Source organism: Pinus tabuliformis, chromosome 9, assembly GCF_031772625.1.
Source record: "Pinus tabuliformis cultivar Carrire ecotype Pingquan chromosome 9, CPIR1, whole genome shotgun sequence".
Lineage (NCBI taxonomy): Eukaryota > Viridiplantae > Streptophyta > Pinopsida > Pinales > Pinaceae > Pinus > Pinus tabuliformis.
The window spans coordinates 1,629,492,129-1,629,564,217 of NC_142307.1; the positions used below are offsets into that span (position 1 = coordinate 1,629,492,129).

The 72,089-nt window shown below is 39.0% G+C and overlaps 1 protein-coding gene and 3 pseudogenes across 1 annotated transcript; all 4 read left to right on the plus strand.

The window, feature by feature from the left end:
- The first annotated feature begins 35,531 nt into the window (after window positions 1-35,531).
- On the plus strand, window positions 35,532-36,183 carry LOC149155067 (LIMR family protein At5g01460 pseudogene; annotated as a pseudogene).
- Window positions 36,184-39,639: 3,456 nt separating this feature from the next.
- On the plus strand, window positions 39,640-40,425 carry LOC149155068 (uncharacterized; annotated as a pseudogene).
- Window positions 40,426-40,488: 63 nt separating this feature from the next.
- On the plus strand, window positions 40,489-40,857 carry LOC149155069 (pentatricopeptide repeat-containing protein At2g33760-like). Its single transcript, XM_089444307.1, has one exon. The coding sequence runs from the start codon at window positions 40,489-40,491 to the stop codon at window positions 40,855-40,857; it is 369 nt and encodes a 122-aa protein (XP_089300433.1).
- Window positions 40,858-41,408: 551 nt separating this feature from the next.
- On the plus strand, window positions 41,409-41,993 carry LOC149155070 (LIMR family protein At5g01460 pseudogene; annotated as a pseudogene).
- The last annotated feature ends 30,096 nt before the right edge of the window (window positions 41,994-72,089 follow it).

Genomic DNA, 72,089 nt, shown 5'->3' on the forward strand with positions numbered 1-72,089 from the left:
TTGTCCTTAAGCTCCTAAAAGGATACGGCTGAGGTAACCACAAACCAATCTTTGGATTGCAGGTTCTAACCCACTTGAAATCAGAGAGGGCTCTCTCTTTCTGATTTATCTTTGTTGATAATTATTTTAGGCTAGCTATTGAAGTTCAGGGGTTTTGTTTAAGTTTGGTGGGAAGGATAATGCCTTCAAGTAGAAAGGAAAAACATAGTCTGTTAGGTTTCAAACCATTGGGCGTGGAGTCATGGAGTAAGACTGCTGGTGTGTTTTCTTGGGCCACAAGAAAGAATGAGGATCAGGGTAGCTGCTCATGAAACAACACTTAAGATTAATAGATGGATTAAAGGCTAAGGTATGAGAGGAAACAAAGAATCTCTCAAACAGGTTAGCAGAAAGAAGATGGATGAAATCTATGTGGGAGCAGTTAAGAATTCCCAGATAACAGTCATTCATATGTGAAATAGATCAAACATGATCCATAAAGGAATTCATATTTATGCCTAACTAAAGAGGAAAACATTAATAAGCCATAGGAACTGATCATAGAGTGCGGCTAAGAAAATTCTAAACCAATCCTTTGTTCTGTAACTTAAGCATATGTAAAATTGGAATAACAGAGGTAAGAAACACTTATTGATTCATACTGCAGCACAAGAATTCCACATTCATTTCTTCAGACCATTAGACATAGAGCAGTCAGTCATTCCCCAAGCTTGTAAGCAGTCTTTGATTATAGAAAAAGTATCAGACATATAGTGCAAGTCTCTTCAGGAATACATTAGCCGACCAACCCCTTTAACAATGCAGAGGGTTGTATATATACAAAAGACAAGATACAAAAATATCCAGAGGATGAGTTATTAACTCATAACTTCTTTATCAAGTCCCAAGGAGCGGTTGATGAGAAAATAAATGCTGAAATAAAGACACATGTAACAGCTGCTCTTTCTGTCAGTGAATATTGACTTTTGAGTCCATTTGAGTCGGCTGGGGTTGCGCTTTCACAAAATCCATGCCTTTAAGCTTGATGTCCCGACTGTTTGCTTCGTCACTATTTTAGCCTGCCCTGCGCGTTCCTTAATTGTTCTGACCGGTGCCTCATGCCCTATCCTGCGCCTGCTGCTAACCTATAGCTGACTGAGATTTTGAAATAAACAAAAAGAGGCAAAAACTGAAATCACCTGGGCAATACGTCCAGCATTGCCTACCACCAATCCTGGGGAGGTAATTGATGTTGTTGTATTTTGACAAGCGTCTCATCAGCCTCTATATACTTGTAATAATTTGGTGGAATTTCAAACAGGTGATTAACTTCATGCTCCATGTAAAATAATCTTTCCAGCCTGTCATAGAGGGTTTGTCCTGAAGGCGGCCCTGCCTCTGCTGTAGAACTTGATGCAGCAGTAAGCTGATTGGTGACATAATTATTAAGCCTGGTTGCATATTGGTCACGTGTCAACAATTTTCCAGCGCTGGTCAGTAGGCTGGGCAATCCTCTAGTCTGTAATGCTGCAAGCTTTGTGTCAAAATTGTCTACATCCCTCTGTATTTCCTGACATCTTGCTTCCAGCGTTTGTACAAAGCTTCTCAATGTGGGCACCCTCTTTACTGTTAATATGGCCTCTGTTTGGTTCATGATATGCAGCGCTGCCAGCTCTTCCTTAGTCTGATGATTCAGAAAATTAATCATTCTGTTGGCCTGCTCAGGCATATTTCCCAATGCTGCTTTGGCTCTCTGAATTTCGAACTTAGCAAGGCCAAGTAATTCTACCTATTCATACATGGCCTGAATTGACCTCCATTGGCTAGTGATTGACTGATTAATCTTGGCCCACAGGATCTTATTTATTTCAGCCAGGGTCTTGTCCAAAGACGACTCTTTCTCCAAGGTTTTAATTTTATCCTTCCGGGCCTTAATTTCCCTTGTTTGCTCAGCCACTGTCATTTTGGACTTATCATATTTTTCTTCCTGTTTGGCCAGCTTTTCTTCGGCCTCCTTTATCTCTGTTTCCTGCAGCTCTAGCTCATTTATAGCTCTTGTCAATTCATCTATGCTCATGCCTGTTTCAGGTGTTGTTGTTGTTGATGTTGTGGCTTCTGTAGCTATTGTGGTAGTTGTTGGAATACTTGGAGGAGTTACCGTTGCTTGTGCAGATGGAATAGCAGCAACAGTTGGAACTATTTGAGGCAGCTGGGAGGTCTACTCTCCCTGCCTGCCCTGTAGTGCTCTCTCCAACTCCCCTTCCAAATCAATTACTCTCTGGTTCAATTTCATCATCAAATCAAATTGATCCTTAGCCTCTTTCTCTTTCTGCAGTTCTCCTGTTTTAGGGTGCTGAGTAGGAAGCAACCTCAATCTCTTTTTCAATGCAGCTATATCATCATCTTTCTTTTTCATAAGGGCCCTCACACCAATAGGATGCTTAGGATCATGTCCTAAATCAACAATAATGTCCTCCAATGTTTTGATTCTATTGTCTTTGGCTGTGGAGGATAATCTTTCAAAATCCAGCTGAGTGTTAGTATTCTTTAATGATTCCTTCAACTCATGGGCCAATGTGGCCTTCTCTGCAAGGGTGGCATAAACCATTTCCCCTGTTTGCTTATGTAGCTCTATTTGATCCATGGGGTGAATGTCCTTGGCCAGGACCTCTAACCTTGTCTTAACAAAATCTGCAGCTGACTGTGGCTGCTGAATCTTGGGCTTGCGGTGGTTGAGAATCATCTTTTCTTGTTTGATGTCAAATGCTGCCATCAATATTTCCTGCTTGGCAGGTGTTGCTTTTAGGAATTGATCATATAGTTGCACTCTAAGTAGCTCATTCTGAGCTTTGATTTCTTTGAAGCTGGCTTTAACGCTAGCTGGTCTCTTGCCTTGTTGTGTGGAGGAAGACACATCCATGACGTGCTGTCTATCTTGTTCCTACTGAAAAGAGATTGTAGGTGTGTGCTGGCTTGCTTCCCTTCTTGCGATTTCTATGACCTCCTCACTGACCTCCTCCTCAATTGGAGGATCAACTCTTTGCCTCTTAGATTCAGGCTGCTGTGTAGACCCACTAGCAGGTGTGGAGTCTTCTCGGTCTCGATTTCTGCCTCTTTCTTCATTGACAGGAGTTTGCAGAGGTGGCACTTATAGTGTCTCTGTTTGTTGAGGAGGGGTCTGCTCTAGAGTTTTTTCGGTTGAAGAGACTGGTTGTTCAGTGGCCATTGACTGTTCTGTCCCCATTGGCTCTTTACCTTTAACTATACCTGTTTCTGAGGTAGATGCTCCTTGGGCAGCTTGAGAAGCTGCAGCTGTAGATGTGCCCTCCTCCACTTGGTAGGGCAGCTTGAAAGTCACCTGGTCAACGGAATCCAAGTCAAGAGTTTTTTCAAGATCTTTAGCAGTTTGCTCCAAAATTTCCTCCTGAGTGAATCCCTCAACTAAAGTGCCTTGTGCCCATGCGTCTTGATTAGCATATTTTTCGATGTGTGGGTTTTTGCAGTGGTCATAGGGTGTCAATCTGTATTTGACCCTTCTGGCATTAATAAAGCCAAGCGGGTCATATGGGACCCACCAGAAACTTCTTTTCAATTTGAGTTGATGCTTGAGTATCAGGTCAACATCTTTCGAGCCTTCCTTCTTGTTAATGATGAAGGGGCCTACGTGATCTTTGAATTTGAGTTGTGCCTTCTTCTTGGTGCTGTGAAAATGAGTCAAATCTGAATTTATAAGCTGCCTGTAGTATTCCAAGGCAAACAGCCTCATTGGCACATATCTTGGGAGCCTGTAAGGACAAAGCTTGCAGCCATAGATTCTAATCACAGTGTGGTTCTGATATGGGTACCAGTCACCTACTTTGTAGCTCTTAGATAGCTGCAATAGCTTCTGCATCTCATAAGTTATTCTGGGAGGGGGAGCTTTCATCAAGAGGCAGGAGACTGGATAAACGAACTGGTCAATGAACTCACAGTATGAGTAAGGAGAATGCTGGACTTGATGGAAAACAGATGACCAGAAGACAACAGATCTTCTTTCTCCCTTTGAATTCAATTTCTTGATGGGGCATTGGAAGCTTTTGGACTGATAATACATGAGCAAATGATAGATATATAAGGAATATTTGAAAACTCCTTGCCTATCTAGCCTAATGAGCTGGTAATAGATTTTAATTGCTATAAACATGAAGTAATTATACTTGACAGCAAGAGGCTGTCCTTGGCTAAATGAAGACAACAGAACCAACACTGTCTCATCCACATGCTCACTTGTTGTGAAACCCAACACATAAGATATCATGTCTATAAGTAACTTACCCACCTCATTGAAATGCTCATATGGGAATGGAGGTGGCTCCTTAGGTTGATAGTCTGCCCTGATAAAGGTCTTCGCAATTTTTTCAATCTTGGGGCCAGGGTGCCAAGAGGCTTCTTCTAGTAAGTTATTCATGGAGAAGGGAAATAGTATCTGAGTCTGTTTTAAATTCAACATCTGGCTGATGGAGTCAGGTGTGATATGAAAAAGTATGCTCCCAGATGGAGACTTCACTGCCCTCTGAGTTGGCTCATAATTTGCAGCACACGGGTGAATAATTTCAGGAAAAATATTGAAAGAGGGGAGGAAATAATGTGGCAAATTGGACTACCATATGCCATACATGTCAGATTTATTTATGAAACTGTTTCTTAGCTGGCAGTAGGTATGCAAATGATTTATGTTTCCAACCAGGTCTTGAATAAGCTAGTCTGTATTGGCCAAGGCCATTGACTCAAGTTCTTTACTTGGTGGATTTATGGAAGTGATGTTCAAAGCAGATGGAGAGGCCATTATGCAACTTTTGAATGATTGAAATGAAACTTCCCTTTTCTTAGTAAATTCTCTGGGGCTAGAGACTGTGAAGAATAATGCAAAGGGGCAGAGGACAATTACAGTTTCAGAGGACTGACTTAAACAGCGGAATAGGGTAAAACAGGGCAATGCTGAGCTGCTGCAAGACTTTTCCTGGAGGCTGAGCTCTAAAACAGAACTCGCCAGTGAATTTGTAAGTGGGCACAAGGTTTACGAGGCCTTCTCTGAGGTGAAGGGTTTCGAACGAGTTTAATGGAGTCTTAGGCGTAGTAGCATTGCAAATTGGGAAATTTCGCAGGCTTAGTATCTACACTGGATAAAATGAAAGAAAAAGAGCGAAAATGGGGGAGATATGACAAATACCTAGTTCAAATAGCGTCGAGAGTGGACGAGCAGGTGCGACAGTAGGCTATGAAGCATAATTTTCAAGTCGCGGTAGCTCAACTAGATGTTTTGAGCTTTGCGAATGTGAAAATGAATAAAACAGTGAGCCGAAGCCTTTAAATGAACCAATAGAAATGAACTACAATGGTCGTCTGTGCGCTCTTTAAGCAAAATTTGACATTTTGGCGCTTTTGGCAATTTTTTTTTGGGATGACGTCAGCATGACGTCATCGGCGATTCCGGGGTACAGATAGATGACGTGGCAGCCGACGGGGCGGTGATGCGGGCACAAAAGGGATGAAGTGGCAGCAACGTGGCACAGCAGTAGAGGCGAGGAGATGATGTCATGGGGCAGACATGGCGCTTACGTCATATGAAGGAGAGCGGTAAGCGGTTTCATGGCGCACCACTTTAGCGCCCGGGTGGTTTGGGAGGAGGGGGCTCCGCCACACTCGGGAGGGCGACACGTGGCGGGAGTACAACGGGAAAACCGCCAAACTCCAGGACGCTAACCCTCGTGCTTTTGGCGGGTAAAAACCCCCGCCGACCGTAGATCTTGGGTGGGCCAAATCTAACGGCTGGTGGGCGGGTAAGTCGGTGGAAGGTTAGGGTGGGGACCCGCCCGCTATTTTATTTAATTATTCATGTGGCAGGGGGGGTTTAAACTTTAATAAAGTGGGTTCTTGGATTTATATGCGTGCGGGGGTCAAACATTTAGTTTAATGTTCAATAAAGCATTTAAACATTTAACCTTTGGGAAAAAATGACCGCGGAGGGAAAAAATACGAGACTTTTGATGATCGGGGAATTGGGTAAATGTTATTAGCCCAATGAGAGGTTGGGTTAATTCCAAGGTCAGGAGACAGAAGTGTTAATAGGAGCCCCAAATGGACTGCTATTTCCCGGACTAGAAGACATATTGCTATAGTGCCAAGGGGAGGTTATTTAATATTTTTGGGAATTTTATATGTTTTTTGATAGTGAATGGGGATGGAGGAGTAGTGAGGGAGATACATAGTACAATTAGAAGTTAATATGGATTGTGAGGTAAAAGTAAAATAGAAGGCTAAGTTTCAAAAGTAAAACTTAGACATAGGGGTAAATGAGAGTGAGAAGTGATTTTTCACAAGAAATGTGGCTTCTTTTCATTTGAACAAAGCCAACATTTACCTTGATATTTCACAGAAATGAGAAGAAATCAGGACTTATTGGGGAGATCCCAAGGTCCTTTAAGGGGATGTTAGTAAGGGACTTTGGGGGGGAGTGAAGGGAAGTTAGACATGCCTCCAGCATTCTTCCGTCAAACACTGCTTTGCTACCTCTGCCACTGATGAGATGAGCTTCCTTTCTCAAAGCCAAAACTGAAGATGATCTTGCTTCTGCAACCCCGGGCTACCTACCCAGCCTAATACACCTAGGATTTTTTGTTACTTCAGGAAGGGTGCACTTAGACTTGCAAACGCTGATTGTTTTTCTTTTAAACTGCCTTCCTAAAACCTAGCCTTATTTCTTCCAAGGACCCAGATTAAGCTGTTGGGTGCCTTCATTCTCTAGCTAACTACTAATCCGCGAAGCTTAAACTGTTTGGACAAATACTAATTTTCTCTATCATCTAAGACAAGCAATTTAAACCTAGGGAAACCAAGCTTAGGTTGTTTGGCTTTCCCTTAACTGAGAAATCTTTCAAAAATGGAACTTTTGCAGCATAAAAAAGATGAACATTTTTGGCACTTCCACTGTCAATCATGAAATATGAAACCTGTTGTAACAGGAGGCTAATAGTGGCTCCACTTGGGGATGGATTTTCCTTGTGAAAAGCCAAGAACAGCAGGTCAGACTGCCTTTAATTTTCGATTATTTGTTGTATTCTAAAAACTTTCCCTTGCTGGCTGTCTTATTTATATACATGACAGCATACTTGAGGAGCTTAGGGCCTTCACTTCGGGCTTCAACTGCAGCAAGCTGCTACCCAAACAAAAAACTGAAATCCTACCTACCTACCTTAATCAGCACCTATTTGCCGGTTAGGTAAAATGAAACAACTAGTGCAACCACTTAAGCATTTGTAGAAAGAAACAAATAGTTTGTCTGACAGTTGGTGAAATCAAAAACATTGTTTCTTCATGTACCCTCATAATCAAAATTTTGACATATAAACGCCACTACTGAAGTACCTGGTCCTCATAGATAAAATATGTTAAATATTTTGAGTTGAGAAGATCCTCCATGTAATCAGCTATAGGATCGACAAAAGCATCATGTGGGATAGTTTCTTCTACATCTTCTTAGGCTGATGAAACAGTTATATCCTTAGTAAGAAACTCTACAGCCAATACTTCAGTCTTTCTCTTAAAATCATGATTGACCTCAATCTGTCAGTCAGGAGGTAGCACAATTTCCTCATAACCCGGAGAAGGAAGATCTCGGAAGAACTCTTTAAGATCAGGAAAATCATTTGACTAGATTTGAGAATGCAAAAGTTCAATCTCATTTTCATGTTCTTCCACAACTAAATCAAGAAGACACATTTTGATTTGAGGTTGTTGTATTGCTTTGACCTTTAACAACACCAGTCTAAAAAAATCTTCATCAAGTTCATATTCTGATAACACCTTCTTGAATTCATTTACAGCTTGTTTAACTTCATTTTCCACACACCCATCCATCCTGTCTGACTATTAACAGTTTGAAATGGGATTACTTGGCTGTAAAACTACTCAAAACTTAGAAAATTTCTCTTTTAGGTTCGCTTCTCCAGTGGAGTCTTGATTTTGAAGATGATGTGGAGTCGCCAGGTGGATGATCAACTTTGGAGTGCCTGATCTCTGTCCACCATCCCAGATCATAACTAAACTTGTAAAAATGGTTGTAAAGGAAACGATGACCTTCTCCAGAAAATTAGAAATAAACTCTTGAAGGTATGTTTCTTTCCCAGTAGAGCTTTCCAACTTGATTTATAAAATTATCTGAGGATTTCTCCCCAGTGGAGTCGCCATTATGCTATCACTCAGGTTGTGCTTAAGATCTTGAAAGGATATGGCCGAGGTAACCACAAACCAATCTTTGCATTGCGGGTTCTAGCCCACCTGCAATCAGAGAGGGCTCTCTCTTTCTTATTTAGCTTTGTTGATTATGATTTTATGCTAGCTATTAAAGTTCAGGCGTTTTGCTTAAGTTTGGTGGGAAGGATAATGCCTTCAAGTAGAGAGGCAAAACATACTCTGTTAGGTTTCAAACCATTGGGCATGGAGTCACGGATTAAGACTTCCGGTGTGTTTTCTTGGTCACAAGAAAGAATGAGGAGCAGGTTAGCTGCTCATGAAACAACACTTAAGCTTAAAAGATGGATTAAAGGCTAAGGTGTGAGAGGCAACAAAGAATCGCTCAAACAGGTTAGCAAAAACAAGATGAATGAAATCTATCTGGGAGCAGTTAGTAATTCCGAGATAACAGTCATTCATATGTGAAATAGATCAAACATGAGCCATAAAGGAATTCATATTTATGACTAAAACAGGAGGAAAACATTAATAAGCCACAAAAACTGCGCATAGAGTTTGGTTAAGCAAATTTTAAACCAATCCTTTGTTTTGTAACTTAAGCATATGTGAAATTGGAATAACAGAGGTAAGAAACACTTATTGATTCATACTGCAGCACAAGAATTCCACATTCATTTCTTCAGACCATTAGACACAGAGCAGTCCATTCTCCAAGCTTGTAAGCAGTCTTTGATTATAGAAAAAGTATCAGACATACAGTGCGAGTCTCTTCAGGAATACATTAGCCGACCAACCCCTTTAACAATGCAGAGGGTTGTATATATACAAAAACAAGATACAAAAATATCTAGAGGATGAGTTATTAACTCATAACTTCTTTACCAACTCCCAAGGAGCGGTTGATGAGAAAATAAATGCTGAAATAAAGACACATGTAACAGCTGCTCTTTCTGTCAGTGAATATTGACTTTTGAGTCCATTTGAGTCGGCTGGGGTTGCACTTTCACAAAATCCGTGCCTTTAAGCTTGTCGTCCCAGCTCTTTGCTTCGTCACTGTTTTAGCCTGCCCTGTGCGTTCCTTAATTGTTTTGACCGGTGCCTCATGCCCTATCCTGCACCTACTGCTGAACTATAGTTGACTGAGATTTTGAAATAAACAAAAAGAGGAAAAAACTGAAATCACCTGTGAAATACGGCCAGCATTTCCTGCCACCAATCCTCGAGAGGTAATTGATGCTGTTGTATTTTGACAAGTGTCTCATCAGCCTCTGTATACTTGTAATAATTTGGCAGCATTTCGAATAGGTGATTAACTTCATGCTCCATGTAAAATAAGCTTTCCAGCCTATCATAGAGGGTTTGTCCTGAATGCGGCCCTGCCTCTGCTGTGGAAATTGATGCAGCAGTAAGCTGATTGGTGACATAATTATTGAGACTGGTTGCATATTGGTCACATGTCAACAATTTTCCAGCGCTGGTCAGTAGGCTGGGCAATCCTCTAGTCTGTAATGTTGCAAGATTTGTGTCAAAATTGTCTACATCCCTCTGTATTTCCCGACATCTTTCTTCCAGCGTTTGCACAAAGCTTCTCAATGTGGGCACCCTCTTTACTGTTAATATGGCCTCTGTTCGGTTCATGATGTGCAGCGCTGCCAGCTCTTCCTTAGTCTGATGATTTAGAAAACTAATCATTCTGTTGGCCTCCTCATGCATATTTCCCAATGCTGCTTTGGCTCTCTGAATTTCGAACTTATCAAGGCCAAGTAATTCTACCTATCATACATGGCCTGAATTGACCTCAATTGGCTGGTGATTGACTGATTAATCTTGGCCCACAGGATCTTCTTTATTTCAGCCAGGGTCTTGTCCAAAGACAGCTCTTTCTCCAAGGTTTTAGTTTTTTCATTTAGGGCCTCAATTTCCCTTGTTTGCTCAGCCACTGTCATTTTGGACTTATCATATTTTTCTTCCAGTTTGGCCAGCTTTTCTTTGGCCTCCTTTATCTCTGTTGCCTGCAGCTTTAGCTCATTTACACCTCTTGTCAATTCATCCATGCTCATGCCCGTTTCAGGTGCTGCTGTTGTTGATGTTGTGGCTTCTGTAGCTGTTGTGGTAGTTTCTGGAATATTTGGAGGAGTTACCACTGCTTGTGCATATGGAATAGCAGCAACAGTTGGAACTGTTTGAGGCAACTGGGAGGTCGACTCTCCCTGCCTGCCCTGTATTTCTCTCTCCAACTCCCCTTCCAAATCAATTACTGTCTAGTTCAATTTCATCATCAAATCCAATTGATCCTTACCCTCTTTCTCTTTTTGCAGTTCTCCTGTTTGAGGGTGCTCAGTAGGAAGCAACCTCAATCTCTTTTTCAATGCAGCTATATCATCATATTTCTTTTTCATAAGGGCCCTCACACCCTTAGGATCCTTAGGATCATGTCCTAAATCAACAATAATGTCCTCCAATGTTTTGATTCTATTGTCTTTGGTTGTGGAGGATAATCTTTCAAAATCCAATGGAGTGTTAGTATTCTTTAATGATTCCTTCAACTCATGGGCCAATGTTGCCTTCTCTACAAGGGTGGCATAAACCATTTCCCCTGTTTGCTTATGTAGCTCTATTTGATCCATGGGGTGAATGTCCTTGGCCAGGACCTCTAACCTTGTGTTAACAAAATCTGTAGCTGACTGTGGCTGCTGAATCTTGGGCTTGAAGTGGCTAAGAATCATCTTTTCTTGTTTGATGTCAAATGTTGCCATCAATCTTTCTTGCTTGGCAGGTGTTGCTTTTAGGAATTGATGATATAGTTGCACTCTAATTAGCTCATTCTGAGCTTTGATTTCTTTGAAGCTGGCCTTAACGCTAGCTCGTCTCTTGCCTTGTTGTGTGGAGGAAGACATCTCCATGCCGTGCTGTCTGTCTTTCTCCTGCTGAAAAGAGCTTGTAGGTGTGTGCTAGCTTTCTTCCCTTCTTGGGCTTTCTATGACCTCCTCACTGACCTCCTCCTCAATTGGAGGATCAAATCTTTGCCTCTTATATTCAAGCTGTTGTGTAGACAAACTAACAGGTGTGGAGTCTTCTCGGTCTCGCTTTCTGCCTCTTTCTTCATTGACAGGAGTTTGCAGAGGTGGCACTTGTAGTATCTCTGTTTGTTGAGGAGGGGTCTGCCCTTGAGTTTGCTCGGTTGAAGTGACTGGTTGTTCAGTGGCCATTGACTGTTCTGTCTCCATTGGCTCTTTACCTTTAACTGTACCTGTTGTTGATGTAGATTCTCATTGGGCAGCTTGTGAAGTTGCAGCTGTAGATGTGCCCTCCTCCATTTGGTATGGCAGCTTGAAAGTCACCTGGTCAGCAAAAGATCTTTAGCAGTTTGCTCAAAAAATTTCCTCTTGAGTGAATTCTTCAACTAAAGTGCCTTGTGCCCATGCATCTTGATTAGTATATTTTTCGATGTGTGGGTTTTTGCAGTGGTCATAGGGTGTCAATCTGTATTTGACCCTTCTGGCATTTATAAAGCCAAGCGAGTCATGGGAGTGATGTTCAAAGCAGATGGAGAGGCCATTACGCAACTTTTGAATGATTGAGCTGAAACTTCCCTTTTCTTAGTGAATTCTCTGGGGCTAGAGACTGTGAAGAATAATGCAAAGGGGCAGAGGACAATTACAGTTTCAGAGGACTGACTTAAACAACGAAATAGGGTAAAACAGGGCAATGTTCAGCTGCTGCAAGACTTTTCCGGGAGGACGAGCTCTAAAACAGAACTCGCCAATGAATTTGTAAGTGGTCACAAGGTTTACGAGGAATTTTCCGAGGTGAAGGGTTTCCAGTGAGTTTAATGGAGTCTCAGGCGTAGTAGCGTTGCAAATTGGGAAATTTCAAATGGGGGAGATATGACAAATACCTGGTTCAAATAGCACCGAGAGTGGACAAGCAGGTGTGACAGTAGGCTATGAAGCCGAATTTGGAGGCCGCGGCAGCTCAACTGGATGTTTTGAGCTTTTTGAATGCGAAAATGAATAAAACAGTGAGCCGAAGCCTTCAAATGAGCCAATAGAAATGAACTACAATGGTTGTATGCGTGCTCTTTAAGCAAAATTTGACATTTTGGCGCTTTTGGCACTTTTTTTTTGGGATGACGTCAGCATGACTTCATCGGCGGGTCCGGGGTATGGATAGATGACGTGGTAGCTGACGGGGTGGTGACACGGGCACAAAAGGGATGAAGTGGCGGCAACGTGGCATAGCAACGGAGGCGAGGAGATGACGTCATGGGGCAGACGTGGCGCTTACGTCATATGAAGGAGAGCGTTAAGCGGTCTCATGGTGCACCGCTTTAGCGCCCGGGCAATTTGGGAGGACAGGGCTTTGCCACACTTGGGAGGTCGATACGTGGCGGGAGTATGACGGGAAAACCGCCGAACTCCCGGATGCTAACCCTCGTGCTTTTGGCAGGTAAAAACACCCGCCGACCGTAGATCTTGGGCGGGCCAGATCTAATGGCTAGCGGGCGGGTAAGTCGGTGGAAGGTTAGGGCGGGGACCTGCCCGCTATTTTATTTAATTATTCATGCGGCGGGGGGGGGGGTTTAAACTTTAATAAACTAGGTTCTTGGATTTATATGCGCGTGGGGGTCAAACATTTAGTTTAATGTTCAATAAAGCATTTAAACATTTAACCTTTGGGAAAAAATGACTGTGGAGGGCAAAACTACGAGACTTTTGATGAGCGGGGAATTGGGTAAAGGTTATTAGCCCAACGAGAGGTTGGGTTAATTTCGAGGTTAGGAGATAGAAGGGTTAATAGGAGCCCCAAATGGACTGCTATTTCCCAGACTAGAAGACATATGGCTATAGTGCCAAGGGGACGTTATTTAATATTTTTGGGAATTTTATATGCTTTTTGATAGTGAATGGGGATGGAGTAGTTAGGGAGCTACATAGTACAATTAGAAGTTAATATGGATTGTGAGGTGAAAGTAAAACAGAAGGCTAAGTTTCAAAAGTAAAACTTAGACATAGCGGTAAATGAGAGTGAGAAGTGATTTTTCACAAGAAATGTGGCTTCAAAGCCAACATTTACCTTGATATTTCACAGAAATTAGAAGAAATCAGGACTTATTGGGCAGATCCCAAGGTCCTTTAAGGGGATGTTAGTAAGGGACTTTGGGGGGGAGTGAAGGGAAGTTAGACATTCCTCCAGCATTCTGCCATCAAACACTGCTTTGCTACCTCTACCACTGATGAGATGAGCTTCCTTTCTGCTATCACTGACAAAATTTCAATGCCAAATGTCTTACATTTGTTTGATGGTAAAGGTCGGTGCTAGTCTAAGTTTGAGTTTGAGTTTGCCTTAGAGGCTGAGTCTTATGAGTCAACTATGTATTCTCATTCATCACCGGTCATTCTCATTCATCCCCGGTCTCATAGCCATGTGTCAGTTTTGTTCAAAAGTTACTATTCGTCGCAAAGCTTTTTAGGTTATTTCGTAGCTCATGAAATAATTTTGAAGTGTTTCCGCAGCACATAAATCCTTTTCAGCAGTTTTGCAGCGCAACATGCTTTAAGTGATTTTGTAGTGCGTAATTTATATTTTGCACTGGCTGCGCTACGAAATCGGGGCTTTTTCGAATCCATAGTTATTCTCACCCAACTGTCATACTTATCAGAATCTGCTGTGTTTTAGATCGTTAGGTGTTGTGGTATTGACACATGTTGCAGTTGTTGCTGAGAAGGAGACAAAGGGTTCTGGTCACTAACGAGTTTGAAACCCTTCAGAAGGAATTGGCGGTGGCGTTCAGTGGAGTCCTGTTATAGACATTTTTGTGCCTAACAGCATGAAGCATGAAATGTCAATAATCTGAGGGATCCAAAGTCCCTAAACATGTTGTTCTTACCCCTAGAGGAACAAGGTCAGCAAACCACAGCACTGAAAATCAGTTCTCCACCTGAAAACACTCAAAAACAAGCAGTTTCTGGATCATGTCAGCTGCTCCACTGAGCATCTGCGGTGAATGTCAACTGCTCCACTCTGTACCTGCGCTGAATGTCAAAACTAATGAAGGCTACCTGCGCTGGGCGAGATTGGCCAAGTGGCACAGTCATTCTGCAAGGTGTCAACTGCCCAGGAAGCTTCCAAACTAACACTTGGGTCAAGGAATTCGCCTTGTGATGAGTAAGAGGGTCTTGATCTCCAAGTGGAAGCAAGAATCTCCAAGTGGACTCAAGAACTGAAGATTAACTAAAGTGGGAGAGGACACTAGTCAGCTTCATGCCAGCCTCAAGCTAACTCATCCTTTCTCCAAATCTCCTATATATAGAGCTCTCTCATGAGGTCTAAGGAGGCTGGAACTTTGTGCAAGTAAGGGAGTGCTGTTGGTTTGTGTATAGAACTATTGGGTGATTGCTTGAAGGAGGTGAATAGGAGATTTCTTTCTGCTGGGAGGTGTTGCTGGATTGGGCCTCTTATGGTTGTAACCCTCTCAGAACTTTACTTCTTCCGTTAATAAATTATTTGAGGTTCTTCTATATGCATGTGTCTTTATGGTGAATAGATGCTTGTATATTTGATTTATGCTAATCCCTGAATCGATTATGGATGTATGCTTCTTGTAGTTTCCTTTTCTTATGCTTTTACAGGATCTTTGTGTAGCTGGGCCGGTGAAAGAGCAAGGAGCTAGGAGCAAGCAGCAAGGAGTGAAGACTGGATCGACTATGAAGCACAAGATAACGGTTAGTAGATCATCCTTCTCTTCTCTCTCTCATCTCATAAAGAAGTAATCTTGAATAGCTTTGCATTCAGTTGTTGCTGAGGTACTATCACCCTTAGAGTGGGATAGGGTCATTCCGTATTGGATACTTTTCCCAACAACTAATTGGCGACTCCACTGGGGATCGTATCTTGTTGATTACTTGTGTTTTTTGCTATTCATTTTATAAACAAAGGGAGTACCAAATCGAACTGTATTTGAATCTTTCGAATACAAAGTAGAGGGCAGCTACTCTAGCTCAGTTTCTGGGCAAGTTTATAATTTGAAGAGCTGATCCACAAGGACTCTAATAAGCTCTTAGTGATAGCTTTTCATCCTCCTTGTCATTCCTTAGTGTGTCCTTGATTGATAGCTTCTGATTTGAGCAAAAACTGTGAATTTTTTAGCAATCTGTGACCCGGAAACCACCAGAAACGAAAGTTTTGTTCTTCAGTGCAGGCTGTACAAAGGTTGGTTGCATTTCAGCGCAGTTCCCGAAGGGGCTACCTGCGCTGAAGGTCAAACAGGTAGTGTTCCACCTACGCTGGACCAGTCCTGCCTTGTGCTGCTGGGGTTTCCTGCTGTGTCTTGCCTTGTTTTCACTCTTGTTTTTGTTGTTTGTTACCAGTCAATAGGCCTATCTGTAACCAACTTTCCTTGTCACTATTCTGCCTCGGTTGTATAAAGAAACTGTGTTTGTTCTTTGTGTATTTCTTCTACATTTACAGTTTCCCATAACGAAAGTGAACTAGTCTTGTTGTGGCCTCTTAGATCTAGACCTGTGATAAAGTGTCGTTTTGATCTTAAGAGTTAGTTTGTCTGCTGTTCATAGCTGATTGAGCTTTTACTTTCGTCATATGGTTTGAATTTATATATTTCTAGTGTCAAAACAAGTAAATCTTAAGGTGTCTTTTGATTTTGGACAAGCTTGTTTGCTTTCGCTTGGAATTGAATTCAAAATTATACAACAGCTTTCTTTTTGCATTTCACCAACATTAAGAAAGAGAAAAGAAATACTTGCATTGTGCATGTGCATTATGACAGTTTGCATGTCGATTTAGGAAAAGTGCATTAGTGTGTGCTCTATGATCTGTGTGAAAAGGTGTTATCTTTCTTTTCCCTCAGTAGTTAAGGTTTTCAAAGTTGAAAGATTGAAAAGCTTGCTTATCATCTTAGACTGCATTTAGGAGTGTTACTATACATCTCGTGGTGATCCATAAAGGCAAACTGCTAAACAAGATCAACCTTAAAATAAATTGAATTTACATAACAACGCATTGAAACATAATGCAAACACATAGAGGTCTAAGCTAGATATGTGTTCCGGCGTCGTTAAACGTGATATCTTAGAGTTGAGTGGTTGGGTGATTCCTCCACGGTGAAGCGATAAGTATCAATATGGACTTGTGCTCCCACGTACCGTCGCGTATATATTGGGAGACCCCTATAGGAACAAATCCTTTATCCATAGGAAACCGTGTCGGCCGCCCTACTGATCGCAATGTAGTGAACACAGCATTCACGAAGATCGACCACTCGTACCGTAAAACGTATTCTGTGGTTTTGCGAAAGGTTTGGCACACCCTCTGCCTAGAACTCCAGAGCAGTTTCTTTTGGCCTTTTTCAAACTCTATAACTGAAAAAGTCCATCCGAGCATTTATCACTTCGGGCTCGTTAAAACATCGAAGGAGACTAGAGTCATCTTTAGCTTTTTCTCGACTCTTAAAAAGGTAAAAAGCAAGTTGTGTTTAAGCGTCGTTATAAAATTTATTTTAAACGGAACATAATCACCTCCTATTTCCGCGTTGATCTTAAGTTGAGAACATGGAACGCCCCAACCAAGGAACTCCACATGATGGAAATCCTAGTCCATTCTCCTCTTGGGGAGAAGTTGGTGCGCCCCACATGGCCACATTGTCACTTCCAGGACTAAAAATTGGCCTGCCTATTTGGCTATTCTCAACTAATGTAGTTCAGACCACCATGGTTCCTGAACAGTCGAGTCAACTGTTAGATCAGTCTAGAGCTGCCCACCAGCCTTCCACTTCTTATAACTCTTCCTCTAATCCTCCATCTTCGCAAGGTGGGGCTGGCAAAAGCCAAGCTCCCATGGAGAAGAAGGAAAAGAAGAAGAAAGAAAAGAAGAAGAAGGAGCCTAAGGCGGCTGGGGGCAAGCAAAAGACATCTGACAAAAACCCACACACAGCATAGACCGGGCCTAAATCGCCATGTGTCATATGTAGAGGAGACCACTTCCATAAAGATTGTCCCTGTATTCCCCGGATACTAAGGGACCGGTCACCTCGTTTGCACAATTCGAGAGCATCAACCTCTGATAGCCATGTTGATTGCTTACCGCCAACCAGCGAAAGTGAAGGTTCAAGACGAAGAGGGGGAACAAGATCCCCCTGCAGACTGTGTGAAGGTGGTCACGCCATCCACTGTTGTCCCTTCTTAGACGAAGCGAAGAGAGTTTTGGAAGATTTCCCGGTTTCACCGGTAATACTTCCTCCTGGATACAAAAAACTCGTGCAAAGTCCTTCGTTGGTTGAAAATACAGCTGGCCCGCTCAAGTGGTCAGCTGAAGCGTCAGTCATTGAAAATGAACCTACTAAATCCAGACCAGATGAAAGTCTAAAGGTCGATACGGCAGTTGACCCGGTTCTTCCTTCAGAGGTTTCATCCTCAAGTGACACCCTCACTGAAGAGAAAAAAGATGACACCATCCAGATTCTTTTCATCAACACAGATTCTGACGAGCATCAGGGCAATGTGCCCATTCCTTTATCGCAGGGAGAAACATCGTCAGGGTCGTATCCGGCCGTGTATTCGGTCCCACCACCAAGCAACCTGGTTGTGTCCTTTGATTGGAACCAACTAGGCAGACCCCGGTTACCAGCCAATATACCATTCAGAATCATTGTCCAAATTTACAGAATGGTAATGGCTGGAACTATCATTGATGAAGGGGCATCTGTGAGTATCCTTTCCTCTATTGCTTGGAAAGCACTGGGTTCCCCGGCGCTTTTGCCTGAGATGAGGAATCTCTCGGGTTTTGATAAAGGAATGAGTCGACCGTTAGGGATCCTCCCCAATGTGCCTGTTACATTGAAAGGGAAGACCGTTCAAATGAAAGTGATGGTCGTTCAAGGACCCTTGGATTATAACCTACTCCTTGGACGAGACTATATATATTGCATGGGAGCTATAGTCTCCTCACTCTTTAGAGTAATGTGTTTTCCACACGAAGGAAGAATGGTCAAGCTCGTAGACCAACTTTCATTTCCGGGATCACGCATCGCAAATAGTCAAATACCAACCCTCAATGGTCTATTCACCCAAGAAATGTCTCCACCACCAGTCCTCCTTCCCGATGAGTGCGAGTGATTCGGAAAGATGGGACTGGAACCCAGGGGGCATGCATCCTGGTCTGCTTCGGGCAGAGGAAACCCTGGGTGTAAGGTAGAATTTCCGCGAAAGAATATGACTAGTCCGTACCCCGTCCGAAAGAAGGAAGAGGGGTTGTTCTGGAACAGGATTCTTTTGTCAAAGTTATGTGTTTGATGATTTCTAGTCATTCACCGTTGTCTAAACAGGTAGGCAATACCAAAGAGATTCCTTTGCGGCAGCAAATTGTAACCATCTTTGGGTAAAAGGCAAGCCTCACCCATTAAAACTAATGTTTTGAAGGATAAGTAGGGGCAGCCTCCAAAGAAAGAGATTCCTTTGCTGCAACAAATTGTAACCATCTTTGAGTAACCTAATGATAGACATCGCCGAAGAAAGAGTTTCATTTGCGGCAGCGAATAAAACCATTTTTTGGATAACCTGAAAGAGGCAAGCCTCACCCATCAAAACAAATGTTTTGAAGGATAAGTAGGGGCAGCCTTGAAATTGTACCTTATACCTGGGGGCATGCAAACCTTTTGGAGTGTAAACAAAGAGCGGTCATTTATCCGGTTTTTGGATTGATCGTTTCCTAACTTACATAAAGAAAGGATGTGGGGCAAAGGTCAAAATTTTCCAAATTAGGAGCATAGCTTCGTGAGATAAAGCTCCATAAAAAATAGCTATCTCACAAGAGACATTTCTTATCTTATGACTGGTATATCGAGCAGTTTTACCGCGGAATTTATGCTCGTTAAAAAATAGAAAAGCGAGATCCGAGCAGTTTTAGCGTCATAGTTCATGCTCGTTAAAAAATAAACATAAGCTTTTGAGCAGTGTTTTGGTGCATTCAAGCTCTTTAAAAAATGAACCCAGTACCGGTAAATAACCATTGTGATCGTAAATTTATTAGCCATAAAAAGCCTTGGTCTTGTTTTGCACCTGCCACCTCCATTCCATTTGGCCAATCGTTCACCTCCATATGATTGTTTACCCATTTTGAGGAACAGCTGTGAAGAGTGATTTCACTTAGCCATCCTTGTGACACTGCCGTGATTGGAAAATTCCAACCTGTACCTGGAATCTGCTGCTATCCCTGTTTATCACTCGATCCTCAAAAGACGAGTCTTCTTTGAGCTCTTTTCTCCTGACTCATAAAATATGAAAAGTTTTCCGAGTTTTGGCCTTCCAGCTCGTTAAAGTGACCGGAAGAGCTATCCCTCCTCTAGATTTTAATCTTTTTGGACCTGAGGGATTATTACACAAAAAGGTCGAGCTCTTGTTTTATTCGGCTCGTTAAAATTATCGAAAACTCATCCCTTCTGTATTGTTTTATACTTTTTTGGACTTAAGGGATTAGATGACGAAAAAGGAATTTTGGAGTTAACTTTCTGTACCTTTTTAGACTCTCTAAAAATGAAAAGGACCGAGTTTTCCTTGTCGTTAGACTCGTTAAAATGATTAAATAGCGACAAACTTGTCTTTAGACGAGAACGAGTTTCCCTATCGCTAAGCTCGTTAAAACATAGCGATGGGCTTGCCCGAAGGGTAGGTTATAGAACAAGCATATGTTATCCTCCTCAAGCTTGACAAAAATAAAGAGGTACTGGTCAGAAATGACTGGGGAAAAATTGGGAGAACCTCAAAGCTTTAATGGTAGCAAGTCACTCTTGAACATGACACTTTGTCCTCCGTATCACATCGGGTTGGGTTGTTTCATTCACCGGTCTCATCACCATGGTCCTCGCCAAACCATCCACATTTGGGGTAATGCTACCGATCCATCACATCAGTGTCGTTATATGTTCAAGAGATGTGTTCAGAAAGAGTCAACCGTGTCCCATCCACTACCATACATCATCTTTCATCCGCCCATGATCACCACCCTGAATCATATTTCACAGATTGTTTTCACCTCCACTAAAATCATTAGCTCCGTTCCGTGTCACTGATGTGGGATTCATTAAGGCCCTCCTTTGACGGATCGCTTCTTGTCGACTTCAGCTCATTATCCAAGAAGTTGATCTAGGAACAAAACCCCCAGTACTTTGAAGCTTGCATGCCTCAATGGCAAGTTTCTCACTTCCGGCGACAAGTATACATCAATGACCTTCGACCAGAAGATTTTGCGTGGTGTTCAACGCCAAGTCCTTTATTCACACCACGTGAATTGTACTGCAGTACCTTGAGGGTCATTGTCATTATTGGTGATTCCTCTCGCGCTTGTTAACGGTTTACATTATTGACCGGTAATCAAGCGATGTCTTTCCATGTTCGACTTCAGTGCAATTCTCACATGGGTCGACTTGTACTTAGAGTGAAGATCGAACAAGTTTGAAGACCCCGGATCTAGTTCCATCCATCCGGGCTGCGATATATATTCAGGAAATATAAAGACATTTGTTATGTACATCATTGCAGCAGATGATCATCCTACTCCAAGGATGATAATTTTAGCAGAGAATTATCAGTCTACCATCAGACGATCGTTTGTTCTATGTACCAAAATGAATTTATAAAGCTGAGCATGGGAATGCCCGCCTCAGCTAGATCATGAAAGCAGAACAAAAAATAATGTATTGTATTGTATCTTATTACAGGGCACCTCTCAGCGATTGAATGAACTTCAGATCCTCCTGATAAAGCATTTCACCCGATAAACGACCTCATACTTTAGGGGGCAACTGTTATAGACATTTTTGTGCCTAACAGCATGAAGCATGAAATGTCAATAATCTGAGGGATCCAAAGTCCCTAAACATGTTGTTCTTACCCCTAGAGGAACAAGGTCAACAAACCACAGCACTGAAAATCAGTTCTCCACCTGAAAACACTCAAAAACAAGCAGTTTCTGGATCATGTCAGCTGCTCCACTGAGCATCTGCACTGAATGTCAACTGCTCCACTATGTACCTGCGCTGAATGTCAAAACTAATGAAGGCTACCTGCGCTGGGCGAGATTGGCCAAGTGGCACAGTCATTCTGCAAGGTGTCAACTGCCCAGGAAGCTTCCAAACTAACACTTGGGTCAAGGAATTCGCCTTGTGATGAGTAAGAGGGTCTTGATCTCCAAGTGGAAGCAAGAATCTCCAAGTGGACTCAAGAACTAAAGATTAACTAAAGTGGGAGAGGACACTAGTCAGCTTCATGCCAGCCTCAAGCTGACTCATCCTTTCTCCAAATCTCCTATATATAGAGCTCTCTCATGAGGTCTAAGGAGGCTGGAACTTTGTGCAAGTAAGGAAGTGTTGTTGGTTTGTGTATAGAACTATTGGGTGATTGCTTGAAGGAGGTGAATAGGAGATTTCTTTCTGCTGGGAGGTGTTGCTGGATTGGGCCTCTTATGGTTGTAACCCTCTCAGAACTTTACTTCTTCCATTAATAAAGTATTTGAGGTTCTTCTATATGCATGTGTCTTTATGGTGAATAGATGCTTGTATATTTGATTTATGTTAATCCCTGAATCGATTATGGATGTATGCTTCTTGTAGTTTCCTTTTCTTGTGCTTTTACAGGATCTTTGTGTAGCTGGGCCGGTGAAAGAGCAAGGAGCTAGGAGCAAGCAGCAAGGAGTGAAGACTGGATCGACTATTAAGCGCAAGATAACGGTTAGTAGATCGTCCTTCTCTTCTCTCTCCCATCTCATAAAGAAGTAATCTTGAATAGCTTTGCATTCAGTTGTTGCTGAGGTACTATCACCCTTAGAGTGGGACAGGGTCATTTCGTATTGGATACTTTTCCCAACAACAAGTCCCTGACGTGGCGAAGCTGGTGATAAAAGCTCTGGACAACTGTGATTTCGCAAAGTGTGGCTTGACTCACATAGAGGAGAAGAGGCCCTAAATTTCTATAAACAGAAAATCTCGCATCTTACTCTTAGATTCACTTTTCCTCATTTTTGGTAACGATGACAGCCGTGTTGTTCAGTCGGATGTCAAGGATTCGGCCCGGAAGATTGCTAAGGCTTGGAGAAAAGAAATTAAATTTGATAAGTATACGGTTTCCACCGGTAAGGGGGATCTTAGGGCGTTCCTGAAGCTCTTGGCTTCGTTTAAAATCGCGGCAGATTACCCGAGGGATGAGCTTTGGGGTTTACTGTTTATTATTTCGAGCAGCTTCTACCTCGACTTTTACACTGTTGTTATGGAAGCACATGGCAAGCACAGGGCTTAAAGCGCGTCATTCCTGCTTTTGCAAATGCTGAAGACAAAAGACCCACTGTTGAAGTATTGAAGGAGAAGGAGCACGGGGCTGTGCCTGAACCAGGAGCCATTGTTACAGCGAGAGTCACAAAGGTGATGGCAAGATTGGCCACAGTGAATATTATTTGTGTTGGGACAAGGGCAGTGAAAGAAAAGTTTACAGGTACTGTGAGACAACAGGATGTTCGAGCAACAGAGATTGACAAGGTTGATATGTACACATCATTTCGCCCTGGGGATATAATCCGAGTAGAATTTCTCTCTCTTGGTGATGCACGGGCGTATTACCCCTCTACAGCTAAGAATGAATTGGGTGTTGTATCTACAGAAAGTATTGCTGGTTCAGCAATGATCCAAATCAGTTGGACAAAGATGCAGTGCCCTTTGACAAATCAAATAGAGCGGTGAAAGGTTGCCAGGGCTATCTGATATGTAGCAAGAAGCTTTCGTATTTTGACACAAGGTTTCACATTTCTTTGATTGATCAAATCCATGCTCATATCATTCAAACTGGGTTCCAGTCTAATGTAATTGTTGGGAGTGGCCTTGTTGACATGTATTCTAAGTGTGGGAGTATAGAGGAAGGTTCCCAAGTGTTTGATGGAATGCCAGAGAGAGATGTAGTTGCCTGGAATGCAATGGTGGCAGGTTATGCTCAGAGTTCTCGAGGTAGGGAGGCCATAGAAATATTTCGCCAAATGCTGCCGGTGTACAATAACTTGGACCACATCACCTTTGGTAGCATTCTCAGTGCATGTGCCAGTGTAATGGACCTGGAACTGGGCATACAGATCCATGCTTATGTCTTCAGAACTGGATTTGAATTAAATGTTTTCATAGGAAATGCCATCCTTCATATGTATTGTAAGTGTGGGAGTGTTATAGACATTTTTGTGCCTCGCAGCATGGAGCATGAAATGTCAATAATTACAGGGATCCTCAGTCCCTAAACATGTTGTTCTTACCCCTAGAAGAACAAGGTCAGCAAACCACAGCACTTCCCATCAGTTCTCCACCTGAAAACACTCAAAAACAGGCTATTTTTGGATCATGTCAGCTGCTCCACTGAGAAACTGCGCTGAATGTCAACTGCTCCTCCTTGTACCTGCGCTGAAAGTCAACTCCAATGAAGGCTACCTGCGTTGGGCGAGATTGGCCAAGTGGAACAGTCATTCTGCAAGGTGTCAATTGCCCAGGAAGCTTCCAAACTGACACTTGGTTCAAGGGATTCGCCCTGTGATGAGTAAGAGGTACTTGATCTCCATGTGTAAGCAAGGATCTCCAAGTGGACTCAAGAACTGAAGTTTAACTAAAGTGGGAGAGGACACTAGTCAGCTTTATGCCAGCCTCAAGCTGACTCATCCTTTCTCCAAATCTCCTATATATAGAGCTCTTCTATGAGGTCTAGGGAGGCTGGAATTTTGTGCAAAGCAAGGAAGTGCTGTTGGTTTACAGTTAGAGCTATTGGGTGATTGCTTTTATAGAGGTGAAGAGGAGATTTCTTGCTGCTGGGGAGGTGCTGCTGGATTGGAGCCATTGATGGTTGTAACCTTCTCAGAACCTTTTACTTCTATCAATAAAGCTTTGAATGTTCTCCTATATACTTGTATTGCATTGATGTATTGTATTTACTTGTATATCTGATTCACTCTAATCCATGCATCAGTTATGAGTACATGTTTCTTGTAGTTTCCCTCTCTTGTTTGTGCAGGATCTTTGTGTAGCTGGGCCGGCAAGGGAACAAGGAGCTGGGAGCAAGGGACGAAGAGAGAAGACAAGATCGACAAAAGCGAAGGATATCGGTTGGTCAATCTTTTCTTCCTTCTCTGTACTTTCATAAAGGAAAATATCAAAGCTTTACTTTCAGTTGTTGCTAAGGAACTATCGCCCTTAGAGTAGGGATAGGGTCATTCCGAGTCGGATACTTTTCCCCACAACAAACTGGCGACTCCGCTGGGGAGCCTAGTATCTTGTTGGTGTTTGTAGTATCTTTGCTATTCATTTCCTGAACCAAAGAGTACCAAATCGAAAAGCTTTTGACTATATCAAAAGCGAAGTAGAGGGGCTGCTACTCTTGCTCATTTTCTGAGCAGATTCATGATTTGAAGAGCTGATCTACAAAGACTCTTGTTCTCTTTGTGATAGCTTTTCATCCTCTTGATCATCCCTTAGCTTGTACTTGACCTATAGCTTTTTATTTCAGCAAAAACAGTGAATTTTTGAGCTTTTTATGACCCGGAAATCCTTGTAAATGCAACTCTCGTGTCTCAGTGCAGGCTGTCCACAGGCAGTCTGCATTTCAGCGCAGGTACTCCCTTCGGGAACTGCGCTGAGAGTCAATTTGACAGACCAGAGCCTGCGCTGATCCAGTTAGGCTATGTCTTCCTGAGGTTTCCCACTGTGTCTTAGCCCTGTTTTCACTGTTATTTTGCTGTTGATTGCTTGTCATTGTACTTGCTGTAAACCAACTTTCCTTGACATTATTCCGCCTCAGTTGTGTGATGAAACTGTGATTGTTCTTTCAGTATTTCTTACTTCAGTTACAGTTTCCCATTGTGAAAAGCAAACCAGTATAGCTGTGGCCTCTTAGATCCTGAACTGTAAAAGTGTCTTTGTGATCTTAAGAGCTAGTTTTGTTACTGTTCATGGCTGTTTGAGTTTGTTTGTTTTTCATTTTGTGGTTTGAATCTATACATTTCTAGTGTCTAAACAAGTCGATCTTAAGGTGTCTTTTGATTTTGGACAAGCTCGTTTACTTTCGCTTGAAATTAGATTCAAAGTTATACAACAGTTTCCTTTTTGTCTTACATCAACATTAAGGATAAAGAAAAGAAATATCTGCATTGTGCATTTTGCATTTGACTGTGTGCTTGACGATTTAGGAAAAATTTGCATTTTAGTGTGTGTTCTATGATCTGTGAGAAAAGTTGATATCCTCTTTTCCCTCAGTAGATTAAGGTTTTCAAAGTTGAAAGATCGAAAAGTTTTGCTTCTCATCTTAGATTGCATTTAGGAAGTTGTATATATACATCTCGTGGTGATCCTTAAAGGCAAACTGCTAAGCAAGATCAACATTAAAATAAATCCAATTTACATAACAACGCTTTGTAACATAACGCAAACATCTAGAGGTCTAGGTAGAGATGTGTTCCGGCGTCGTTAAACATAGTGACTGTCGATCTCTACGAAGGTGGGTGATTCCTCCTGAGAGTCGGTGGCACTAATACGGACTTGTGCTCCCACGTACCGTCGAGTATATATTGGGAGACCCCTATAGGCAATCATCCTTTATCCATAGGAAGCCGTGTCAACCGCCCTACTGATCGCGATGCAGTGAACACAGCATTCACGGAGATCGACCACCTGTACCGTAAAACGTATTCTGTGGTTTCGCGAAAGGTTTGGCACACCCTCTGGCTAGATCTCCAGAGCAGTTTCTTTTGGCCTTTTTCAAACTCTATAACTGAAAAAGTCAAACCGAGCATTTGTCACTTCGGGCTCGTTAATACATCGAAGGCGACTAGAGTCATCTTTAGCTTTTTCTCGACTCTTAAAACATGAAAAAGCAAGTTTGTGTCTAAAAGCGTCGTTAATAAAATTTATTTTAAGCGGAACAAAATCACCTGTTATTCCCACGTTGATCTTTCAGTTGAAAAGTATGGAGCCCACCAACCAAGGAGGCAACCTTGGCGGAAGTCCAAATCCCTTCTCCTCTTGGGGAGATGTTGGTGCGCCTCATATGGCAACATTGTCACTTCCAGGATTGACAATTGGCCTACCTGTATGGCTCTTTTCAACTAATGTAGTCCAGATCGCCACTAATCCTGAGCAGTCGAATCAACAGTCAGAACAGTCTAGAACTACCCACCAGCCTTCCACTTCTTACAATACTTCCTCTGATCCTTCATCTTCGCAAGGTAGGGCTGGCAAAAGTCAACCTCCCAAGGAGAAGAAAGAAAAGAAGAAGAAAGAAAAGAAGCAGAAGGAGCCTATGGCGAAGGCAGCTGGGGGCAAGCAAAAGACAGCTGACAAGAACCCACACACTGCACCGACCGGGCCTAAATCGCCATGTGTCATTTGCAAAGGGACCCACTTCCATCGTGATTGTCCTTGTATTCCCCGGATACTAAGGGACTTGTCCCCGAGGTTGCACAATCCGGTAGCATCAACCTCTGATAGTCATGTTGATTGCAGTCCGTCAACTAGCGAGAGTGAAGGACGAAGAGGGAGACCAAGATCACCCTGTGTATTGTGTGAAGGCAAGCATGCCATCCACAAATGTCCATTCTTAGATGAGGCCAAAAGAGTTTTGGAAGATCGTCTGGTTTCACCGTTACGACTTCCTCCTGGATACCAAAAACTCGCGCCTAATCCCTTGATAGTTGAAAATCCAGTTGACCTGCCCAAGTGGTCAGCTGAAGTGTCGGTCATTGAGAATGAACCTGCTGAATCCAGACCAGACGAGAGTCTAAAGGTCGAAACGGCAGTTGACCCGGTTCTTCCTTCAAAGGTTTCATCGTCCAATGACTCTGTCATTGAAGACCCATCTTCAAATGACACCGTCGCCGAAGAGTCATCTTCATGCGACACCCTCGCTGAAGAGAATAAGGATGACACCATCCAGGTTCTTTTCATTAGCACCGACTCTGATGAGCGTCAGGGCAATGCACCCATTCCTTCATCGCGGGAAGGAACATCATCAGGGTCATACCCGGCCGTATATTCGGTCCCACCAGCAAGCAACCTGGTTGTATCCTTTGATTGGAATCAACTAGGCAGACCCCGGCTACCAGCCAATATACCATTCAGAATCATTGTCCAGATCTATAGAATGATTATGGCTAGTACTATCATTGATGAGGGGGCGTCTGTGAGTATCCTTTCCTCTGTTGCTTGGAAAGCACTGGGTTCCCCCGCGCTTTTACCTGAGTTAAGAAATCTCTCAGGTTTTGATAAAGGAACCAATCGACCATTAGGAATCCTCCCCAATGTGCCTGTTACATTGAAAGGGAAGACCGTCAATTTGAACGTGATGGTCGTCCAGGGACCCTTGAATTATAACCTACTCCTTGGACGTGACTATATTTATTGCATGGGAGCGATAGTCTCCTCACTCTTTAGAGTAATGTGTTTTCCACATGAAGGAAGGGTGGTCAAGCTCGTAGACCAACTTTCGTTTCCGGGATCTCGCATCGCAAATAGTCAAATACCATTCCTAAATGGTCTGTTCACTCAAGATTCGCCTCCACCCCCAGTCCTCCTTCCCGATGAGTGCGAGTGATTCGGAAAGAAAGACTGGAACCCAGGGGGCATGCACCCTGGTCTGCTTCGGGCAGAAGAAACCCTGGGTATAAGGTAGAATCTCCGCAGAAGAATATGACTAGTCCGTACCCCGTCCGGCGATGGAAGAGGGGTTGTTCTGGAATAGTATTCTTTTGTTAAAGTTATGTGTTTGGCAAAAGAGTCATTCACCTTTGTCTAAATAGGTGGGCACTGCCCAAGTAGGAATTCCCTTATTGCAACAAGTAGTAACCATCTTTGGGGAAAAGCAAGCCTCACCCATTAAAACAAATGTTTTGAAGGATAAGTAGGGGCAACCTCCAAAGAAGGAGATTATATTGTTGTGACAGAGGGTAACCATCTTTGACTAAGTCCCAATGATAGACATCGCCGAAGAAAGAGATTGATTTGCGGCAGCAAATAGAACCCTCTTCGGATAATAAGTAAGAGATGGCGGTATCTCGAAATTATACTTTATACCTGGGGGCATGCAAACTTTTGGAATGTGAGCGAGGGACGACTATTTATTTTTTTAAATTTTTAGGTCCTCCCTTTAAACCTGTAGGTCTAACCCTTTAAACTCGTAGGATTAGCCAATTCCGACCTTGCATGAAGAAAGTCTGTGGGGCAAAGGTAAAAACTTGCCAAAATTGGAGCATAGCTTCGTGAGGTAAAGCTCCTTAAAAAATAGCTATCTCACAGGAGGCGTTCTTATTCGATGACTGGTATATCGAGCAGTTTTAGCACATAGTTCATGCTCGTTAAAAAATAAACGCAAGATCCGAGCAGTTTTTAGGGGTTAGACCTATAGGTTTAAAGGGAGGACCTTAGCTACAACCTTTTTAACCCATTTTCAATTACCGATAAGGTATGAAACGGGAACAGAACTCCTTACCAACTTCAAACAGACAACGGCCACTCATATATCTGATCATATACATGAATGGCGACGTCGTCGTAGGATGGTAAAAACATATGTTCCCGATCAGCTATTAGCTGAATGGTTTATAAAGTCATTACTTCCGGCCATAATGGAAGATGTGGCCAAGGGGGGAGTCGTAACAGAAGAGCAAGTTATAGCTCGTGCGCAATATCTAGACTTGGTTTATACTCAGTCTGGGACGCTCTACGACAAAATACCTAACGCCCCTAGACCGGAATTCTCAATTCCTCCTCCTCCTAAATCAAACAATGACTCTCACGCCGGCGATGACGTGATTGGCAAGCACAAAATTTACAGTCAAAATGCAAATGAAAAACTTCTTGCCTCAGAAGTAAATGCCATGTCGACCGACAAGGGCAAAAAACTAAAGCAACTAGGGGGCAAGAAGAAAAAGACAGGAAGAAAAAGGAAACCCCCGACAGGGTGTCATATATGCGATGAGGATCATTGGACGAAATATTTTCCACATATAGCTGAAGTTAAGAAACTCTTCAAGAGTTCAAAAACCCCAGCAGTATTGACTGATCCGTTTCCTAATCCAAGTCAAAATCTGGTTGCTAATCAAAATGCTTCCGGATCCCAAGTGCTTATGTTGTCTACCTCAAAGCAACAGAATAATGCTTTGACAAGGAGTAAAGATTACGGGAATCCAAAGCTGTCGAACAACAAGGTTAATGAACGACCTAGTAGTTCAACAACAACTTTGACCGAAGTTGTGCCACCCATCGTTCCTGAGCCAATGATAAAGTCGCCAAAGGGAGTAGTACACAAATCGACATTTAATCCTCGTGCCAAAGGAGCACAGAATTATAATATAGTAAAGGACCTGGCCCAATCGCCGTCCACTATGTCGACACTTGAAGTACCACAAAATTGCCCCTCCCAAGAGCAAGCTTTATTATCAGCAATAGGTGGGATTGGCCCAATGGATTCCAATCTTGTGGCCTCTGATCATAAAGGATATGACCCTCAGTTACCAGCTCAACTAGCTTTCCTTATTCAAGTGAAAGCCCTCAACAAAACTGTTCATCGAACAATTATTGATGAGGGGGCATCTACATGTCTTATGTCGATGAGTTGCTGGAAAGATTTAGGCTCACCACCCTTGTCGAAATCGTCAACGACGTTAAAAGCATTTGATGGATGATCATACACTCCATACGGGATTTTAAGTAACTTGCAAGTTGAACTGGGGGGCAAAACAGTAGGAATTGATGTTGAAGTAATTGATGGAAACCTCGATTACAACATCCTACTAGGAAGGCCCTGGATCTATGCCATGGCCGCGGTTGTGTCGACCTACTTCAGGAAGATTGCATTTCCCTTCCAAGAAGGAATTACAATCGTTGACCAACAAACTTTTCTCCCCAACAGTTCACAAGTTACAGGAAGCATTCCAATGATCCATGGAAGGAATCATTTGCTTCAAAATATCGGAATAGGTCTCCTAAAAGACCCTGCCTTAATGGGTACTTTCGCCCTACCGCCTCCAAGTAATCTGGCGGGAGTGGCCACGGTGGAAACCTACAAAATGAAATCTAATCCAATCTTCTGGTTGGATTCGGAAGATTCCTAAATATTTTGTCGGCTTCGAGGATAGTTCCTAACTCATGTCAACCTCGTTAAAAAATGAAATAAGGAGTCCTGAGGACGGTTCTAATCTTGTGTCAACCTCATTAAAAAATGAAACAAATCCCCAAGGTAAACCTTCATTCCAACCACTAAGATGAATGCAATGAAGCTTGGGGGGCACCCTCCTTTGACATGCGTCATTATGATGCTGGGGGCATGCAAAAGAATCGAGCAGTTTTTGTGCAGAAGTTCATGCTCGTTAAAAAATAAACGTAAATTGTGAGCAATCTTTCCCTAGCAGTTCAAGCTCATCCAGAAAAAATGAACCGGTAAACAACCTCGAGAAATGTAACCTTTGAAAGCCATATTAAAAGCCCTTGGTCGTGTTTATATGCCATCACCTCCATCCGTTCATTTGGCCAATCGTTCACCTCCATATGTTTGTTTACCCATTTTGAGGAACAGCTGCGAAGAGTGATTTCACTTAGCCATCCTTGTGACGCTGCCGTGATTGGAGAATTCCAACCTGTACCTGGAATCTGCTGCTATCCCTGTTCATCACTCGTTCCATTGAAAGGGAAGACCGTCAATTTGAACGTGATGGTCGTCCAGGGACCCTTGGATTATAACCTACTCCTTGGACGTGACTATATTTATTGCATGGGAGCGATAGTCTCCTCACTCTTTAGAGTAATGTGTTTTCCACACGAAGGAAGGGTGGTCAAGCTCGTAGACCAACTTTCGTTTCCGGGATCTCGCATCGCAAATAGTCAAATACCATTCCTAAATGGTCTGTTCACTCAAGATTCGCCTCCACCCCCAGTCCTCCTTCCCGATGAGTGCGAGTGATTCGGAAAGAAAGACTGGAACCCAAGGGGCATGCACCCTGGTCTGCTTCGGGCAGAAGAAACCCTGGGTATAAGGTAGAATCTCCGCAGAAGAATATGACTAGTCCGTACCCCGTCCGGCGGTGGAAGAGGGGTTGTTCTGGAATAGTATTCTTTTGTTAAAGTTATGTGTTTGGCAAAAGAGTCATTCACCTTTGTCTAAATAGGTGGGCACTGCCCAAGTAGGAATTCCCTTATTGCAACAAGTAGTAACCATCTTTGGGGAAAAGCAAGCCTCACCCATTAAAACAAATGTTTTGAAGGATAAGTAGGGGCAACCTCCAAAGAAGGAGATTATATTGTTGTGACAGAGGGTAACCATCTTTGAGTAAGTCCAATGATAGACATCGCCGAAGAAAGAGATTGATTTGCGGCAGCAAATAGAACCCTCTTCGGATAATAAGTAAGAGATGGCGGTATCTCGAAATTATACTTTATACCTGGGGGCATGCAAACTTTTGGAATGTCAGCGAGGGACGACTATTTATTTTTTTAAATTTTTAGGTCCTCCCTTTAAACCTGTAGGTCTAACCCTTTAAACTCGTAGGATTAGCCGATTCCGACCTTGCATGAAGAAAGTCTGTGGGGCAAAGGTAAAAACTTGCCAAAATTGGAGCATAGCTTCGTGAGGTAAAGCTCCTTAAAAAATAGCTATCTCACAGGAGGCGTTCTTATTCGATGACTGGTATATCGAGCAGTTTTAGCACATAGTTCATGCTCGTTAAAAAATAAACGCAAGATCCGAGCAGTTTTTAGCGCATAGTTCATGCTTGTTAAAAAATAAACATAAGTTTATGAGCAGGCTTCCCTTCAGAGTTCAAGCTCATTCAGAAAAAATCCCGGTAAATAACCATTGCGATCGTAAATTTATCAGCCTGATCGCAAATTTATCAGCCTTAAAAGCCTTGGTCGTATCCATCACCTCCACTGTCATTTGGCCGGTCGTTCACCCCCATATGTGTGTTTACCCATTTTGAGGAACATCTGCAAAGAGTGATTTCACCTAGCCATCCTTGTGACACTGCCGTGATTGGAAAATTCCAACCTGTACCTGGAATCAGTTGCTATCCCTGTTTATCACTCGTTCCTCAAAAGACGAGTCTTCTTTGAGCTCTTTTCACTGACTCGTAAAATATGAAAAGTTTGCCGAGTTTTGGCCTTCCAGCTCGTTAAACGACCGGGAGAGCTATCCCTCCTCTAAATTTTAATCTTTTTGGACCTGAGGGATTATTGCACAAAAAGATCGAGCGCTTGTCTTGTTCGGCTCGTTAAAAATACCGAACACCCATCCCTTCTGTATTGTTTTATACTTTTTCGGACTTAAGGGATTAGATGACGAAAAAGGAATTCTGGAGTTTATGTACCTTTTCAGACTCTCTAAAAATGAAAAGGATCGAGTTATCCTTGTCGTTAGACTCGTTAAATTCATTAAATAGCGACAAACTTGTCTTTAGACGAGAACGAGTTTCCCTTTCGCTAAGCTCGTTAAATCATAGCGATGGGCTTGCCCGAAGGGCAGGTTATAGAACAAGCATATGTTATCCTCCTCAAGCTTGACAAAAATAAAGAGGTACTGGTCTGAAATGACTGGGGAAAAATTGGGAGAACATCAAAGTTTAATAGTAGCAAGTCGCTCTTGAACATGACACTTTTCCTCCGTACCACATCGGGTTGGGTTGTTTCATTCACCGGTCTCATCACCATGGTCCTCGCCAAACCATCCACATTTGGGGTAATGCTACCGATCCATCGCATCAGTGTCGTTATATGTTCAAGAGAGGTCATTCTAGAAGTGTCAACCGTGTCCCATCCACTGCCATACATTATCCTTCATCCATTCATGATCGCCACCCTGAATCATATGTCACAGTTTGTTTTCACCTCCACTAAAATCATTAGCTCCGTTCCATGTCATTGATGTGGGATTCATTAAGGCCCTCCTTTGACGGATCGCTTCTTGTCGACTTCAGCTCATTATCCAAGAAGTTGATCTAGGAACACCCCCATCAGTACTTTGAAGCTTGCATGCCTCAATGGCAAGTTTCTCACTTCCGGCGACAGGTATACATCAATGACCTTCGACCAGAAGATTTTGCGTGGCGATCGATGCCAAGTCCTTTATTCACGCCACGTGAATTGTACTGCAGTACCTTGAGGGTCATTATCATTATCGGTGATTCCTCTCGCGCTTGTTAACGGTTTTCATCATTGACCGGTAATCAAGCGATGTCTTTCCATGTTCGACTTCAACGCAATTCTCACATGGATCGACTTGTACTTAGAGTGAAGATCGAGCGAGTTTGAAGACCCCGGATCTAGTTTCATCCATCCGGGCTGTGATATATATTCAGGAAATATAAAAGCATTTGTCATGTACATCATTGCAGCAGATGATCATCCTATTCAAAGGATGATAATTTCAGCAGAGAATTATCAGTCTACCATCAGACGATCGTCTGTTCTATGTACCAAAATGTATTTATAAAGCTGAGCATGGGAATGCCCGCCTCAGCTAGATCATGAAAACAGAATGAAAAATAATGTATTGTATTGTATTGTATTACAGGGTGCCTCCTCAGCACTGGAATGAACTTCGGACCCTCTAGATAAAGCATTTCACCCGATAAAAAGCCTCATACTTTAGGGGGCAACTGTTATAGACATTTTTGTGCCTCGCAGCATGGAGCATGAAATGTCAATAATTACAGGGATCCTCAGTCCCTAAACATGTTGTTCTTACCCCTAGAAGAACAAGGTCAGCAAACCACAGCACTTCCCATCAGTTCTCCACCTGAAAACACTCAAAAACAGGCTATTTTTGGATCATGTCAGCTGCTCCACTGAGCAACTGCGCTGAATGTCAACTGCTCCTCCTTGTACCTGCGCTGAAAGTCAACTCCAATGAAGGCTACCTGCGCTGGGCGAGATTGGCCAAGTGGCACAGTCATTCTGCAAGGTGTCAATTGCCCAGGAAGCTTCCAAACTGACACTTGGTTCAAGGGATTCGCCCTGTGATGAGTAAGAGGTACTTGATCTCCATGTGTAAGCAAGGATCTCCAAGTGGACTCAAGAACTGAAGTTTAACTAAAGTGGGAGAGGACACTAGTCAGCTTTATGCCAGCCTCAAGCTGACTCATCCTTTCTCCAAATCTCCTATATATAGAGCTCTTCTATGAGGTCTAGGGAGGCTAGAATTTTGTGCAAAGCAAGGAAGTGCTGTTGGTTTACAGTTAGAGCTATTGGGTGATTTCTTTTATAGAGGTGAAGAGGAGATTTCTTGCTGCTGGGGAGGTGCTGCTGGATTGGAGCCATTGATGGTTGTAACCTTCTCAGAACCTTTTACTTCTATCAATAAAGCTTTGAATGTTCTCCTATATACTTGTATTGCATTGATGTATTGTATTTACTTGTATATCTGATTCACTCTAATCCATGCATCAGTTATGAGTACATGTTTCTTGTAGTTTCCCTCTCTTGTTTGTGCAGGATATTTGTGTAGCTGGGCCGGCAAGGGAACAAGGAGCTGGGAGCAAGGGACGAAGAGAGAAGACAAGATCGACAAAAGCGAAGGATATCGGTTGGTCAATCTTTTCTTCCTTCTCTGTACTTTCATAAAGGAAAATATCAAAGCTTTACTTTCAGTTGTTGCTAAGGAACTATCGCCCTTAGAGTAGGGATAGGGTCATTCCGAGTCGGATACTTTTCCCCACAACAGGGAGCTTAGAGAAGGCACGCCGAGTGTTTGACGAAATGGTTGAAGAATAACCTCATTGCTTTCTTCTGGTTCTATAAATTCTCTTTCGTAGCCAGACATATTACGATAATAGCAGAAGCGAAAGGGTATTATTGTGTTATTGTTATTGTCGGTCGAGAGAAAAATGCAGTCGCTCCAGCAGAAAGCCGCAGAATGGAGCGGTGTGGCTCCAGAGGATGCATTTGCTATAGACGGCACTAACTTATATCTGAAGCTTGGGCACCAAACCTTCGTTGATCTCTCTATGGGATTCTACAACAGGGTCTACGCAGATGATCAACAGTGGTTTCAATCAATCTTTGCCAACTCAAGAAAAGAAGATGCCATCCAAAACCAATATGAGTTTTTTATTCAAAGGATGGGAAGTCCGCCTCTTTATTCTCAACGGAAAGGTCATCCAGCCCTTATAATGCGTCACAAACCATTCCCTGTCACAAGAGAAGCAGCAGAAAGATGGCTTCAGCACATGAAAAAGGCACTAGATAGTGTTTCCAAAATTACAAGATGTGGTTTTGTGGAATGTTATAATAGCTGGATATGCCCTAAATGGGCTTTAACAGTGCTTGGCTATTTAGCAAGATTGATACTTGGAATATTTGGGTTTATTGTTTCGGTGGCTTGGGTTGCGCACATTGTGTTATACATGTTGATCAATCCTCCTGTCACTCCCTTCCTTAATGAGGTTTTCATCAAGCTAGATTCTGTTTGGGGGCTTTTTGGAACTGTAGCATTTGCTTTCTTTTGCCTCTACCTCCTCCTTGCTGTGATAGCAGGGGCAATGGTTCTTGGCTTAAGGCTTGTTTTTATAACAATTCATCCAATGAAGTGGGGTGGAACATTGATGAATTCTTTCCTTTTCAATGTGGGGCTTATTCTTCTCTGTTCAATCAGTGTCATCCAATTTTGTTCCACAGCCTTTGCTGTGTATGCACAAGCAACTGCTGCTCAGGAGATATTTGGTCGCACTCTTGAATCCTTGCGTGGCATTTAATACCTTTACAAGTACAATGTGTTCCAAATAGTCTTTATTGTTTTGGTTGGTCTAACTTTGATCTATTATCTTGCTTTTGGTTGGAAAAAACGAAAACCAAGAGGAAGGCTACAACTCGCTAGTTAAAATGTGCAGTTCTTGAGATATCCTGTATGATGGAAGTTGCATGTTATTCTCTAGGTACACCTGCATGTCAGAATGCAGTGTAGGTATAATTGATTTGATAAGAACAGAAGGAAACAGAGTTGATTGTTTTCCTTGTATTAGAGTCAGTCCATCAACAACTAAACTTGAACATGATAATTTGGGCAGGAGGCACCAAAAACCTGGCCTTTTGGTGCAGTACATGAAGAATATCCATGCACCTGTATTAAGCACACCAGCAGTGAAAGTTGCAGTCCTATTGGTGTTCAGTGGTTTTGCTTTTGCAAGCAGTGCATTAACTACAAGGCTTCAACCAGGTTTAGAGAAACAAGTGGTACTTCGAAGAGACTCTTATCTCCAGGACTATTTGTAACTCGAGCTGCAAATGACTCCAATATTACACCAAATGGCATGCTTCTTTGGATTCAAACATTTTGAGGCAAATCAAGGACCAGTACACAGGTGGTAGTTTCCTATGTTTCAGGGGATTGGAAAACATGGAACCTTGAAGACCCATCACAACCACCGCCAGAAGAAGAGCAGATGTCAAAGAACGAGAACCATTGTAATTAAAGCCATCATGCATAACATGGTGTTAGAGTCCTACTTGGTTTAGATCTCTTAAAACTCCAGTCAACAGTCAGTTGTATTTATTAGTTAGTTTCAAATGTTAGTAGGTGTCATCATAGGCAGAATCGAATTCCCCTCATGCTGGAGGAGGAATATCGATCAGTTAGAATAAGAGTTCTATATATAGCTGTAACAGAAATGTAATAGGGGTTGGAGATTTTATAAAACAGAGTATTGTTTTGGCTTATGTAGAAAGACAGAGTTCAGTAATATAATAGAACTGCTTTTCTTCTCAGGATTCATAAAGTGTTTCTATGTTCAAGATGTGTGGTTTTACTTTATCCTTGATTTATTTTACAGTTGCATAGATGTGTAATCACTCAGAATTCACTTATGCTGCTCTGATTTCCTGTACACATTCATGAACTGTGGTTTTATAAGAGTTGTGTTTTGAACATTTAAATGCCACATGCCCTGACTTCTATGTAAAGGCTGTATCATTAGTTGCTGAGGTTTTATTGACTCCATAGGCCCAATGGCAACTTATGTAATGTTTATCCAACCTTCATATTTGTCACTGTTATTTCACAAGAGTTAGCCCTCTTATTTTTTTAATCAAAATCAATAACCTTTTGAGAGAGCCCTCTCAGGCTAAGGAGGCTAAACCTTAGTCAAAAGATTGGTTTGAAACAGTTACTTGAAGTCTTCCTGGTCTGCAGCCTTCCAGGGCTTGATTTTGAGATAACATTTTGGTGCGTCTGCCGGGAGCCTGAAGATTACTCATTCCCAAAATTATGAAGCTGAACTTCTGAAGGTAGCAGGAGCTCAGAAATCCTTTTGAGGCTGCAAAACTACCTTGGCGACTCCACACATCGAATAAGAAATTGGAAGGTGACTCCACTGCTAGAAGATCAGTAGCTTGATGAAGTTTCAAGATGAATTCCACTGCAAGAATGAATTCCAGGTATGCTCCTATGAATTGGTCTCATATCCCTAGTTTTCCAAATCCTATGCCCAAGGTTGATTGGTTAGATGATCTTCCAATATTCAAAGATGAAAAGAAGGATAATGCCGCTCTTCATTCGGTTAAATTCCATATGCATGTACGCAGTCTTAAGGTTCATTTCCCTGAAGATTGTCTCATGAAGATGTTTATGACCACTTTAGAAGGAAAGGCATGGTCTTGGTATAAAAGTTTGGAAAATGGTTCATTATATTCTCTTCCTGATTTCCATGATGTGTTCTATGACACGTATAAAGAGTGTCATCCATCCTTATTGCTGCTCAAAGATTGCTGCAGACATTCTTTAAGTCTTATTCAATATTTGGAGGATTGTTATGATGATGATGAATTTACGGATGAAGAAATTTTAGAGGATCTTCATAACAATGCATTTCAACACCAAGAAGAAAGCATAACATCTCATGAAACGCAGCATAAAGATCAGCAGGGGTTTATTTTTGAAAACCATGTTTAATCCTTTGATATTGATGTAGAGATGCAGCAGATTTGTCAGGCTTCAGATCATGATGAAGATGAAATTGATTGAAAACAGAAAGAAGAAGTACTGGAAGATAGCTTCTACGACCCTCAGGCAGAGGAAAAGGTTGGTTTTTTATGTCAAACTTCTCAGCAGCTTACAGCAATAAATGATCATAAGAAAGAGGAAAATTACATTGTTTGTAGGCAGCATTCAGAAAAGCAGTTCGATAGCATATCAAAAGAACCTTGTGTGGTTGAGAATCAGTTGTCTAAAGATGCAGAATGTTATGATGATCATCGACATAACCATGTATTCTTTGACCCTATAAGTGAATATATGGACAAGCTTTGCACTCCGGTCTTTCATTTTCATTTGCATTATGAAGATCAAGTATATTATGAGTTGATTTGGTCATCTTACTACCATGGTTATTTTGAGGTTGAATGCAGTCAAGAGCCTCCAATATCAGAGAAGACAACTGATTGGCTTTATTGGAAATATCATGTTGCTTGAGCTACAAGTGGAGCTTGCAGCTGATAGGGTAGGTAGGCAGGAAAGTGCAAATAAGCTCAAGGTTGACTGAGCATTTTTCAGTAGTGGTAGATTTCTTTTTCCCACAGTGATCATCAAGTTTCAACCCGAGGTGAAGGCCCCAGAAGCTTGAAAGGAATGCTTGTCAAGCAAATTTCCGTTTGTAATAAAAAAGATAAAGCACTGGACCTACGAGTTCTTAGTGTACTACAGGAGCACACTATCCCAAGTGGAGCCACTGTTATCACTGACAAAATTTCAATGCCAAATGTCTTACATTTGTTTGATGGTAAAGGTCGGTGCTAGTCTAAGTTTGAGTTTTTGTTTGCCTTAGAGTCTGAGTCTTATGAGTCAACTATGTATTCTCATTCATCACCGGTCATTCTCATTCATCCCCGGTCTCATAGCCATGTGTCAGTTTTGTTCAAAAGTTACTATGCGTCGCAAAGCTTTTTAGGTTATTTCGTAGCTCATGAAATAATTTTGAAGTGTTTCCGCAGCACATAAATCCTTTTCAGCAGTTTCGCAGCGCAACATGCTTTAAGTGATTTCGTAGCGCATAATTTATATTTTGCACTGGCTGCGCTACGAAATTGGGGATTTTTTCGAATCCATAGTCATTCTCACCCAGCTGTCATACTTATCAGAATCTGCTGTGTTTTAGATCGTTAGGTGTTGTGGTATTGACACATGTTGCAGTTGTTGCTGAGAAGGAGACAAAGGGTTCTGTTTACTAACGAGTTTGAAACCCTTCAGAAGGAATTGGCGGTGGCGTTCAGTGGAGTCCCTGACGCGGCGAAGCTGGTGATAAAAGCTCTGGACAGCTGTGATTTCGCAGAGTGTGGCTTGACTCACATAGAGGAGAAGAGGCCCTAAATTTCTATAAACAGAAAATCTCGCATCTTACTCTTAGATTCACTTTTCCTCGTTTTTGGTAACGATGACAGTCGTGTTGTTCAGTCGGATGTCAAGGATTCGGCCCGGAAGATTGCTAAGGCTTAGAGAAAAGAAATTAAATTTGATAAGTATACCGTTTCCACCGGTAACAGGGATCTTAGGGTGTTCCAGAAGCTCTTGGCTTCGTTTAAAATCGCGGCAGATTACCCGAGGGATGAGCTTTGGGGTTTACTATTTATTATTTCGAGCAGCTTCTACCTCGTCTTTTACACTGTTGTTATGGAAGCACATGGAAAGAACAGGGCTTAAAGCGCGTCATTCCTGCTTTTGCAAATGTTGAAGACAAAAGACCCACTGTTGAAGTATTGGAGGAGAAGGAGCACGGGGCTGTACCTGAACCAGGAGCCATTGTTACAGCGAGAGTCACAAAGGTGATGGCAAGATTGGCCACAGTGAATATTATTTGTGTTGGGACAAGGGCAGTGAAAGAAAAGTTTACAGGTACTGTGAGACAACAGGATGTTCGAGCAACAGAGATTGACAAGGTTGATATGTACACATCATTTCGCCCTGGGGATATAATCCGAGCAGAAGTTCTCTCTCTTGGTGATGCACGGGCGTATTACCCCTCTACAGCTAAGAATGAATTGGGTGTTGTATCTGCAGAAAGTATTGCCGGTGCAGCAATGATCCAAATCAGTTGGACAGAGATGCAGTGCCCTTTGACAAATCAAATAGAGCGGCGAAAGGTTGCCAGGGCTGTCTGATATGTAGCAAGAAGCTTTCGTATTTTGACACAAGGTTTCACATTTCTTTGATTGATCAAATTCATGCTCATATCATTCAAACTGGGTTCCAGTCTAATGTAATTGTTGGGAGTGGCCTTGTTGACATGTATTCTAACTGTGGGAGTATAGAGGAAGGTTTCCAAGTGTTTGATGGAATGCCAGAGAGAGATGTAGTTGCTTGGAATGCAATGGTGGCAGGTTATGCTCAGAGTTCTCGAGGTAGGGAGGCCATAGAAATATTTCGCCAAATGCTGCCGGTGTACAATAACTTGGACCACATCACCTTTGGTAGCATTCTCAGTGCATGTGCCAGTGTAATGGACCTGGAACTGGGCAGACAGATCCATGCTTATGTCTTCAGAACTGGATTTGAATTAAATGTTTTCATAGGAAATGCCATCCTTGATATGTATTGTAAGTGTGGGAGCTTAGAGAAGGCACGCCGAGTGTTTGACGAAATGGTTGAAGAATAACCTCATTGCTTTCTTCTGGTTCTATAAATTCTCTTTCGTACCCAGACATATTACGATAATAGCAGAAGCGAAAGGGTATTATTGTGTTATTGTTATTGTCGGTCGAGAGAAAAATGCAGTCGCTCCAGCAGAAAGCCGCAGAATGGAGCGGTGTGGCTCCAGAGGATGCATTTGCTATAGACGGCACTAACTTATATCTGAAGCTTGGGCACCAAACCTTCGTTGATCTCTCTACGGGATTCTACAACAGGGTCTACGCAGATGATCAGCAGTGGTTTCAATCAATCTTTGCCAACTCAAGAAAAGAAGATGCCATCCAAAACCAATATGAGTTTTTTATTCAAAGGATGGGAAGTCCGCCTCTTTATTCTCAATGGAAAGGTCATCCAGCCCTTATAATGTGTCACAAACCATTCCCTGTCACAAGAGAAGCAACAGAAAGATGGCTTGAGCACATGAAAAAGGCACTAGATAGTGTTTCCAAAATTACAAGATGTGGTTTTGTGGAATGCTATAATAGCTGGATATGCCCTAAATGGGCTTTAACAGTGCTTGGCTATTTAGCAAGATTGATACTTGGAATATTTGGGTTTATTGTTTCGGTGGCTTGGGTTGCGCACATTGTGTTATACATGTTGATCAATCCTCCTGTCACTCCCTTTCTTAATGAGGTTTTCATCAAGCTAGATTCTGTTTGGGGGCTTTTTGGAACTATAGCATTTGCTTTCTTTTGCCTCTACCTCCTCCTTGCTGTGATAGCAGGGGCAATGGTTCTTGGCTTAAGGCTTGTTTTTATAACAATTCATCCAATGAAGTGGAGTGGAACATTGATGAATTCTTTCCTTTTCAATGTGGGGCTTATTCTTCTATGTTCAATCAATGTCATCCAATTTTGTTCCACAGCCTTTGCTTTGTATGCACAAGCAACTGTTGCTCAGGAGATATTTGGTCGCACTATTGAATCCTTGCGTGGTATTTAATACCTTTACAAGTACAATGTGTTCCAAATAGTTTTTATTGTTTTGGCTGGTCTAACTTTGATCTATTATCTTGCTTTTGGTTGGAAAAAATGTAAACCAAGAGGAAGGCTACAACTCGCTAGTTCAAATGTGCAGTTCTTGAGATATCCTGTATGATGGAAGTTGCATGTTATTCTCTAGGTACACCTGCATGTTAGAATGCAGTGTAGGTATAATTGATTTGATAAGAACATAAGGAAACAGAGTTGATTGTTTTCCTTGTATTAGAGTCAGTCCATCAACAACTAAACTTGAACATGATAATTTGGGCAGGAGGCACCAAAAACCTGGCCTTTTGGTGCAGTACATGAAGAATATCCATGCACCTGTATTAAGCACACCAGCAGTGAAAGTTGCAGTCCTATTGGTATCCAGTGGTTTTGCTTTTGCAAGTAGTGCATTAACTACAAGGCTTCAACCAGGTTTAGAGAAACAAGTGGTACTTCCAATAGACTCTTATATCCAGGACTATTTGTCACTCGAGCTGCAAATGACTCCAATATTACACCAAATGGCATGCTTCTTTGGATTCAAACATTTTGAGGCAAATCAAGGACCGGTACACAGGTGGCAGTTTCCTATGTTTCAGGGGATTGGAAAACATGGAACCTTGAAGACCCATCACAGCCACCGCCAGAAGGAGAGCAGATGTCAAAGAACGAGAACCATTGTAATTAAAGCCATCATGCATAACACGGTGTTAGAGTCCTACTTGGTTTAGATCTCTTAAAACTCCAGTCAACAATTAGTTGTATTTATTAGTTAGTTTCAAATGTTAGTAGGTGTCATCATAGGCAGAATCGAATTCCCCTCATGCTGGAGGAGGAATATCGATCAGTTAGAATAAGAGTTCTATATATAGCTGTAACTGAAATGTAATAGGGGTTGGAGATTTTATAAAACAGAGTATTGTTTTGGCTTATGTAGAAAGACAGAGTTTAGTAATATAATAGAACTGCTTTTCTTCTCAGGATTTATAAAGTGTTTCTATGTTCAAGATGTGTGGTTTTACTTTATCCTTGATTTATTTTACAGTTGCATAGATGTGTAATCACTCAAAATTCACTTATGCCGCTCTGATTTCCTGTACAAATTCATGAACTGTGGTTTTATAAGAGTTGTGTTTTGAACATTTAAATGCCACATGCCCTGACTTCTATGTAAAGGTTGTATCATTAGTTGCGGAGGTTTTATTGACTCCATAGGCCCAATGGAAACTTATGTAATGTTTTTCCAACCTTCATATTTGTCATTGTTACTTCACAAGAGTTAGCCCTCTTATTTTTTTAATCAAAATCAATAACCTTTTGAGAGAGCCCTCTCAGGCTAAGGAGGCTAAACCTTAGTCAAAAGATTGGTTTGAAACAGTTACTTCAAGTCTTCCTGGTCTGCAGCCTTCCAGGGCTTGATTTTGAGATAAGACTTTCTCAAAGCCAAAACTGAAGACGGTCTTGCTTCTGCAACCCCAGTCTACCTACCTAGCCTAATACACCTAGAATTTTTTGTTACTTCAGGAAGGGTGCACTTAGACTTGCAAACCCTGATTGCTTTTCTTTTTTAAACTGCCTTCCTAAAAACTAGCCTTATTTCTTCCAAGGACCCAGATTAAGTTGTTGGGTGCCTTCATTCTCTACCTAACTACTAATCCGCCGAGATTAAACTGTTTGGACAGATACTAATTTTCTCTATCATCTAAGAGAAGCAATTTAAACCTAGGGAAACCAAGCTTAGGCTGTTTGGCTTTCCCTTGACTGAGAAATCTTTCAAAAATGGAACTTCTGCAGCATAGAAAAGATGAACATTTTTGTCACTTCCACTGTCCAGCATGAAATATGAAACCCGTTGTAACAAGAGGCTAACAGTTTCTAATCCCAACTTCTTTAGAATTGCTTCAGAAATAAAATTTACTTATGAGCCACTATCAAACAAAGTATCAATCTTTTGATGTTTGGAAATAACTCGAATATGGAAAAGCTCATGACTTTTTCTCTCATTTCCTTCATCAATAGTAGATTGTGCAAAATTACTAGTAGATGCTTCAGAATTCTTACCTTTTATACCTATGGCTGCAATAGTTGTTTCATCTCCTAAGTCTTACCTTGAATCTTTTTGAATAGCTGCAATAGTCTTCTTCTTCTTTCCCTCGAACTTCTTAGTTCTCAGCTCTAGATGCATAATCCAGCAATACTCATCATCATGCCCATCCTTCTTACAGTGAGTGCAAGAGGCCTTGCTTTTTTGTGCAGTGTTAGCCTTCCTTGCTTTCCATTTCTGTTTTCTTTTCTCTTTATTTTGACATGCAGTGGGTTGGGATGATCCCCCAACTTCTTGACTTCCATTCTTTCCTCTAACCTATAGATGAGTAGCTTGAACAGATACCTCATCTATACTAGTTGGATTAAACATGAGGATAGTGTGCCTCATGTAGCTTTGTAGACCACCAATGTACTTCAACAAAGTCTTAGGTGAGTCTAATGAGATTCCTAAAATGAATGCTTTCTTTCAGAATTCGTGGGTGTATCCTTGTACACCTTGCCCGTTCAACTGTCAAAGAGTTTGCCAGCTCATCATGGCTTGCTGCATATAGGCCAATGGATAGAGTTGTTTTTTATTGTAGAAACAAATTCACTCCAGACAGAAATAGTCTTACCATGTCTCTTCATGTCAGCTTGGGTCATGCCTTCCCACCAAACTAAGGCAGTGCCTCCAAGGTGTATGCTTGCCAGCTGAATCTTGCTCTTGTCTAAATCAATACTCTATACTCTGCAATAAACATCAATTTATCTAATCCATTTGTCCATCTTTTCTACATTCAACTCTCCATCAAATATAGGTAAATCAAATTTAACATCTAGTTTAATCAAAGATGCCTTCTTTTTATGATGAAGATGCCTTTTGAGTGGTCATGGAGGAAAGACTCATCTTCTCGTGTGTCTTGTTTGGAGCCTGATGCATCTTCATCCTTGTGATTTCTAAAGTTCTTTTACATTTCTTCTACCATGGACCTTATGGCGAGGAAACTACCTATGAATTAAGGGTTTGGCCCTACATAACCTTCTTCTGACATTGTCTTCCGAGGATAGACTCTTCCAATTTCAGGATTAGTTTCGACCAACTCTCCTTCTTCTAATTTGAGCTTTGATCTATTTAGCATTCAACAGCTAATCCAACACAAGCTTGTCTAACCTTAACAGCCTGAGGGCTATGATACCACTTGATCTGAAAATTACTCATGAGTGATCTCAATTAATTAATGAATGAATTAATTAATGAAGGTATTACGAACTCATGTGGTGGTGTGTGTCTATGTTATCTTAGGAAATGGATCGATCAGATTGCAAAAGACACAGAAACTAGAAAATGGAAACCAGTAAGAGAAACACAGTAAGAAAATGCAAGAACAAAACAAATTAATAAAGAGTTCACCCTATCCTCCAGGGCTACATCTCTAGTCCAGTTTTTAGTGGTGGTCTTCTTTTATTGTGACTTAAAAACAGATTTTTTACAATGAGGAGCTCAATTTGAGTCTCCTGAAAGAGACGATGCTTAGTAGGGTGGTTCTTGGATTCCCCAAGCCACTAAAGTGTAGAGACTCTTCCTTACCAAGTCTCGACCTCACTAGTCTTAATGGGATGAGTCTGATTTGGTACTCAGTTCCCGAAATATATCCTCTAAGGGATTGCTTGAACCTCTCAAGCCTGGCTCTGTCTACTCGATGCTACCTTAGGTTAGCTCACCTCTTTGTTCTCTACTTCTTACTTCTGTCTCTTTGGTCTCTTTCGGTCTCACTATCTCTTTCTTTCTTACAATGTTCTCTTTCTTCTACTCATTCATGGCTTAAATCCAATCCATCATCTAACTGTTCGCTTCCTCTTCCACCTCTTCGGATCACCTGCTTCTGTTCGCTTGGAGTTCCCTGCCTCTGCATCATTGCCACTATGTAACGTCTCATGGGGAAGTGGCCACTTGTCCTCTCACGAACTGCCCAAGCTCTTCCTCAAATAGTTCAGTTTCGGTTACGCTGTGTAATGATTCATCCGCCAACTTAGCGGTCAAATCGGACTTCAGACTTTTATGTGCCATCACTTAATTTTCCCTCCAAATCTAGTTTCTCATCAGGTGCAATCTTCGTCATTAGATCTGGAGCCCCCAGATCCTATAGTGTTTTCTCTTATCGCGCAATTGACTTGCTCATCTGTTAGGCCGCGATGAGAGGCGGTTTTCTCTCTCATCCGCTAGACACGCGTTGTGCAATGTGTGGAATCGCTCGTTCTCTACCAAATCCGCTTACCGCCCAAAGAGTCTCCGATATTCCATCGGTTTCGGAGTGCAAGACCCACCTTTCACTTTAGCACTTTTCCTATGGTTACCCGGCTTCCCATGCGACCGAGCGCTCGGGGCCTTTCCTTCTCAAGGGGTTTTGCCCAACGAAGCGCTAATAGCTCATCAGAAACATCGTTCGTTTTTTGATCCAAACTTCCTAACTACCATTTTGTGTCATGCACGGTCTCCATGGGCCTCAGTCAACACAGTTTGACCGAGGTCCTCATTGTTTCTTGCTGGCTACAAAGTGCCACTGTTCAGAGGTCCTTCTTGATAGCTCTTTATTCACAAGCTTTTGAAGTTTGTCCTGATTTGATACAATCATAGAATTTTGATAATTTTTCATGAATACAATTCAGATCAGATTCTCTCTGAGAGAGGCATTGTGCATGCTCAATAGCTAGCAAGCTGAAATTTCTTTACAGATGCAACTACTACTCATCCTCAAAAATGAAAACTCCACCATTGAATCTGCTCATGCCACCTTGGGGATTTGTTCTTCAAGATCAATGTATCATCTTTCAAGTTCCCACTACTGAGAGTCCCACAAAAGCACTACTTTCACTCAAGGCTGACTTGGAGTAAAAGCAATGTAAAGATGTTAGAGGCTCCACTAGAGTACTTAGTGGATTTTCAACAGTTGAAGTGTTCATTCCTACTTTTATGGTTGATGCTAGGATATAATGCATGGTACTTTGCATTCGCCTTGGACCCCTTGTACTCAAACCATCCAATTCATAGGCAATGTGAACAATGTTATAGCTACTAGCCTTAGCCTAACCACTATACAAACCCCCCTACGCTACAAGAGTCCTCATTCCTTTGTAGATTCAAATGGTAGCAGGAGTTACTACAATAACTATCCTAATATCTTACCTTAGATTGACATAAAGTGGTGTTTTCCATGTTCTTAATTCATTGTAAATTATGATCAAGTGACATTGGGAAATTCTTTCCTATTACTTCCCAATTACTCTAAAATCAAACTTGAGATAAAAACACCATACAAGATAAATGCGTCTTCTGATTTAAGCTCTCTTTTAATGGGAATTCGTTTAACTCATTTGCACTTTTCTTGATCTCTTATGTTGTAGTTTAGCCTTCATTCAATATAGCAGTTTTAATTGTTGCAGAAACCACAAATTACAACAGTTTTGTTTTACGCATCTGAAGCATATTGTGTTTCCTAATACTTGACTCATGGTGTATCTGCATAATGCCTTCTTACTAATGGGCCAACAATAGTTGCTTCAATACGAGGAAAGATTCTTGTTATGTACCCTAACTATGTTGGAGATGTCAAACAGGTGATCAATGCTATAGCCCTAAATTCTGGGGTGAATACAAGGATGTTGAGCATTTGTGGGTTACATACATTGTCAATTTTAATGAAATTATTAATGGTTCTCATGTAAAAGTACTTTTTTCTCATGGTGGGACTGCTGCAAGTACTCCTCACATCTGTTGGTTTGTGTGGTTTTTGTTTTTAGATGGGGCTTGAGCTGCTCTTTGCCATCAGATTTCATTGTCCTAATTGTCTATGTGAGCATGTCAATGTGCTTTCATTTCTCATCTTCCGAGTCCAAGTCAGGCATTGAGTCCAGTTTTTTTCTTTCAGATCTAATGTACATTCTAGGTGTGACTAGGGGAACTCACAAAGAACGTGAAGTCAGTGGATGCCACTGCAAATTTGAATGCCCTCAATGATGTGAAGAACCAAATTAACTGCTACAAAACATTAATTTTAGTGGTGTTAAATCCTCCAACATACTCTGATATGTTGGTCTCTTTTGGGATGTATTAATTGATATGTCTTTCATTCAGTCATTGACTACCATTTCCAAGCTTATGGATCCCTAAAACATGTGTAATTCCATATGTAAATGTGGTAGTTTCTATTTTTATTTGTTAGTGTACAATTAGAATGTCTCTTACAAGTATTATTTCTCCTTGGGCCCTTGTTCCATTAACTGAAACAATTCTTTTCTCCTTTGCTTCATGTTGTAAGCCAATAACCCTATATGGAAGAAAGTGCACCAGCAAAAAGTGTTTCATGATTAATGTTTTGTCTTCTATGGTTGTTTTGATGAATTCCCAAATCAATAAGAGCACAAAAGACAACAACATTTAACATCCAAATTTATGTTTTCTGGCTAAAAAATGGGGCCAAACATTTCATGCTTGTGTTTAAGATTTGTCCATACAATATTAGCAACAGTTTCTTATTTTGGTCTACAAAAGAACAAATATTTATATATTATGTTCCTGTTATTCAAATGCTTTGAATGAACTATAAATGTGGGTTAGTTTTGTCCTAATCAATTCATTCATTTTGATGTTCCCGTCAGTTTTGTCTTTGAGTATGCCTTAATGTGTGGAGCTCAGTAAGATGAAATATGTGGTTCTAGGGCAATTGTGTTCATTTTTGTTGTTAGAAGAGACAAATTTGTTTATAAAAGTAGTTGTGTAGCCAAACAAACAGACTAGAGTTTTCAAAGGATACTTTCTGGAGTTGTAGGCTCTTCTAACTTGCACAGTGACTACATGGTCACTATAACTGTGGAGGCAGACAACAAGGGCATGAAGCATTTTTCTATAGTGGTCGATTCAGTGAGTTCTGTGCCACTAGCTCGACCTGTTAAGGCCTGAAGGCAGTAAGACTGGCTGGTTCAACTGGCTCCAGTCTGGTGTTGGTAACACTGGAATTTTTTGGTCTTATATGTCATCAACATGTGTGATACTTGTAGTTAATTGTAGTGTGGATCCATCTACAGTATCCACTTTTAAGCATTCGAGACCCTCCGGTTCTGTCTGAGAGACAGATTGTGCATGCTTAGTAGCTAGCAGGAATAAATTTATCTACATATGCAACTATAACTCATCCTTGAAAATTCAAACTCCAACATTGAAGCTCCAAGAAAGGACACCTTGTACTCAAACCATTCAATTCATAGGCAATCTGAGCAACGTTATAGCTACTAGCCTTAGCCTGATCCTGTGTAGATTCAAATGCTTTGAATGAACTATAAATATTGGTTATTTTTTCCCTAGTTCATTCATTTTGGTATTCCCATTAGTTTTGTATTTGAGTATGTCTTAATGTGTCGAGCTAAGTAAGATCAGATGTGTGGTTCTAGGGAAATTGTGTTCATCTCTGTTGTTAGAAGAGAAAAATCTATTTGTAAAAGTAGTTGTGTAGCCAAACAAAGAGACTACAGTTCTTTGGGCTTTTCAAAGGATACTTTCTGGAGTTGTAGGATCTTCTAACTTGCACGGTGACTACATGGTCAGTGCAACTGTGGAGGCCGACAACAAGGGCATGAAGCATTTTTCTAGAGTGGCCGATTCAGTGAGTTATGTGGCATTGATTGGACCTGTTAAGGCCTGAAGGCAACGAGACTATTTGGTTCAACTAGTTCTAGTCTAGTGTTTATAACACTGGACTTTTCTAATCTTATATGTCATCCATTTATGCTCCTTCACTTGTTTCTCTAATGCTGCCACTTAAGAGTTCTGTTCTTGTGGCCAATGTGATTTCAAGCTGAACACGTGTAGCTTGAACCAACAACAACTTACTAGATGCTACTGCTTCAACAAGTGCAACTTGAACCAACAATAGTTACTTGTTTCTCTAATGCTGCCACTTAAGAGTTATGTTCTTGTGGCCAATGCGATTTCAAACTGACCGCATGCAGCTTGAACCGAAAATAGCTTACTAGATGCTACTGCATCAACATGTGCAGCTTGAGCCGACAACAACTTAGAACAAAAAAGGCTAACTACAACTGTGGAGGTAGACAACAAGGGCATGAAGTATTTTTCTAAAGTGGTTGATTCAATGAGTTCTGTGCCACTAGCTGGACCTAGTGTTGATAACACTGGACTTTTCTGGTCTTATATGTCATCAATTTATGCTCCATTACTTGTTTCTCTCATGCTACCACTTAAGAGTTTTGTTCTTATGGCCAATGCGATTTCAAACTAAACACGTGCAACTTGAACCAACAACAGTTACTTGTTTCTCTAATGCTGCCACTTAAGAGTTCTGTTCTTGTGGCCAATGTGATTTTAAACTAAACACGTGTAGCTTGAACTAACAACAGCTTACTAGATGCTACTTCTTCAATACGTGTAGCTTGAACCAACAACAGCTTAGGGCAGATAAGGCTAAATAGGTGTTTCTTGAGCAACTACCTCACTCAATGCAGGGAATTGCTACCTCGCAACTTCCCTTGTTATATTTGTATCTTTACGACCAATATGCACTATCTTCTTAAACAACTCACCTAATTTTCCTTTAACCATAACCATAACTAGTATTTCAAGAGATTCTGTATGTGATTCTATATTTTGTTGAGAAGTCAGATGATCAAAAAGTTATAGGTATACAAAATTTATCTAGTGGCATCCTTGACCATGTTATTGACTACTTACTATTCTATGTCAACTTTACCCACCATGCTAAGAGCATGTTGATATTAATGAAGGTAAACATCTGATTAAGCATTGCTCTTTAAGGTTTAATACTGATGATGCTTAGTAGAATGTTTTATAGTGCTTCTTTGCTCATAAAACAATTATTGATTTATGGTTCTAAGGGTGAACCTTTATAATGTGCAAGCGAACATTAATTAGTGATGTATGTGAATACGATGTTACACATAGTGGACTATCATTTACTATACGTATTCCTTTACCGTCAACCTATTGCAAGGCATGATAGTCTAATCCTTGAAAATCTTAAGGATTTAACTAATTATGAGTTATAATGTTTTGTTTTTAATATTATTGGTATAAATTTATCATTATCACAAATGTAATAAAATGTTGAAATATCAATTAATTTTTTTTAAATGTAAAAATTGACAAAAAAATATGAGTCAAAAACTACTTGATAAATCTATGGTTAAAATAGACTTATATATATATATATATATATATATATATATATATAATTTGGTTAGTGAAAAAAATACAATTCATTCCATTTTTAATATAAAATATTAATAATAATAAAATATATAAAAATACAATTTAAAATATATATACATATATATATATATATACTTTTTCATTACTCTATATAAGATTATACTATTTAATACAGTCATTTAAATATTTTATTTATAATGTCAAGAGTCAAATGAAATATTTTTATCATATCTTTTTCATTAATTGTAATGTTTATAAGATCTCTTCCATAATGGATTGTAATATTAATAACCAATAATGTGAAGATAATGAGAATTTGATAATTCATGTTTTATATTGTTTCTTATTAAAAACTAAATACATATAATCATTTGTAGTTTTACTTTTTCTAATTTATGTGATTTGCAAGTCTAACTTGTAGCTTTGGCCTAGCGGCTACACATTTATGCCTTTGCACCTCAAACTTCTCACTCACTTAGTTGCAAAATCACTAGAGAATCATATATAGTCTGAGACACAATAACCCTCAACATAACTATATTTTTCTTTTAACATTTAAAAAAAATAAATTTTACATTATAAAATACCTTTAAAAAATATTATCCCTCACTCTAATCCTTAATATTATTTTTTATTTAAAATGTATTTTTTCATTAAAAAATATATCAGCTCTACATAAAAACAAATAAACACACATCACCTTATTACTGAACTTTAAAATATACCTATCTACACAATAACTATTGGTTATACATATCATTTTTGTCATAAGGTTAACTATACTTACCTTCATCATATCCATTTGGTAAAAGAGAACGTGTTTATCTGAGGAACGAATATAAGTTAGGATAAAAGACAAAATTATTTAAATAATCCTTCATTCTTATAAAAGAAAGGTTCATTTAAATACTAACATATTTTTTATAATCCATAAATATTTGCGAATAATAATGTTATATATCTAAATTAATAATTAATCATTATTATAAATAATTAATTATTATTATATTATTTAATAATTATTTTATATATTATATATTTATTTTTAAGAATATATGTTTATAAAATAAGATTTATAAGGTATTAAAATATTTGTAATCTATATTTTATATAATATGTATTTTTTTAGGTGTGCAAGTTTAAGTTTTTGGAGACATGTTGTAACTAGTTAATTATGAGCTTATGGAATAGTTTAATTGAGTTAGTTATGAAAGGTAAGTATTATGTTCTAGGAGGTTTGAGTTCAAATCTCTCTATTTATTGGTGTCTACAAAAAGGGCATAAATAGGCACGTAGAGGTGTAGAGGTAAAGTAGTAATAATAGGAATCTACCCATTTGAGTTTAAAATAAAAAAGGAAAACCATCATATATACACTCAATATATTTAATGTAAAATATATTCAATATAAAATTTAATAAAAAAAGAAATTGTAATAATAAAAAATCTATGTACACTCAATTTATTTAATGTAAGATGTGCTCAATATAAAATGTAATACAAAAATAAATTGTAATAATGAAAAATCTAATACAAATATTGTATTAAGAGTAGTGAGTAAAATTTAAAGTTTAATATTAAAAATATTATTATGTTTATTGGTATAATAAACAAAAAAAAAATACAAGAAAATGAGGATATTTTAAGGAAGTGATCAACCTTCATCTAAAAGAGAAAAATTCTAAGAGCATCTTTCAATAAAAATCACATAAGAGATATTCTGATTGATGCGGCTTGAACCACAGTGTGTGACAAAATTCTCTTTGTTTAACAACTTACTCATAAGAATAGTCTAATAAAACAAGATATTAAACAATTGTATGTTGAAAATACTTTTTTTCTTATAATATTGTGGACTCTCAAATTTGATAATATTTATCAAAATATAAAATTATCTTAACCATTAGGTCACCTAAATTTTGGTGATTTAAGAATGCTCTCTTAAAAATTTTAAAGCAAATAAATAAAATTTTAAAGGATACAAAATAATTTAGCACCTTTTTTACTTGAAAATGAGTAGAGAGAATATACAATAGCTTTTAACATGGTCCATGTTCACTTTCCATATTGAGAAGGTGAATTGGTTTGGGCCTGCTCCTCCATGAGTATCTACACTCCCAAGACATGTTATATTTACCTTATTGTTAACAGAATGGAAGGAGGACCAGATCAATGGTGGAAACTATTATGGAAGATCAAATGCCCAAACAAAGCCTCACTCTTTATATGGTGTTTGCTAAAAATAATGTCCCATCCTAGGAGAAGATGCAAAAAAAGGATTTTTAAGGTCTTCGATGGTGTCCTCAATGTAAGGAAAAGTATGAGTTTGTTTAACACCTTTTCAGTGAATGGCGCATCTACAAAAAAAAAAAAAAAAACCTTCGTTTTCTTCCTCTCCATCTTGAAGCAATATATTAGATGCCTTGATATCGTGGTTAGGTAACAATGCATTGATAAATTACATAGTGGTGCCTCTGATTTTGTTATAGGGCATTTGGTTTGCAAGGAAGATAGGATTTTTTCAGGATGCACCTTCTTCTCAAGACGATACTTCTTCTCGAATCCTTGCAATATTTGCAAATATTGCAAAAGATCCCACTTATGTGACCCAAGAATAATCCCTGAGAAAGAGATTAACAAAAACATTCCCTGGGCTTTTTTTGATAGTGCATCTCAAGGAGAGGATAGAACCCTTGGGGCAGACGTTGTCCTCTACTTCTTTGTTTCTCATTATTTCACAAAGGATATGGATATGAGGCATGGTTCAATTTTTTTTTTTTTGAAGTTATGGCTCTTAAGCTTTTAGTACTCTTTTCAAACTAAAAATAATGTGAATCTCTTCATGTTTTGAGGGACCCCATGGTTGTGATTAATTAGCTTTCTAGGGCCCAGAGGTTTCACAACCAACTTCTACTTCTGTTAGCTCAGGAACTAAAACTTATTCAAGCTACTTTTGATAATATCTCTTACAGGTATGTCAACAAGAAGCAAAAATAAATTTCAAATCAACTTTCTAAAGAAGGCCTTATGAAGGATTTCGAGAACTAGTTTATAAGGAAAGAAAGGAAGCTAAAAACTTTGAATTCTACCATCTCCTTTTCATAGACATTTTGCACGATCAAAGGTTTTGATATAACATTTTTCTTTTCCAAACACTTGATGAAAGGCATTTGACGTTCTATGTGTATGTATGTATCACTTCCCTAAAGCATTTTTCCTCTTATTATGTCAACATGTACTTCTGTCTAAAAGGTGTTTAAAACCCCATAACTATGCAAACACAATCCTCACTTATGGAATCCATTATAGAATGCATATCACTTTCCAAAGAAAAACTTTTTTCTTTCATTATGTTACCATGTATTTTTCTACCTATGAGATGTTTAAAAAAACCTCAACTACATAGAATTCAATCCTCACTGATGGAATGCATTCTAAAATCTATCCACCTAATTCAATTCTCACTGATGGAATGCATTCTAAAATCTATCCACCTAATGTAATTTTCTATCATTTTCTTAATCAAATAAAATTATATTCATCCTCACTTATAAAATGCATTCTAGAATCTATCCACATAATGTAATTTTATATAATTTTCTTAATTATGTTTTTTGTTTTAAAAGGGAAAAAAATATAGTAACTTTTGTTTTAATGTATAATAAAATAATGTTAATTTAATAAATAATAATTATTTGCAAACATTTATATCAATAAAACACAATAAGCGACCAAATTCATTATTAAGGAAATAATAAATTTAAAATTCAAATATAAATTTATTTTTTATCTTAACACTTAATATTTTTATCTTTTTAATAAATTTGCATTTTAAGAGATTTCCCTCTCAATAATGTTTGATAAATGCATACATAACATGGAATTATGATGATTTGTCTACATCTACATTTATTAAAGCTACATTTATGACAACTATATAGCATGTTATCTAATAAATAAAGAATAAAAATATATGGAAAGTAAACTAGAATATGAAAACATAAAACAAACTAAAGTAGTTACATATAAAGACATTTACCATAGCCAACCAATTGGGCAAATTATTAAACTCTTTCCCTTAATGGAATAGGGTTTTAAAATTTTTTGTTCAACCATCAATAATTACAAAGTAGATGGTAGTGATTTAACTTTTATACAATATTCTTCATAGTACGAAAGTTGTGATTTATGTTAAAAGAAATTATTCTTAATTACTTGTATAATAATAAGTTAATTTAACAATTAGATATACAATTAATTATATCTGAATATTTAAAATATTTTTATTCTTTCCAACCCTTGACTTATTCTAATATTATTATTATTTTTAAATTATTAATACCTTTTAGAACTAACTATTATCTTAATAAAATTAATTTAATTTATTGTATATATATAATTATAATTTTTTTAAGTAGTTAAAACCTTTAGGTATATTCATATAAACAATTAATTAAATCTGGATAATTTATTCAATAGTTAAAAAAATCCTCTCGGTTAATTTAACAATTAGATAAACAATTAATTTAATATGAATATTTAAAATATTATATTCTTATTCTTTCTGACCCTTGACTTATTCTAATATTTATATTTTTATATATGTATTTCTTAAATAGTTAATACTTTTATAACTAACTATTAACTAAATAACCATATATATATATATATATATATATATATATATATATATATATATATATATATATATATATATATATATATATATATATATATCTGTGGTGAAGTCATATGTCCTTTGACTTAATATAACTAACTTCCAACTTAGTATATTAAATTAACTTATGTTTATGCTCCTGGTCCAACTAATTGATTAGAGTCAAATTTAGTCGTTGGTCAATAATAGCCGCTGGTTGAGAATTATAGCCGTTGGAGATTCTGCTCTAACTATTTAACATGCAAAGCTTGATCTAATTCTTCAACCTGTCTTGACAATGAACCACACTAGTTGGTTCAAAACGAATCGACAAATAAAATATCATGTTCCAAAAATCTATCGTATACTTTAATTTAATTAAATTTATTAACTAAAGAAGAATATTATATGACTAAGTGAAATAAAATGAGTTATGGTTATCTAGACATGTAGCATTCATAAACTAACTGATAACAAAAACTAAGTATAAATTAAATGAAAATGAAACTCAATAATTAAAATTATTCTTACATATTTTTTAAAAACATATATATATATATATATATATAATTATAAATTATATATATATATATATATATATATATATGTGTGTGTATATAATTTATATATTAATTATTTTTAAAATTAATTACAAAGAATTCTAGAGATTTCCGGAATAAGATTGTGGGATATATGTGATCTCTCCAACATTTAGGATGTAACTCCATCCATCATCACAGGAACAACTGCTTAGAGACTATTAATAGGGGAATATGAAATGTGTATTTGTTGGATTAACAGTCAAAATTAATAAATAATATTTGACCAACTTCACTCTAATAAATAAAAATTAATCAATAATATCTTACCTAATTAACTATAACAAATAAAATAATGATTAATATTTATTAATTTTGAAAAATTAACAAATTTGCTAGAGAATTGAAATAATAGAAATAAGAATTAGATTTTGATTTTGAATGTTTTTAGAAAATGGGGATAATTGAAATAGGAATTAAATCTTCGAAACTCGTCATCCACCATCTCACCCTTTCACTCTTGACCCTCATCCATCATCTTGCCCTTTCAGTCTTGACCCTACCTTGATGGTTGTGTCCCCTCCCTAGTGCCTCTTATTAATCTCTTTTCCTTTTTCGTTCCCTTCTTCTCTTTTACCCATTAATATCTTAATAAAAAAAGTCATCTTAAAGAAATCTTATTTCTTAATTTTATCTAATTAATAACATATATATATATATATATATATATATATATATATATATATATATAAAGTTTAAATAATCCTCTTCTTCTTTTAATGAATTCTTTTAATTTCTTTCTCAAATTCTTATTTCTTTATTTGTCTAGTTACTTTTTATTATTAACTATAAAATAAAAAATCTTTTTTAATTTACTAATTCCCTTTCATCTTAATAATCTTTATTTTATTTAAAAAAATTATCAAATTCAACTTATTTGTTATTTAGTAAATTTAATTTTATGCTAACCTCTTTTTCAACCAATTCCTAAATTAAAAATCTAATTCCTAATTCAATTATCATTTTTTTCATAATTTTTCAATATTAATAAATATTAATTACTATTTTATTTGTCAAAGTGAAGTTGGTCAATATTATTTATTAATTTTCATTTTTCCTCTATTAATAGGGTGGTTCACTAAGAAATCTCTTTTTGATCCATGATGATAGATAGAATTACCATTCTAAAGGTTAGACTAATCACACCTATTACAGAATGCTATTCCAGAAATCTCTAATGATATAAATAATTGTGAAAGTGTCGATCACTTAAAATTTATAGTTTAATTAATTTTATATTAAAAATGTGAAAAGATTTATAGTTTAATTAATTTTATATTAAAAATGTGAAAATTTCCTTTCAGTATGATTAGGCCAATTTATATTAAAAATCGTGACATTTCCAAAATAGATAGCCCATAAAATCTTGTATCATATTCAAACCCTCCAAATTTCAATATTAGAAAAAAAAACCATCGTGTCTCGTAGAGTAGTTTATTAAATTTGTGCAGTTATTTTCTACCGAATATTTCCGGTATAGACAAAAGAAAAGGATCCTGACATGTGAAAATATCGTGTATCGTTGCCAACGAGATCCATGCCGTTGAGAGTCGAGCCAATTTGTATTCGTGGTATTGTCACCCTCGTGCACACCTGAGACAAAGGAAAAGCATCTCGATAAGTTACTATTTCTTCGTGACCAATTTCGTTCTATCTCACACAATTACGAAGTCCCGAAGGCACCCGGATTGCAGAAAGGGCAGCGGCACAGTCTACCATGAATTTACTGCTAGCTTTTTGCGCCTGCTGATTCGGAATGCACCGAGGATCATGCCATAATAAAGAAACAGTTTAAGTTATTATTGCGAGTTCGGGGATATAGCACGAGCTGTGTGTATTGGTTTATTTAAGCTCTCTACATTTTTCTACTTCATTTTTTTCTTCATTTTTGACTAATTAAAAAGAAAATCAATATAATAATTTTTATGATAAAAATAATCGTGCTATGATAATATGAATTCTTTATATTTCTATCTTCTCCAAAAAAGAAGAGACCCATTTTCATATAGATCATATTTATTTTAAATGATAAAAAGAGAATCAAATTGTTGGAAAATTAATTCCAACAATGGTGTTTATTAAAGTCACATCAACCATTTGCTCAGTAGATTTTGTTTGCAAGTTGTGGTTTTTTGTTTGCAGGTTGGAGGGCATATTAAATGAAGTTTGTACAAATTTTTGGACAGAATAAATGAAGTTTTGAGTAGAGTACAAATTCTCCATTCGGCAACATACATCAAGTAATTAACAAGGAATGTGCATTTAATGAAGGGTTGGTAAAAACATATCGGCAAATATTCACTCTTTAAAATAGAGAAACATTTTTTTGTATAATCTCCCATGGAGTGCCTTAATGTTTTGTTTGGTCATGCATTAATAAGTCAAAATTGTATGTTTTGAAATATATGTATGTAACAGTCTTTTGCATAGTCAAGGGTGTAAGTATAAAAAGCCCAAAAGGAGAAAATCGTGGAGCAAATTTTGGTGGGGGTGTGAAAACAAATCTTTACCTCTGCAACTTCTCATGAAGTGTAAATCACAGTAAGAACTTTATTTACTTGGTGAAGGAGCCAAAGTCTCCATATGAATGTATTTGATGCATTAAAATTATAACTCGAAGTTTTGTTGTGTTGACTTTACTATGCATTAAATTTGTTCCAGTTTTTAGCTTGAGGGAAAGACTTCGTTAGTGTAAGAACAAGTGCTTTTTTACTCGGAGTTAAAAATGGTTTTGAAGGAAGATTTTCGGAGCGTATTTACTAGCAGGGAGAAAAAAATTTTTACAGTTAGAAATGATAGCATATTTATGTAGAAATGGCAGCATGAAGCATGAGCTTGACTAATCCTAAGATACCTCAATTTAATTGAAAAAATTATGACTACTCAGTTATAACAATGAAGGCTTGGTTTTCATCCCAAGATATTTGAGATTTGGTGGAGAATGGGTTCCAAGAACCAGTACATGCAAGAACATGCTATGCCTTGTCACAAGAAGAAATGGATTTGTTGAGAGACAACACGAAGAAGGATTCAAAATCCCTCTTCTACATCTTTCAAGCGATTCATGAAAGTATTTTCCCAACGATTGCAGCAATAACAAAGTCTAAGCAAACATGGGACACCCTTGAGACAACCTACCAAGGCATGGCAAAAGTGAAGACAACAAAACTACAAATGCTAAGGAGAGACTTTGAGACAATTTGTATGTAAGAGTCTAAGAATGTAGACTCCTTTTACACATGTAATTGGAATGGTTACTCAAATTAGGTCTCATGGTGAGACGCTTGAGGAAAGGAGAATAGTTGAGAAAGTTTTGAGAAGTTTGCTAGCAAGGTTAGATGCCAGTATTGTGGCCATAGAAATGACAAATTATCTCTCACAATTTTCAGTGGATGAGCTTCATACATCATTGATTTCTCATGAACATAGACTAAATAGAGAAACAAACTCCTCATTGGAGCATGCCTTCAAGACACAAGTTTCATTTGGTCAAGCTAGAGGTAGAGGAAGATCAAATGCTAGAGGAAGAGGAATAAGCCCACACAGAGGTGTAAGAGGCAACCCTTCAAACTCAAGTGGATGGGGCATCAATCAAAATCCATGTCAATTTCCAAGAGAGAATCAAGAACAAGGTTGGAGGTATGATAAATCTCAAGTTCAATGTCATTATTGTAAGAAGTATGGTCATTATGCAAATGAATGTAGAAAGAAGAAATATGACATAAGTAACAAACCAAGTGCAAATTTCACAACGAAGAATTAGAACCAAGGTAGCATGTTTTTATCTTGTAATGTAGTACAAGAAAAATAAAGTGATGTATGGTTTCTAGATTCAGGGTGTAATAACCACATGACAGGGAACATAGAAATGTTTTCCAATCTAGATGAAAGTGTGAAATCTAAAGTGACATTAGGGATTGATAGCAAATTCTTTGTCATGGAAAAAGGAAGAGTCAATATTCTAACAAAGAAGTGGGAGAAAAAGCACATTTCTGATGTTTATTTCTCCCTGGTTTGAAGCATAAACTCATAACCATTGGACAACTCATGCAAAAGGGCTACAATGTATTTTTCAAAAATGATGAGTACATAAATTTGGATAAGTCTCCAAGAAGGAAACTGATTGAAAAAGTTCAGATAACAAGCAATAGAATGTTTCCCCTAAAGATAAAATTAGATTCAAAGGAAGAATGTGCTCAAGCACAACTATCAATGAATTCACAAGAGGATGAAAGAAAAGTTGTAGTTGTCACACAAGTAAACTTTCAGGTAGAGGTCAAAGATGAAAATTGGTTATGGAAACTGAGATTTGGTCACCTCAACTTTGGAGGTAGAGGTGGAAAATATATCTCAAATGACTTCATTTTTGCATGAAGCATGGAATTCACAAGAAATTTAGAAAAAGGTATACACCTCAGCAAAATGGTGTTGCAGAAAGAAAAATAGGACCATTATGGAAATCGCAAGGAGTATGTTGAAGGAAAAATATTTTCCAAATGACTATTGGGTTGAAGTTGTCGCTTACACAACATATATCATTAATAGGTGTCCAACCAAACGTGTCAAGAATATGGTTCCTGAAGATGCATGGAGTGGAAGAAAGCATAGCATCATTGACATGAGAGTGTTTGTATGTGTGGCGTATGTACATGTCACATATGAGTTAAAGAAGAAGTTGGATAGTGATCCAAATTTCTTCAACTACCAAAATTATCCAAGATCTTTTACTTCTGCGATGTTAATAGAATTTCATTTAAAAGAGCATAAAAGAACCACATTTACATGCTCAAACAAGATGAAGCATGACAACAAGCAACAAATAAAGAACACGATACATTTGATAATGTAGTTCACCCAGTGTGAGTTATGCCTCCAGTATGAGTGTCAAGATAGTGGAGGTCGCTTCATATAATGTTGTAAATGATGTTGATGTACATGGACTATTCTTTGTCATAAAAATGACATACACACTCAATAGAGTGGCTTGTCTCTCCACAAGACGTTCTCCCTGCAGGAACTCTCACTCACAAAGGGTACCCTCCAACATAACAAGCTAATATAATATCACAATAATGTGGCAACAAGCATCATAATCTCACAGTAATGTGATAAAAATCATGCCTCAACATATTATCAAATAGGGATCTCAAGAATAATACATCATCTCAGCAATAACAAAAAGAAACATAACATCATTGCATCATGTACCTCAACTTCTAAATATGGCCAAAAAATGATAGGCTCAACTGCTGAGACTGGCTACACCATTGAATTTCTAGCACCGAGTAGTGTAAAATCGATTACTAATTCGCCCCATTCTGACACTGTCAAATTCTAGGCCTTAGAGAATCTTAAAGATTCCCCCAAGATTCCTCTCCATTGGTCGGCTAGAGATCTGCTACTTGGAGTGCAATTCCAATATCTTCATCACAATCCTTGTGAAATGCTGACAAGAATGAGTATAAATTCGGCCACATTCTGAGTCTGGCAAAATTCAGCCTGCAAGGGAATCTAAAGATTCCTAAATATTCTTCATAGATTCTTTGCTGCGGGGCACCTACTATTATGCTGCTCATATGGCAAATCCAACTTCACCATCACACTCCCTATGAAAATCTGATAAAAATAACTATAAACTTGATAACATTATGATAATGTGAAATTTTACCTTAGAGGGAATCTTTTAGATTCCTCTCTACATCAGGGAATATGCTTTGCAAAGATTCTATCAAATATTCTTTAAAGGATTCTCTTGAAAATCATGCCCATGCATGGTTCCGGCACTTGGCTCCTGGTTTTGCCTTCCATCCACCACATGCTCAAGGTTCTGCCACACGTTGCTCGACGCTCCCCCCTTGCATCTACAAAAGGTTGGTTTATATCTGTTTGGTTGGAAGGACATTCCAACGACGTTTCGTTGGCGCATTGGCTAAGATGGAGGATTTGAGGCAGGATGGTTCAGTGTTCCATCCCCATTGATCCCCCACCGATGGAAAGTTGTTTTAACTGTCGTATTAAAATTGGCGCGGGTGAAGTTTTGTGTAACTATTAATAATTTTTGTGTTGGCATTACCATTTAATGGACATGCCCTAACACATAATGTGGGTCTTCTACCATGGGGTCAGTCGGGACTATCGGGGGTGTCCCATCCCCCAATAACCATTTGATTTATATTTGATAACCGTTGCAGTGGGGGATGGCAAGATTGGTGGCCCCCCACCCACATATATATATATATCTATATATATATATATATATATATATATATATATATATATATATATATATATATATATATATATATATATATATATATATATTTTAATTGTTTTTGTCAATTTGATCGAAACCAAGGGTCATTAGACAAATTAAGTGTTCAACAAATTCGCTCATTCTCATGGCTGGATTCTGTGTGTCCAGTATCGACAAATTTTAAAAAAATTCTTTTTGGAAAAAACCTGTGAACAGTTTTGAAACCAACGTTTCGGACTAGCTTAGTGAGTCCATCATCAGGCCAATGAAATTTATGAGTCCATCATCGACAAATTTATTGCCTCCTTAAGGTTGCCACTTGGCCAAGTTTGACCAAATCTTTGACCAGCACTATCTTCTACATACGAACTCGGCTTTGAGTGTCATTCACACCGTTGGAATCAGGGAAACGAGCACTACAATCTTGTCCTTATTCAAGAGAAATATTTACACTTTTAATTTTGAGCTAGTATAAGCCCTCTTTGAGCTCTGAGGGTCTCTGCAACCACCTAGATCATTCATCCCCACTGAGGAGATCTTGGTCATCCAAAAGCATGAATGTAATCTACAACAATTCTGTACATTGTTTGCCTGACAAACTTCCTAACAGGTCACCCTTCTTTCTCCTTCACCTTTGTTCTTCGGAGCCGTAAGTGATGAGCTGACACCTGCATCCTCTCCAAACCTATAATACAATATTTTTAAAATTACATGCTTAATTACATGACCAATTATGGTCGAAGAATCCCATACTTGCCACGAATTTTTAACTCAATACTTTGTGGTCAAGTTTGCATCAAAATGGAAACAATATCCCAACTATCAATATAAGGCCAAAATATCATTGCTGCTTCAACAAATGATGGAAAACACATCATCACTTTTACAATGTAAATTGCAACAAATGATTTACAAAAATACGACCATAACAAGCTAACACACCTAGAAAAACCATCTCTCACTTATAAAAGTGAATGGGTCATCTCCTTGTGGTAGATTTACTTTTCGGACAACTTTTTCAACTCGTTCATGCACAAGTGTTTTTTCCTTAAGATGTTGCTTTGGTTGTAGCCTCCAACATGTGGCTCTTTGATGACCACCTTTGTTCCAATGACTGCAAAAATTCTTCTTCCTCTAGACCTGCCTAACCTGCTTCTTTCTGTGCTATGGAGAAGGCCTTTCACACCTCATCCTCTTTCGTGTTGCCATTCTCTTCTATCACTCAACAATCACATGGTTATGTAAACCATGAAAACTATATGTTTTTCGATGCCATGATTTACATTCATCATTAACAACATGATTGATATCAAAATGAACTTTAGAATATTGAGACTTGTTATACCTTTCCTGGCTATCTATGATGCAATTATGGCGATGAGATCTTGCCTCAACTCTTCCTCTACAATGTGCACTTCCATGGGGTGATAGTGATGTGTTCCCATCATTCTCTTTCCTCAATGGTTTCAAAAATGTCTTGGAAGCTTTTGACACCTTGAGCATTCTCCTTCGTTTTATCCCAAACCTGTGAATCGAGGTCTCCATACGACCTCCAATGGTTGAGTACCGCCTTGGCCATTAACACCAAGTCCTCCCCCTTTATACCCCATCTTGGTAAGGAGTCTCATGCCAGTTCCTGTAATGGGTACCTCCACATTTCCAACAGAACTAGTGTCAAGCAAAAATGAAACTAAAGAATGATCAACAATGTTTACCTCAACTGTTTATTCTGAAACAGGTGATGATGGCTTCTTTAAGCCTTCATTACGCTTCAACTTCTCAAAGGCCTCTGTTGTGGATCATATCTAAAGTTGTAGTATCTAATTCTCCTATTTCATTTCTTGTAGAAGTTTTCTCAATTTAACATTCTCTACTTTAAGGGTTTGGTTGATGTTCTCATTCAAATTATGAGAAGATGATGAAAGTGATGAATGTTCACTTGAAGGGGTATATGGAACATCGTCCTCTTCTCTTTCTTTTTCTTGTTCCTCTATTCTCTTTCATAATATTCATACATTATGTCCACCATTTTATACATCCTTAGTAAGGCCTCGTACATCTCTCTGTCATCCTCGATTATTGCACGTAGAATCATTCACATTCACAATTCACATTAGTGAGAAGATTGCTTTGATACCAAACTTGATCCATATTTATTCATCTATTGAAATTATCCAATATCTTTTACTTTTGTGATGTTGATATAATTGCATTTAAAAGAGCATAAAATACCCACATGTGCATTGTTAAACAAAAGGAAACATGACAGCGATCAACAAATCAAGAACATGATACATTTTATAACGGAGTTCACCCAGTGTAGGTTACATATTTGGGCCCAATGTCAAGATAGTGAAGGTCGCTTCATATAATGTTGTAAATGATTCTGATGTACATGGACTATTCTTTGTCATAACGGTGACATGCACCCTCAAACACAGTGGTTTGTCTTTCCACAAGGCGTTCTTCCTAAAGGAACTCTCACTCACAAAGGGCTACCCTTCAACATGACAAGCTAATACAATATTGCAATAATGTGGCAACAAGAATCAAAATCTCACAGTAATGTGATAACAATCATCCCTCAACATAGTGTTGAATAGGGATCTCAAGAATAATGCATCATCTCATCAATAATAAAAAGAAACATAGCATGACTGCATCTTCTATCTCCACTTCTAAAGATGAGCGAAAAATGAAAGGCTTGGCTTCTGAAACTAACTGCACCAATGAATTTCTGGTGTCGAGTAGTGTAAAATCGACTGCCAATTCGCCCCATTCTAACACTGTGATGTTCTAGGCCTTCGAGAATCTTAAAGATTCCCCCAAGATTCGTCTCCATTGGTTGGCTGAAGATCTTCTACTTATATTGGAAATCTGATCTCGCCATCACGATCCTTGCAAAATTCTGAGAAGAATGAGTATAAAGTTAGGCACATTCTGACACTGGAAAAATTCAGCTTCCAAGGGAATTTAAAGATTCCTCAAGATTCTTCAAAGATTATTTGTTGTGTGGCACCTCCAATTCTTATAATCATATGACGAATTCGACTTCACCATCGCACTCCCTGTGAAAATCTAATAAAATAAACAATAAACTTGATAGTATTATGACAATGTGAAATTTTACCTCCGAGGGAATATTTTAGATTCCTCTCTACAAAGATTCTATCGAATATTCTTTAAAGGATTCCCTGAAAAATCATGTCCATGCACGATTATGGCACTTGGAATTTTTAGATTCCGCCTTCCATCTACCACATGCTCAAGGTTCTACCACATGTTATTTGGCGCTCCCCCCGTGCATCTGCGAAAGGTTGGCTTATATTTGTTTGGTGGGATGGATATTCCAGCGCCACTCCATTGGTGTGTTGGCTAAGATGGAGGATTTTAGCGAGAAAGTCGGGGGTTCCATCCCCGCAAACTTCCCACTAATGGAAAGTTGTTTTAACCACCATGTTAAAATTGGCGCGAGTAAAATATTGTTTAACCATTAACAATTTTTCCGTTGCCATTACCATTTAATGGACATGGCACAGTACATAATGCGGGTCTTGTGCCATGGATTAGGCAGGATCGTTGGGGGAGGCCCGTCTGCTAGCAATCATTTTATTTATATTTGATAACCGTTGTGGTTGGGGGTGGTAGGGTTGGCGGCCTGTCACCCCACTATATTTAATTTTTTGGTTTCTTAATAGTTTTTCTCAATTTGACCGAAACCAAGGGTCAATAGAAAAATTAAGTGTTCGACAAATTTTCCCACTCCAGTGACTGGATTTCATTAGCCAGGTCTCAGTAAATTTGTTGCCTCTTTAAGCCTGCCACCTCACCAAGTTTGACCAGATCTATCTTCTTCATACAAACTTGGATTTGAGTGTTGTTCACACCATTGGAATCAGGGCGCTGAGCACTACGATCTTGTCCTAGATCAAGAGAAATCTGACCACTTTCAAATTTGAGCTTTTATAAGCCCTCTCTGATCTCTAAGGGCATATGGAACCACCTGGATCAGACAATAAGGGGAAGAAATGTATATTTGTTGTATATAGTGATAAATCTAAGGCATACAAGCTCTACAATCCATTAAACAAGAAGGTCATAATCAAAAAATATTTGTAGTTCATAGAAGAGGAAGATGGGATGGAAGTTCAGAGAAGACAATCAATGTGAAAACATGTATAACACATGAGGACAAAGAGGAATTGACAACAACAAGTAATTCCTCAAAAATTACTCCTTCTACTCATATTCAATCTCAACAAATCAGCCAACAAGCGAAAATGTCAACAAATAATATGACAGTGTCGCACAGTCAAGCAAGTAATACTCCAAGCACATTGCAAAGATGCACAACCTCATCTACTTCAAGTGAAATATCAAGTGATATGTCAAGCCCATCTTCTGCAAGCATAAGAAGACAAAAAATAGAAATTTAAGTGAGCAAGATGAAGTTGATATTAGCGCTAGTCTAAATTCCTTATTTGCATTGTTTTGTCATGTAGATGACCCAATCCATTTTGATGATGCGGTCAAAGAAGAAAAACAGGTTGTGGCAATGAATGAAGAAATAAGAGCAATAGAAAATAATGAGACATGGGAGTTAGTGGACCTTTTGCAAGGAAAAGAAGTCATTGTAATGAAGTGGGTCTATATGACCAAGAGCAACGTTGAAGGAAAGATTGAAAGGCATAATGCAAGGCTAATTGTCAAAGGATACAAGAAACTTTATGGAAGAGATTATGCGGAGACATTTGCGCCAGTCACAAGGATGGAGATGGTGCGTACCGTGTTGTCAACTACTGCACGACATAAATAGAAACTGCATCAAATGAACGTAAACTTAATGTTCTTGAATGGAGTGCTGAAAGAGGAAGTATATGTTCTACAACCACCTAGTTATGAGCTATCAATACAAGGCCAAAACATCATTGTTGCTTCAACAAGTGATGGAAAATGCATCATCACTTTTACAATGTAAATTGCAACAAATGATTTACAAAAATAGTACCATGACAAACTAACATATCTAGAAAAGCCATCTCTCACTTATAAAAGTGAATGGATCATCTCCTTGTGGTAGATTCGCTTGTCGAATAACTTTTTCAACTAGTTCATGCACAAATACTTTTTCCTTAAGACGTTGCTCTGGATGGACCTTCCAACATGTGGCTCTTTGATGACCACCTCTGTTGCAATGACTGCAAAAATTCTTCTTCCTCCAGACCTACTTAACCTACTTCTTTCCTTGCTATGGAGAAGGCCTTTCAGACCTCATCTTCTTTCGTGTTGCCATTCTCTTCCAGCACTCAACAACCACATGGTTATGTAGACCACAAAAAATACATGTTTTTCGATGCCATGATTTACATTCATCATTAACAACATGATTGTAATTGAAATGAACTTTATAATATTGAGACTTGTTATACCTTTCTTGGATGTCTTTGGTGCAATTATGGTGATGAGAGTTTGGCTCAGCTCTTCATCTAGAATGTGCACTGCCATGGGGTGATGGTGATGTGTTCCCATCATTCTCTTTCCTTGATGGTTTCAACAATGTCTTGGAAGCTTCTAACACCTATGAGTATTTTCCTTCACTATATCCCAAAACCTATGAATTGAGGTATTTCCACGACCTGCAATGGATGAGTAATGCCTTGGCCATTAACACCAAGTCCTCCTCCTTTATACCCCATCTTGGTAAGGAGTCTCATGTCAGTTCCTATAATGGTTACCTCCACATTTCCAACAGAAGTAGTGTCATGTGAAAACAAAACTGAAGAATGATCAACACTGTTTACCTAAACTGTTGATTCTGAAATAGGTGATGATGGCTTCTTTAAGCCTTTGTTGCACTTCAACTTCTCGAAGTCCTCTGTCACGACTCATAGCTAAAGTTGTAGTCTCTGATTCTCCTCTTTCACTTCTTGTAGAAGTTGCCTCAATTTAACATTCTCGACATGAAATATCTATTTGATTTCCCCATTCAAATGATGAGAAGATGATGAAGGCAATGAATGTTCACTTGAAGGGGTAGATGGAGCATTGCCCTCTGTTATTTGTTTCACCTGTTCCTCTATTCTCTTTCATAAGCTTCATGCATTACGTCCACCATTTTGGATATCCTTAGAAAGGCCTCATACATCCCTCTGTCATCCTCCATTATTGCATGGTTAATTGTTAACACTCACAATTCACATTAGCAAGCAAATGCTCTGATACCAAACTTGATCCATATTTCTTCAGCTATCGAAATTATCCAATATCTTTTACTTATGTGATGTTAATATAATTAAATTTTAAAGAGCATAAAAGAACCACATGTGCATGTTCAAACAAGAGGAAACATGACAACGATTAGCGAATCAACTACACAATACATTTGATAATGAAGTTCACCCACTGTGGGTTATGTCTCCGAGCCCGGTGTCAAGATAGTGGAGGTTGTTAGAGTCCTATAATAAAAGGATTCATAATTTTGAATTGGCTGTGATTAAGTCTTGTAATAATGTACATACCTTTTCTTTTCTGCAAAAGATTTCCATATTAAAAAATAAAAAATGTAAAGAGGGTATGTCCTAAAAGAAATATCAAAGGACAAAAAGGAATAAGAGAAGACCAAAGCAATGGAAAAAATATGACCCAAAAAAAAAACAAATCATGAAAGTGTGCAAGTCCAAGTGCCACTACTCTTTACTTTACTGTCTAAAATAGTTCTTTTTTGCAGCTTTTCATACATGCCAGAACCCATGATAGTCAAATTGTTTAATCTTGATTACTTCATGCTTTAAATTTCTTGTTTATAGTTAGATAATAAATATCTAGCGAAATTGTTTAATGTTGGCAGATCAGTAGATAGGTAGAGAAATAAAAGGAGCTCATCAGTTTAATCTGAGCTCTTAGAAGATATAAGGTTAGAAGTAGATAGTTTACTTTGCAAAATAAAAAGTAAAGAAAGGGTATGCTAGCTTAAATGCGCCCAACAAAGTGAAGAAAAAATGTTAGGGTAAGTAGAGAGATAAGTAGAAGAAAGGTTGTAGAAAGTTCAAAGTTGATTGAAGCATAAGAAAATCTATCATGTTTAATCATGTGTTTCAGTGTGCAGGAGCAATTATCAAAGTGAAAGGATGATTATAAGCTTATTTGGTTAACTTCCTCTTCATTTCATTTCACCCCCACTAAATACTTACTAGCTTCAACTTTTACCCCTCCATTTGTTATGAAGACAACTTTTCCCTTCATTTTCACACTTGCCCCTTGGTTTCACACATTCCCTAGCAAATTACCGTCCAAATTCATTCCCTTACCCAAAAAACCCTTTTTCCCTAGTGTGAAACCCCTTTCCCCTTTAAAAAAATAAATTTCCGCTTAATAAATTTCCCTAAAAACCCAAAAAAAACACCTAAAAACTTTTATCCTAAGTTTTATCCCCCCACATTACTTTATTAACTCCACTACAATATCATTCTCCCAACAAAACCTTGGCCCCACTTCATAAACCTGCATTACATTTTAACCCTGCAATTATCCATTAATTAATTATACTTGAGTGAAATTATTTCCCTGGGCCTCGCTAAATGTCTCCCCCATCTCCCACCATGCAACTCCGCCACATGATGGCCATTGGATCTTGCACCCTTAGATCCTATGACCCTTGGCCATCTCGCATCCACCCATCTCCCGACCTTTACCAGCTCGATGGCATGTGATATGGGCAATATTGCTCGGGCCCCCCTTAGGTTACATGGCAACACCACGCTAAATTACGTGCTCTCCGGAAAATACCATCCATCTCTCAAAAGTGGTGCGATGGCTCCCTAAATTGCCTCCTCATTGAAATTAAAAACCATCACTATTCACTAAATGAGTTTCCACGCTAATTTTTAACTGATGTCGTTTAAAAGGTTGTCGACCCCCATTTTCATCCTTTTTGCTTGTTTGCCCTGCGAAAGCTTCCTAAACATTCCCCTGCAAACCTGAGCTTCTGCAACTACTTCTGCCCACCAATTGCCTCTTGAGCATGCTCTGGAAGCCCAGTTCAATTCTCTGGTGCATGACTGAAGCCACAGTACCCTCTATAGCCACCATTCAAAACCAGTTTGCATCTTGAACCACAAATTCCAGGTATTTCAACAGAGAACTGAACGACCCTCTCAATTTAAAACATACAACGAATTCAAGAAATAATTAATTGAATTTAATTGATTTCCCTTTGAATTGAGAGTATTTCCCCCTAAAATACCAAAACCCCTATCCTACAAACTGCCAATACCCTATCTTTGAACCAAACACATTCAGACTTCACTTATAGAGTTGTATAAGCCCAATTTCCACATTTTATCACAAAGATGGCTGCCCAGACCTCCCTGGATGTCAGACCTGTATCAACCCCTCACTTGGACATTGACCATTTGGCCCTAGCAGACAGAGATTTCCAAATTAAAGACATTGCTACTCCATGCCACCTTCTAAAAATCCACTGCTAGAGTAAGGATAGGTTTCTAAACCATGTAGATGACATTCACCTTTGGGAATCTAATTTTCCCAAGTATAAATTCGCATAAGTTCACCCATTCCCAGACATTGTACATTTTTGTCATGTCTACTATTTCCCAAGCCAAAGGGATATTGTGGCACCAAAGCACGAGTTACAATTCACCATTACTGCTGAATCAATCAACCAGATGCTACAAATCCAGCCAAGCCCTAATCAGAGCCCTATGTCCATTGGAAATATGTTGGACCAATACATCACATTAGACCCAGCCAAAATCATACAAATTTTCCAGAATTTCATCATTGAGGAATTCCATAATCCTACAGACACTTCACCCTATGCTGCCACTATTTTTACAGAGACTAGCAGGCGCATAATCATCATGCTCTCATGCATCCTAGGATACACATCATATGAGCATGTGGATGAGGTCATCATGGCCTTCCTGTCCATTTTCACTCTAGACAAGCCTCCTTCTATTATGTATGATTATGCTTAGTTCATTGTAGACAGAATGCATGAACAATTCACCAAGCTTCCTACCGAAAGAGTTTTCAAATACTCTTCAGTGTTGTTTTATATGTTTTTGTATTACGAGACAGACAAGTTCCCTGTGAGGATATAGAAATTGGACACCAACAGAAAGGAGAAATCAGTCATCTACTCGACACCCTTGGTCCAGAATTTTTCCACAACAAACATCTACAAAGACTTCATAGACTCTTTTGTGTACCCAGTCATGAACATGCTGACTTCTAAGACTCAACCTAGAATCAGCCTAGAGATCAATAGAGTACTGCAATTGGCCAAGAACAACAAGGTGGGAGATTGTTACTTGTACCAAAACCACACTAAGATCAGAATTTATTGCTGTGAGCTAGCCCCCTATAAGTTGCCCAAATACCTCCCTATGAGGATATTTGTTCTTGAATACTTTAGATAAATCATCAACT

Coding starts and splice junctions, on each gene's coding strand:
- LOC149155069 (XM_089444307.1), top strand. CDS start 40,489: ATGTATTCTAACTGTGGGAGTATAGAGGAAGGTTTCCAAGTGTTTGAT.